The sequence below is a fragment of the Triticum urartu genome, chromosome 6A (assembly GCF_056163025.1).
Source record: "Triticum urartu cultivar PI428250 chromosome 6A, HENAU_Tu73, whole genome shotgun sequence".
Lineage (NCBI taxonomy): Eukaryota > Viridiplantae > Streptophyta > Magnoliopsida > Poales > Poaceae > Triticum > Triticum urartu.
The window spans coordinates 454262842-454334930 of record NC_141878.1 but is presented as its reverse complement, the minus strand read 5'-3'; the positions used below and the strand labels follow the sequence as shown (position 1 = coordinate 454334930).

Below are 72089 nucleotides of genomic sequence, written 5' to 3'. Positions count from 1 at the left end.
AGGGAGAAAATCTAAAAGATGCTTGGTATAGAATTTGCAATGCTCAAAATAGATCTACCAGGAAGCAATCTACCTTAGTTCTTCTCCGCAATTTTTATGTAGGTGTTAATCCTTGGTATAGATATATCCTCGATACCATTACCGGAGGGAACTTCTTGGGTAGCCATACTTTTGATTCTTATAATGCTATGTTAGATTTATTTGACTCACCACCTCTTTTGGTTAATGGAACCATGTTAACTTTGGAGCATGTTATGCAAAGACTTGAAATTATTGAAAATAAAGTTGCTACTATTGAATTAATTGAAAATCTAGATAAAAAATCCACAATCAAATTACTCAATATGGATCTAAGGTAGGAATGACTTTGAAAAATATTAAGGAAAAGGAACCCATAGTTAATGAGAAGATGAACTTAGATTCTACTAGAATTGATAAACTTGAGGGTATCATTACAAACTTGGGAACCACTTTTTATTCCGTAAAGAATACTCCAAGTCCTCCTACTAAAATTGCCAAGCTTATGTATTTTCCTAAAAATAAGGGTGAATCATCTAAAGAAACTGCGGATCTTAAATCTATAAGTATTCATCCCAATCTTTTTGATATCATTAAGGAACCAATTGCTACAAATGAATTTTTCGATCTTGTGCCTAAAAGTTTAATAATCACTAGAAAGAAAGAAATTCCTAAGGGAAATAGATGCCTCATCAAAGAATTGCCTACCAAAGATGGCAATACCTAGATTTATCCTCGCTTTTATGCCTAGCTAGGGGCATTAAACGATAGCGCTTGTTGGGAGGCAACCCAATTTTATTTTTATTCCTTGCCTTTTGCTCCTGCTTAGTAATAAATAAATTATCTAGCCTCTGTTTTGGTTGTGTTTTTCGTGTTTAATTAGTGTTTGTGCCAAGTAGAACCATCGGGAAGACTTGGGGAAAGTCTTGTTGAACTTGCTGTAAAAAACAGAAACTTTAGCGCTCACGAGAACTGCTGTCATTTTTATTTGAAGAGTGATATTTAGTTAATTCTTTTTGCAGACGATTAATAGATAAATTACTCACGTCCAGAAATTTATTTTAGAATTTGTGGGGTTCCAGATCTTGCTCTAGCTACAGATTACTACAGACTGTTCTGTTTTTGACAGATTATGTTTTTCGTGTGTTGTTTGCTTATTTTGATGAATCTATGGTTAGTAAAATAGTTTATAATACATAGAGAAGTTGGAATACAGTAGGTTTAACACCAATATAAATAAATAATGAGTTCATTACAGTACCTTGAAGTGGTCTTTTGTTTTCTTTCGCTAACGGAGCTCACGTGTTTTCTACTTTAAGTTTTGTGTTGTGAAGTTTTCAAGTTTTGGGTGAATTCTTTTGATGGATTATGGAACAAGGATTGGCAAGAGCCTAAGCTTGGGGATTCCCATGGCACCCCCAAGATAATACAAGGACACCAAAAACTCAAAGCTTGGGGATGCCCCGGAAGGCATCCCCTCTTTCGTCCACTTCCATCGGTAATTTACTTGGAGCTATATTTTTATTCACCAACATGATATGTGTTTTGCTTGGAGCGTCTTGTATTATTTTTGTCTTTGTGTTTTAGTACGCCACAATCATCCTTGCTGTACACACCTTTTGAGAGAGCCATACATGAATTAAAATTTGATAGAGTACTCTATGTGCTTCACTTATATCTTTTGAGCTAAGTAATTTTGCTCTATGTGCTTCACTTAGATCTTTTAGAGCACGGTGGTGGATTTGTTTTAAAGAAACTATTGATCTCTCATGCTTCACTTAAATTATTTTTAGAGTCTTAATAGCATGGTAATTTGCTTAATAATAACATGCTTGGTATTCAAGATTTGTGAAACTTTCTTTTGAGTGTGTTGAATACTAAGAAAAGTTGGATGCTTGATAATTGTTTTGAGATATCGAGGTAGTAATATCAAAGTCATGCTAGTAGAGTAATTTTGAATTTGAGAAGTGCTTGAGTTAAAGTTTGCAAGTCCCATAGCATGCACGTATGGTAAACGTTATGCAACAAATTTGAAACATGAGGTGTTATTTGATTGTCCTCCTTATGAGTGGCGGTCGGGGACGAGCGATGGTCTTTTGCTACCAATCTATCCCCCTAGGAGCATGCGCGTAATACTTTGGTTTTTGATGGCTTGTAGATTTTTGCAATAAGTATATGAGTTCTTTATGACTAATGTTGAGTCCATGGATTATACGCACTCTCACCCTTCCATCATTGCTAGCCTTTACGGTACCGTGCATTGCCCTTTCTCACATCGAGAGTTGGTGCAAACTTTGCCGGTGCATCCAAACCCCGTGATATGATACACTCTTTCACACATAAACCTCCTTATATCTTCCTCAAAACAGCCACCATACCTACCTATTATGGCATTTCCATAGCCATTCCGAGATATATTGCCATGCAACTTTCCACCATCCAGTTTATCATGACACATCCATCATTGTCATATTGCTTAGCATGATCATGTAGTTGACATAGTATTTGTGGCAAAGCCACCGTTCATAATTTTTTCATACTTGTCACTCTTGATTCATTGCATATCCCGGTACACCGCCGGAGGCATCCATATAAAGTCATACTTTGTTTTAGAATCAAGTTGTAATCATTGAGTTGTAAATAAATAAAAGTGTGATGATCATCATTTAATAGAGCATTGTCCCCAAAAAAGAGAAAGGCCAAAGAAAAAAAATAAGGCAAAAAAAAGAAAATAAATAAAAATGGGCAATGCTACTATTCCTTTTTCCACACGTGTGCTTCAAAGTAGCACCATGTTCTTCATATAGAGAGTCTCTTGAGTTATCACTTTCATATACTAGTGGGAATTTTCATTATAGAACTTGGCTTGTATGTTCCAACAATGGGCCTCCTCAAGTGCCCTAGGTCTTCGTGAGCAAGCAAGTTGGATGCACACCCACTTAGTTTATTTTTTTGAGCTTTCATACATTTATAGCTCTAGTGCATCTGTTGCATGGCAATCCCTACTCCTTGCATTAACACCAATTGATGGGCATCTCCATAGCCCATTGATTAGCCTCGTTGATGTGAGACTTTCTCCTTTTTTGTCTTCTCCACATAACCCCCACCATCATTCTATTCCACCCATAGTGCTATATCCATGGCTCACGCTCATGTATTGCGTGAAAGTTTATGAGTTTGAAATTATTAAGGTATGAAACAATTGCTTGGCTTGTCATCAGGGTTGTGCATGATGAGAGCATTCTTGTGTGACGAAAATGGAGCATGACTAAACTATATGATTTTGTAGGGATGAACTTTCTTTGGCCATGTTACTTTAAGAAAACATAATTGCTTTGTTGGTTTGCTTGAAGTATTATTATTCTTTATGTCAATATGAACTTTTGTCTTGAATCTTCCTAATCTGAATATTCATACCACAATTAAGAAGATTTGCATTGAAATTATGCCAAGTAGCACTTCGCATCAAAAATTCTCTTTTTATCATTTACCTACTCGAGGACGAGCAGGAATTAAGCTTGGGGATGCCTGATATGTCTCCAACGTATCTATAATTTTTGATTGCTCCATGCTATATTATCTACTGTTTTGGACTATATTGGGCTTTATTTTACACTTTTATATTATTTTTGGGACTAACCTATTAACCGGAGGCCCAACCCAGAATTGCTATTTTTTTTGCCTATTTTAGTGTTTCGAAGAAACAGAAAGTCAAACGGAGTCCAAACGGAATAAAACCTTCGGGAACGTGATTTTCTCGCCGAACATGATCCAGGAGACTTGGACCCTACTCCAAGGAGTCAAAGAGGCGGTCACGAGGGTGGGGGGCGCCCCCCCCTAGGGAGCGCCCCCCTGCCTCGTGGGCCCCTCGATGCTCCACCGACGTACTCCTTCCTCCTATATATACCTACGTACCCCCAAACGAACAGATACGGAGCCAAAATCCTAATTCCACCACCGCAACTTTCTGTATCCACGAGATCCCATCTTGGGGCCTGTTTTGGAGCTCCGCCGGAGAGGGCCGTCATCACGGAGGGCTTCTACATCATCATAGCCCCTCCGATGAAGTGTGAGTAGTTTACCTTAGACCTTTGGGTCCATAGTTAGTAGCTATATGGCTTCTTCTCTCTTTTTGGATCTCAATACAAAGTTCTCCCCCTCTCTCATGGAGATCTATTCGATGTAATCTTCTTTTTGCGGTGTGTTTGTTGAGAAAGATGAATTGTGGGTTTATGATCAAGTCTATCTATGAATAGTATTTGAATCTTCTCTGAATTATTTTATGTATGATTGGTTATCTTTGCAAGTCTCTTCGAATTATCCGTTTGATTTGGCCAACTAGATTGGTAGTTCTTGCCATGGGAGAAGTGCTTAGCTTTGGGTTCGATCTTGCGGTGTCCTTTCCCAGTGGCAGAAGGGGCGGCAAGGCACGTATTGTATCGTTGCCATCGAGGATAACAAGATGGGGTTTATTTCATATTGCATGAATTTATCTCTCTACATCATGTCATCTTGCTTAAGGCGTTACTCTGTTTTTAACTTAATACTCTAGATGCATGCTGGATAGCGGTCGATGAGTGGAGTAATAGTAGTAGATGCAGAATCGTTTCGGTCTACTTGTCACGGACGTGATGCCTATATACATGATCATGCCTAGATATTCTCATAACTATGCTCAATTCTGTCAATTGCTCAACAGTAATTTGTTCACCCATCGTAGAATACTTATGCTCTTGAGAGAAGCCACTGGTGAAACCTATGGCCCCCGGGTCTATTCTCATCATACCAATCTCCATCACTTTAATCTTGCTTTGCTTTTTTACTTTGCCTTTACTTTTTACTTTGCATCTTTATACCAAAAATACCAAAAATATTATATCTATCAGATCTCACTCTTGTAAGTGACCGTGAAGGGATTGACAACCCCTAATCGCGTTGGTTGCGAGTAGCTATCATTTTGTGCAGGTACGAGGGACTTGAGCGTGGCCTCCTACTAGATTGATACCTTGGTTCTCAAAAACTAAGGGAAATACTTACGCTACTCTGCTGCATCATCCCTTCCTCTTCTGGGAAAACCAACGCAAGCTCAAGAGGTAGCACTCTCCCTCAAAGCTCGGCTGGATTGGAGTTCGAGGGACGTCATCGAGTTGAACGTGTGCAGAACTCGGAGGTGCCGTGCGTTCAGTACTTGATCAGTCGGATCGTGAAGACGTATGACTACATCAACCGCGTTGTGCTAACGCTTCTGCTTTCGGTCTACGAGGGTACGTGGACACACTCTCCCCTGTCGTTGTTATGCATCACCATGATCTTGCGTGTGCGTAGGATTTTTTTTTTGAAATTACTACGTTCCCCAACAGTGGCATCCGAGCCTGATTTTATGCGTTGATGTTATATGCACGAGTAGAACACAAGTGAGTTGTGGGCGATACAAGTCATAGTTCTTACCAGCATGTCATACTTTGGTTCGGCGGTATTGTTGGATGAAGCTGAAGGAAATATGCCCTAGAGGCAATAATAAAGTTATTATTTATTTCCTTATATCATGATAAATGTTTATTATTCATGCTAGAATTGTATTAACCGGAAACATAATACATGTGTGAATACATAGACAAACATAGTGTCACTAGTATGCCTCTACTTGACTAGCTCATTGATCAAAGATGGTTATGTTTCCTAACCATAGACATGAGTTGTCATTTGATAAACGGAATCACATCATTAGAAGAATGATGTGATTGACTTGACCCATCCGTTAGCATAGCACTTGATCGTTTAGTTTGTTGCTATTGCTTTCTTCATGACTTATACATGTTCCAATGACTATGAGATTATGCAACTCCCATTTACCAGAGGAACACTTTGTGTGCTACCAAACGTCACAACGTAACTGGGTGATTATAAAGGTGCTCTACAGGTGTCTCCGGAGGAACTTGTTGGGTTGGCGTATTTCGAGATTAGGATTTGTCACTTCGATTGTCGGAGAGGTATCGCTGGGCCCTCTCGGTAATGCACATCACATAAGCCTTGCAAGCATTGCAACTAATAAGTTAGTTGCGGGATGATGTATTACGGAACGAGTAAAGAGACTTGCCGGTAACGAGATTGAACTAGGTATTGAGATACTGACGATCAAATCTCGGGCAAGTAACATACCGATGACAAAGGGAACAACGTATGTTGTTATGCGGTCTGACCGATAAAAGATCTGCGTAGAATATGTAGGAGCCAATATGAGCATCCAGGTTCCTCTATTGGTTATTGACCGGAGACGTGTCTCGGTCATGTCTACATTGTTCTCGAACCCGTAGGGTCCGCATGCTTAACATTACGATGACAGTTTCATTATGAGTTTATATATTTTGATCTACCGAAGGTTGTTCGGAGTCCCGGATGTGATCACGGACATAACGTGGAGTCTCGAAATAGTCGAGACATAAAGATTGATATATTGGACGACTATATTCGGACACAGGAATGGTTCCGGGAGTTATCGGATATAAAACGGAGTACCGGGGGTTACCGGAACCCCCCCGGGGGGGTTAATGGGCCTCATGGGCCCAAAGTGGAGCAGAGGAGGGGCGGCCAGGGCAGGCTGCGCACCCCCTCCCCCTCTAGTCTGAATTGGACAAGGAGGGAGGGGCGGCGCCCCCCTTTCCTTTCTCTTCTCTCTCCCTTCCTTCCCCCTCTCCTAGTTGGACAAGGAAAGGAGGGAGTCCTACTCCCGGTAGGAGTAGGACTCCTCCCTGGCGCGCCTCCTCCTGGCCGGCCACCCCTTCCCTTGCTCCTTTATACACGGGAGCAGGGGAGCACCTCTAGACACACAATTGATCCTTGAGATCTATTAGCCGTGTGCGGTGCCCCTCCACCATAATCCTCGATAATATTGTAGCGGTGCTTAGGCGAAGCCCTACAACGGTAGAACATCAAGATCGTCACCACGCCGTCGTGCTGACGGAACTCTTCCCCGACATTCTGCTGGATCGGAGTCCGGGGATCGTCATCGAGCTGAACGTGTGCTAGAACTCGGAGGTGCCGTAGTTTCGGTGCTTGATCGGTCGGGCCGTGAAGACGTACGACTACATCAACCGCGTTGTGCTAACTCTTCCGCTTCCGGTCTACGAGGGTACGTAGACAAGACTCTCCCCTCTCGTTGCTATGCATCACCATGATCTTGCGTGTGCGTAGGAATTTTTTTTGAAATTACTACGTTCCCGGTCTAAGAGACTTGCCGGTAACGAGATTGAACTAGGTATTGAGGTACCGACGATCGAATCTCGGGCAAGTAACATACCGATGACAAAGGGAACAACGTATGTTGTTATGCAGTCTGACCGATAAAGATCTTCATAGAATATGTGGGAGCCAATATGAGCATCCAGGTTCCACTATTGGTTATTGACCGGAGACGTGTCTCGGTCATGTCTACATTGTTCTCGAACCCGTAGGGTCCGCACGCTTAAGGTTTTGATGACAGTTATATTATGAGTTTACGAGTTTTGATGTACCTATGGAGTTCGGAGTCCCGGATGAGATCGGGGACATGACGAGGAGTCTCGAAATGGTCGAGACGTAAAGATCGATATATTGGACGACTACATTCGGACATCGGAAAGGTTCCGAGTGATTCGGGTATTTTTCGGAGTACCGAAGAGTTACGGGAATTCGCCGGGGAGTATACGGGCCTTATTGGGCCATACGGGAATAGATGAGAGAGGCCAAAAGGAAGGAGGCATGCGCCCCCCCTCTGGTCCGAATTGGACAAGGGGTGCAGCCCACTTTTCCTTGTTCCTCTCCCCCTCTTTCCTTCTCTCCTACTCCGACAAGGGAAGGAGGAGTCCTACTCCCGGTGGGAGTAGGACTCCCCCCTTGGCGCGCCCTCCTCCTAGGTCGGCCGCCTCCCTCCCTTGCTCCTTTATATACGGGGGCAGGGGCACCCCATAGACACAACAATTGATCATTGATCTCTAAGTCGTGTGCGGTGCCCCCCTCCACCATAGTCCTCGATAATATTGTAGTGGTGCTTAGGCGAAGCCCTGCGATAGTAGAACATCAAGATCGTCACCACGCCGTCGTGCTGACGGAACTCTTCCCCGACATTCTGCTGGATCGGAGTCCGAGGATCGTCATCGAGCTGAACGTGTGCTAGCACTCGGAGGTGCCGTAGTTTCGTTGCTTGATCGGCCGGGCCGTGAAGACGTACGACTACATCAACCGCGTTGTGCTAACGCTTCCGCTTTCGGTCTACGAGGGTACGTGGACAACACTCTCCCCTCTCGTTGCTATGCATCACCATGATCTTGCGTGTGCGTAGGAAATTTTTGAAATTACTACGTTCCCCAACAGTGGTATCCGAACCTAGGTTTTATGCGTTGATGTTGTGCACGAGTAGAACACAAGTGAGTTGTGGGCGATATAAGTCATACTGCTTACCAGCATGTCACACTTTGGTTCAGCGGTATTGTTGGATGAAGCGGCCCGGACCGACATTACGCGTACGCTTACGCGAGACTAGTTCTACCGACGTGCTTTGCACACAGGTGGCTGGCGGGTGTCAGTTTCTCCAACTTTAGTTGAACCGAGTGTGGCTACGCCCGGTCCTTGCGAAGGTTAAAACAGCACCAACTTGACGAACTATCGTTGTGGTTTTGATGCGTAGGTAAGAATGGTTCTTGCTTAGCCCGTAGCAGCCATGTAAAACTTGCAACAACAAAGTAGAGGACGTCTAACTTGTTTTTGCAGGGCATGTTGTGATGTGATATGGTCAAGACATGATGCTAAATTTTATTGTATGAGATGATCATGTTTTGTAACCGAGTTATCGGCAACTGGCAGGAGCCATATGGTTGTCGCTTTATTGTATGCAATGCAATTGCGCTGTAATGCTTTACTTTATCACTAAGCGGTAGCGATAGTCGTGGAAGCATAAGATTGGCGAGACGACAACGATGCTACGATGGTGATCAAGGTGTCGCGCCGGTGACGATGGTGATCATGACGGTGCTTCGGAGATGGAGATCACAAGCACAAGATGATGATGGCCATATCATATCACTTATATTGATTGCATGTGATGTTTATCTTTTATGCATCTTATCTTGCTTTGTTTGACGGTAGCATTATAAGATGATCTCTCCCTAAATTTCAAGATAAAAGTGTTCTCCCTGAGTATGCACCATTGCCAAAGTTCGTCGTGCCCAGACACCACGTGAAGATCGGGTGTGATAAGCTCTACGTCCATCTACAACGGGTGCAAGCCAGTTTTGCACACGCAAAATACTCAGGTTAAATTTGACGAGCCTAGCATATGCAGATATGGCCTCAGAACACTGAGACCGAAAGGTCGAGCGTGAATCATATAGTAGATATGATCAACATAATGATGTTCACCATTGAAAGCTATTCCATTTCACGTGATGATCGGTTATGGTTTAGTTGATTTGGATCACGTGATCACTTAGATGATTAGAGGGATGTCTATCTAAGTGGGAGTTCTTAAGTAATATGATTAATTGAACTTTAATTTATCATGAACTTAGTCCTGGTAGTATTAGCATATCTATGTTGTAGATCAATAGCTCGCGATGTTGCTCCCCATTTAATTTTTATATGTTCCTAGAGAAAACTAAGTTGAAAAATGTTAGTAGCAATGATGCGGATTGTATCCGTGATCTGAGGATTATCCTCATTGCTGCACAGAAGAATTATGTCCTTGATGCACCGCTAGGTGATAGACCTATTGCAGGAGCAGATGCAAACGTTCTGAATGTCTGGCTAGCTCAATATGATGACTACTTGATAGTTTAGTGCACCATGCTTAACGGCATAGAATCGGGACTTCAAAGACGTTTTCAACATCATGGAACATATGAGATGTTCCAGGAGTTGAAGTTAATATTTCAAGCAAATACCCGAGTTGGGAGATATGAAGTCTCTAACAAGTTCTATAGCTAAAAGATGGAGGAGAATAGCTCAAGCAGTGAGCATGTGCTCAGATTGTCTGGGTACTACAATCTCTTGAATCAAGTGGGAGTTAATCTTCCAGATAAAATAGTGATTGACAGAATTCTCTAGTCACCATCACCAAGTTAGTAGAACTTCGTGATGAACTATAATATGCAAGGGATAACTGAAATGATTCCCAAGCTCTTCGCGATGCTTAAATCGACAAAGGTAGAAATCAAGAAAAGCATCAACTGTTGATGGTAAACAAAACCACTAGTTTCAAGTAAAGGGACAAAGGGAAGAAAGGGGAACTTCAAGAAGAACGGCAAGCAAGTTGCTGCTCAAGTGAAAAACCCAAGTCTGGACCGAAGCCTGAAACTGAGTGCTTCTACTGCAAAGGGACTGGTCATTGGAAGCGGAACTACCCCAAGTATTTGGCGGATAAGAAGGATGGCAAAGTGAACAAAGGTATATTTGATATACATATTATTGATGTGTATTTTACTAGTGTTCGTAGCAACCCCTCGGTATTTGATACTGGTTCAGTTGCTAAGAGTAGTAACTCAAAACGGGAGTTGCAGAATGAACAGAGACTAGTTAAGGGTGAAGTGATGATGTGTGTTGGAAGTGGTTCCAAGATTGATATGATCATCATCGCACACTCCCTATACTTTCGGGATTAGTGTTGAACCTAAATAAGTGTCATTTGGTGTTTGCGTTGAGCATGAATATGATTTGATCATGTTTATTGCAATACGGTTATTCATTTAAGTAAGAGAATAAATTGTTGTTTTGTTTACATGAATAAAACCTTATATGGTTACACACCCAATGAAAATGGTTCGTTGGATCTCGATCGTAGTGATACACATATTCATAATATTGAAACCAAAAGATGCAACGTTACTAATGATAGTGCAACTTATTTGTGGCACTGCCGTTTAGGTCATATTGGTGTAAAGCGCATGAAGAAAATCCATGCTGATGGGCTTTTGGAATCACTTGATTATGAATCAATTGATGCTTGCGAACCATGCCTCATGGGCAAGATGACTAAGACTCTGTTCTCCGGAACAATGGAGCAAGCAACAGATTTGTTGGAAATCATACATACTGATGTATCTGGTCCGATGAATATTGAGGCTCGCGGCAGGTATCATTATTTTCTGATCTTCACAGATGATTTGAGCAGATATGAGTATATCTACTTGATGAAACACAAATCTGAAACATTTGAAAAGTTCTAAGAATTTCAGAGTGAAGTGGAGAATCATCGTAACAAAAATAAAAGTTTCTACGATATGATCGCAGAAGGAAAATATTTGATTTACGAGTTTGGCCTTCAGTTAAAACATTGTGAAATAGTTTCACTACTCATGCCACCTGGAACACCACAGTGTAATGGTGTGTGTGAACGTCGTAACCGAACTTTATTAGATATGGTGCGATCTATGACGTCTCTTATTGATTTACCACTATCGTTTTGGGGTTATGCATTAGAGACAGCTACATTCACGTTAAATAGGGCACCATCTAAATCCGTTGAGACGACACCGTATGAACTATGGTTTGGCAAGAAACCTAAGCTGTCGTTTCTTAAAGTTTGAGGTTGCAATGCTTATGTGAAAAAGTTTCAACCTGATAAGCTCAAATCCAAATCGGAGAAGTGCGTCTTCATAGGATACCCAAAAGAAAATGTTGGTTACACCTTCTATCACAGATCCGAAGGCAAGATATTCGTTGCTGAGAATGGATCCTTTCTAGAGAAGGAGTTTCTCTCGAAAGAAGTGAGTGGGAGGAAAGTAGAACTTGATGAGGTAACTGTAGCTGCTCCCTTATTGGAAAGTAGTTCATCACAGAAATCTGTTCCTGTGACTACTACACCAATTAGTGAGGAAGCTAATGATGATGATCATGTAACTTCAGATCAAGTTGCTACCGAACCTTGTAGGTAAACCAGTGTGAGATCCGCACTAGAGTGGTACGGTAATCCTGTTCTGGAGGTCATGTTACTTGACCATGACGAGCCTACGAACTATGAGGAAGCGATGATGAGCCCAGATTCCGTGAAATGGCTTGACGCCATGAAATATGAGATGAGATCCATGTATGAGAACAAAGTATGGACTTTGATTGACTTGCCCAATGATCGGCGAGCCATTTAGATTAAATGGATCTTCAAGAGGAAGACGGACGCTGATATTAGTGTTACTATCTACAAAGCTAGAATTGTCGCAAAAAGGTTTTCGACAAGTTCAAGGTGTTGAGTACGATGAGAGTTTCTCACTCGTATCTATGCTTAAGTCTGTCTGAATCATGTTAGCAATTGCCACATTTTATGAAATCTGGCAAATGGATAAACAAAACTGCATTCCTTAATGGATTTATTAAAGAAGAGTTGTATATGATGCAACCAAAAGATTTTGTCAATCCTAAAGGTACTAACAAAATATGCAAGATCCAGCGATCCATCTATGGACTAGTGCAAGCATCTCGGAGTTGGAATATACGCTTTGATAAGTTGATCAAAGCATATAGTTTTATACAGACTTGCGGTGAAGCCTGTATTTACAAGAAAGTGAGTGGGAGCACTATAACATTTCTGATAAGTATATGTGAATGACATATTGTTGATCGGAGATAATGTAGAATTATTCTGCAAAGCATAAAGGAATGTTTGAAACGAGTTTTTCAAAGAAAGACCTCGGCGAAGCTGCTTACGTATTGAGCATCAAGATCTATAGAGATAGATCAAGACACTTGATAAGTTTTTCAATGAGTACATACCTTGACAAGATTTTGAAGTAGTTCAAAATGGAACAGTCAAAGAAGGAGTTCTTGCGTACGTTACAAGGTGTGAAGTTGAGTAAGACTCAAAACCCGACCACGACAGAAGATAGAGAGAAAATGAAAGTCATTCCCTATGCCTCAGCCATAGGTTCTATAAAGTATGCCATGCTGTGTACCAGACCTATTGTATACCCTGCCCTGAGTTTGGCAAGAGAGTACAATAGTGATCTAGGAGTAGATCACTTGGCAGCGGTCAAAATTATCCTTAGTGGAATAAGGATATGTTTCTCGATTATGGAGGTGACAAAAGGTTCGTCGTAAAGGGTTACGTCGATGCAAATTTTGACACTGATCCAGATGACTCTAAATCTCAATCTGGATACATATTGAAAGAGGGAGCAATTAGCTAGAGTAGCTCCGTGCAGAGCATTGTTGACATAGAAATTTGCAAAATACTTACGGATCTGAATGTGGCAGACCCTTTGACTAAACTTCTCTCACAAGCAAAACATGATCACACCTTAGTACTCTTTGGGTGTTAATCACATAGCGATGTGAACTAGATTATTGACTCTAGTAAACCCTTTGGGTGTTGGTCACATGTCGATGTGAACTATGGGTGTTAATCACATGGTGATGTGAACTATTGGTATTAAATCACGTGGCGATGTGAACTAGATTATTGACTCTAGTGCAAGTGGGAGACTGAAGGAAATATGCCCTAGGGGCAATAAAAAAGTTATTATTTATTTCCTTATATCATGATAAATGTTTATTATTCATGCTAGAATTGTATTAACCAGAAACATAATACATGTGTGAATACATAGACACATAGACTGTCACTAGTATACCTCTACTTGACTAGCTCGTTAATCAAAGATGGTTATGTTTCTTAACCATAGACATGAGTTGTCATTTGATTAACGGGATCACATCATTAGGAGAATGATGTGATTGACTTGACCCATTCCGTTAGCATAGCACTTGATCGTTTAGTTTGTTGCTATTGCTTTCTTCATGACTTATACATGTTCCTATGACTATGAGATTATGCAACTCCCGTTTACAGGAGGAACACTTTGTGTGCTACCAAACATCACAACGTAACTGGGTGATTATAAAGGTGCTCTACAGGTGTCTCCGAAGGTACTTGTTGGGTTGGCATATTTCGAGATTAGGATTTGTCACTCTGATTGTGGGAGAGGTATCTCTGGGCCCTCTCGGTAATGCACATCACTTAAGCCTTGCAAGCATTGCAACTAATGAGTTAGTTGCAGGATGATGTATTACGGAATGAGTAAAGAGACTTGCCGGTAACGAGATTGAACTAGGTATTGAGATACCGACGATCGAATCTCGGGCAAGTAACATACCGATGACAAAGTGAACAACGTATGTTGTTATGCGGTCTGATTGATAAAGATCATCATAGAATATGTGGGAGCCAATATGAGCATCCAGGTTCCCCTATTGGTTATTGACCGGAGACGTGTCTCGGTCATGTCTACATTGTTCTCGAACCCGTAGGGTCCGCACGCTTAAGGTTTCGATGACAGTTATATTATGAGTTTATGAGTTTTGATGCACCGAAGGAGTTCAGAGTCCCGGATGAGATCAGGGACATGACGAGGAGTCTTGAAATGGTCGAGACGTAAAGATCAATATATTGGACGACTATATTCGGACATCGGAAAGGTTCCAAGTGATTCGGGTATTTTTCGGAGTACCGGAGAGTTACGGGAATTCGCCGGGGAGTATATGGGCCTTATTGGGCCATACGGGAATAGAGGAGAGAGGCCAAAAGGAAGGAGGCGCGCGCCCCCCCTCTGGTCCGAATTGGACAAGGGGTGCAGCCCACTTTTCCTTGTTCCTCTCCCCCTCTTTCCTTCTCTCCTACTCCAACAAAGGAAGGAGGAGTCCTACTCCCGGTGGGAGTAGGACTCCCCCCTTGGCGCGCCCTCCTCCTAGGCCGGCCGCCTTCCTCCCTTGCTCCTTTATATACGGGGGCAGGGGGCACCCCATAGACACAACAGTTGATCATTGATCTCTTAGCCATGTGCGGTGCCCCCTCCACCATAGTCCTCGATAATATTGTAATGGTGCTTAGGCGAAGCCCTGCGACAGTAGAACATCAAGATCATCACCACGTCGTCGTGCTGACGGAACTCTTCCCCGACATTCTGCTGGATCGGAGTCCGGGGACCGTCATCGAGCTGAACGTGTGCTAGAACTCGGAGGTGCCGTAGTTTCGGTGCTTGATCGGTCGGGCCGTGAAGACGTACGACTACATCAACCGCGTTGTGCTAACGCTTCCACTTTCGGTCTACGAGGGTACGTGGACAACACTCTCCCCTCTCGTTGCTATGCATCACCATGATCTTGCGTGTGCGTAGGAAATTTTTGAAATTACTACGTTCCCCAACAATATGGTCAAGACATGATGCTATATTTTATTGTATGAGATGATCATGTTTTGTAACCGAGTTATCGGCAACTGGCAGGAGCCATATGGTTGTCGCTTTATTGTATGGAATGCAATCGCCCTGTAATTGCTTTACTTTATCACTAAGCGGTAGCGATAGCCGTAGAAGCAATAGTTGGCGAGACGATAATGATGCTACGATGGAGATCAAGGTGTCGCGCCGGTGACGATGGTGATCATGACGGTGCTTCGGAGATGGAGATCACAAGCACAAGATCATGATGGCCATATCATATCACTTATATTGATTGCATGTGATGTTTATGTTTTATGCACCTTATTTTGCTTTGATTGATGGTAGCATTATAAGATGATCTCTCGCTAAATTTCAAGATAAAAGTGTTCTCCCTGTGTATGGACTGTTGCCAAAGTTCGTCGTGCCCAGACACCACATGATGATCGGGTGTGATAAGCTCTACGTCCATCTACAATGGGTGCAAGCCAGTTTTGCACACGCAGAATACTTAGGTTAAACTTGAAGAGCCTAGCATATGCAGATATGGCCTCGGAACACTGAGACCGAAAGGTCGAGCGTGAATCATATAGTAGATATGATCAACATACTGATGTTCACCATTGAAAACTAGTCCATTTCACGTGATGATCGGTTATGGTTTAGTTGATTTGGATCACGTGATCACTTAGATGATTAGAGGGATGTCTATCTAAGTGGGAGTTCTTAAGTAATATGATTAATTGAACTTAAATTTATCATGAACTTAGTACCTGATAGTATTTTGCATGTCTATGTTTGTTGTAGATAGATGGGTCGTGCTGTTGTCCCGTTGAATTTTAATGCGTTCCTTGAGAAAGCAAAGTTGAAAGATGATGGTAGCAATTATACGGACTGGGTCCGTAACTTGAGGGTTATCCTCATTGCTGCACAGAAGAATTACGTCCTGGAAGCACCGCTAGGTGCCAAACCTGCTGTAGGAGCAACACCAGATGTTATGAACGTCTGGCAGAGCAAAGCTGATGACTACTCGATAGTTCAGTGTGCCATGCTTTACATCTTAGAACCGGGACTTCAACGACGTTTTAAACGTCATTGAGCATATGAGATGTTCCAGGAGTTGAAGTTAATATTTCAAGCAAATACCCGGATTGAGAGATATGAAGTCTCCAATAAGTACTACAGCTGCAAGATGGAGGAGAATAGTTCTGTCAGTGAGCATATACTCAGATTGTCTGGGTATAACAATCACCTGATTCAACTAGGAGTTAATCTTCCGGATGATAGCGTCATTGACAGAATTCTTCAATCATTGCCACCAAGCTACAAGAGTTTCGTGATGAACTATAACATGCAAGGGATGGATAAGACAATTCCCGAGCTCCTCGCAATGCTAAAGGTTGCGGAGGTAGAAATCAAGAAGGAGCATCAAGTGTGCTGGTCAATAAGACCACCAGTTTCAAGAAAAAAGGCAAAGGGAAGAAGAATGAGAACTTCAAAAAGAACAGCAAACAAGTTGCCGCTCAAGAGAAGAAACCTAAGTCTGGACCTAAGCCTGAGACTGAGTGCTTCTACTGCAAGCAGACTGGTCACTGCAAGCGGAACTGCCCCAAGTATTTGGCGGATAAGAAGGATGGCAAGGTGAACAAAGGTATATGTGATATACATGTTATTGATGTGTACCTTACCAGAGCTCGCAGTAGCACCTGGGTATTTGATACTGGTTCTGTTGGTAATATTTGCAACTCAAAACAGGAACTACGAATTAAGCGAACACTAGCTAAGGACGAGGCGACGATGCGCGTGGGAAATGGTTCCAAAGTCGGTGTTATCGCCGTCGGCACGCTACCTCTACATCTACCTTCGGGATTAGTTTTTAGACCTAAATAATTGTTAGTTTGTTCCAGCGTTGAGCATGAACATTATATCTAGATCTTGTTTAGTGTGAGGCGGTTATTCATTTAAATCTGAGAATAATGGTTGATCTATTTATATGAGTAATATCTTTTATGGTCATGCACCCTTAAAGAGTGGTCTATTTTTGATGAATCTCGATAGTAGTGATACACATATTCATAATGTTGAAGCCAAAAGATGCAGAGTTGATAATAATAGTGCAACTTATTTGTGGCACTGCCGTTTGGGTCATATTGGTGTAAAGCGCATGAAGAAACTCCATATTGATGGACTTTTGGAATCACTTGATTATGAATCACTTGGTACTTGCGAACCATGCCTCATGGGCAAGCTGACTAAAACGCCGTTCTCCGGAACTATGGAGCGAGCAACTGATTTGCTGGAGATCATACATACCGATGTATGTGGTCCAATGAATGTTGAGGCTCGCGGCGGGTATCGTTATTTTCTCGCCTTCACAGATGATTTAAGCAGATATGGGTATATCTACTTAATGGAACATAAGTATTAAACATTTGAAAAGTTCAAAGAATTTCAGAGTGAAGTTGAAAATCATCGTAACAAGAAAAGAAGTTTCTATGATCTGATCATGGAGGAGAATATTTGAGTTACGAGTTTGGTCTACATTTGAAACAATGCGGAATAGTTTTGCAACTCACGCCACCCGGAACACCACAGCGTAATGGTGTGTCTGAACATTATAATCGTACTTTACTAGATATGGTGCGATCTATGATGTCTCTCACTGATTTACCGCTATCATTTTGGGGTTATGCTTTAGAGACGGCTGCATTCACGTTAAATAGGGCACCATCAAAATCCGCTGAGACGACACCTTATGAACTATGGTTTGGCAAGAAACCAAAGTTGTCATTTCTTAAAGTTTGGGGCTGCGATGCTTATGTGAAAAAGCTTCAACCTAATAAGCTCGAACCCAAATCGGAGAAATGTGTCTACATAGGATACCCAAAGGAAACTGTTGGGTACACCTTCTATCATAGATCCGAAGGCAAGACATTCGTTGCTAATAAAGGATCCTTTCTAGAGAAGGAGTTTCTCTCGAAAGAAGTGAGTGGGAGGAAAGTAGATCTTGATGAGTTAATAGTACCTGCTCCCTTATTGGATAGTAGTTCATCACAAAAACCGGTTACTGTGACGTCTACACCAATTAGTGAGGAAGTTAATGATGATGATCATGAAACTTCAGATCAAGTTGTTACTGAACCTCATAGGTCAATCAGAGTAAGATCAGCACCAGAGTGGTACGGTAATCCTATTCTGGAGGTTATGTTACTAAACCATGACGAACCTATGAACTATGAAGAAGCGATGGTGAGCCCAGATTCCGCAAAATGGCTTGAGGCCATGAAATCTGAGATGGGATCCATGTATGAGAACAAAGTGTAGACTTTGGTCGACTTGCCCGATGATCGGCAAGCCATCGAGAATAAATGGATCTTCAAGAAGAAGACTGACGCTGACAGTAATGTTACTGTCTATAAAGCTCGACTTGTTGCAAAAGGTTTTCGACAAGTTCAAGGGATTGACTACGATGAGACCTTCTCACCCGTAGCGATGCTTAAGTCTGTCCGAATCATGTTAGCAATTGCCGCATTTTATGATTACAAAATTTGGCAAATGGATGTCAAAACTGCATTCCTGAATGGATTTTTGGAAGAAGAGTTGTATATGATGCAACCGGAAGGTTTTGCCGATCCAAAGGGAGCTAACAAAGTGTGCAGGCTCCAGCGATCCATTTATGGACTGGTGCAAGCCTCTCGGAGTTGGAATAAACATTTTGATAGTGTGATCAAAGCATATGGTTTTATACAGACTTTTGGAGAAGCCTGTATTTATAAGAAAGTGAGTGGGAGCTCTATAGCATTTCTGATATTATATGTGGATGACATATTGTTGATTGGAAATGATATAGAATTTCTGGATAGCATAAAAGGATATTTGAATAAGAGTTTTTCAATGAAAGACCTCGGTGAAGCTGCTTATATATTGGGCATCAAGATCTATAGAGATAGAACAAGACGCTTAATTGGACTTTCACAAAGCACATACCTTGACAAAGTTTTGAAGAAGTTCAAAATGGATCAAGCAAAGAAAGGGTTATTGCATGTGTTACAAGGTGTAAAGTTTACAGAGGATAGAGAGAAAATGAAAGATGTTCCCTATGCTTCAGCCATAGGCTTTATCATGTATGCTATGCTGTGTACCAGACCTGATGTGTGCCTTGCTATTAGTTTAGCTGGGAGGTACCAAAGTAATCCAGGAGTGGATCACTAGACAGCGGTCAAGAACATCCTGAAATACCTGAAAAGGATAGAGGATATGTTTCTTGTTTATGGAGGTGACAAAGAGCTCGTCATAAATGGTTACATCGATGCAAGCTTTGACACTGACTTGGACGATTCTAAATCGCAAACCGGATACGTGTTTTTATTGAACGGAGGAGCTGTCAGTTGGTGCAGTTCTAAACAAAGCGTCGTAGCAGGATCTACATGTGAAGCGGAGTACATAGCTGCTTCGTAAGAAACAAATGAAGGAGTCTGGATGAAGGAGTTCATATCCGATCTAGGTGTCATACCTAGTGCATCGGGTCCAATGAAAATCTTTTGTGACAATACTGGTCCAATTGCTTTGGCAAAGGAATCCAGATTTCACAAGAGAACCAAGCACATCAAAAGACGCTTCAACTCCATCTGGGATCAAGTCCAGGTGGGAGACATAGAGATTTGCAAGATACATACGGATCTGAATGTTGCAGACCCGTTGACTAAGCCTCTTCCACGAGCAAAACATGATCAGCACCAAGGCTCCATGGGTGTTAGAATCATTATTGTGTAATCTAGATTATTGACTCTAGTGCAAGTGGGAGACTGAAGGAAATATGCCCTAGAAGCAATAATAAAGTTATTATTTATTTCCTTATATCATGATAAATGTTTATTATTCATGCCAGAATTGTATTAACCGGAAACATGATACATGTGTGAATACATAGACAAACAGAGTGTCACTAGTATGCCTCTACTTGACTAGCTCGTTGATCAAAGATGGTTATGTTTCCTAGCCATAGACAAAGAGTTGTCATTTGATTAACGGGATCACATCATTAGGAGAATGATGTGATTGACTTGACCCATTCTGTTAGCTTAGCACTTGATCGTTTAGTATGTTGCTATTGCTTTCTTCATGACTTATACATGTTCCTATGACTATGAGATTATGCAACTCCCATTTACCGGAGGAACACTTTGTGTGCTACCAAACATCACAACGTAACTGGGTGATTATAAAGATGCTCTACAGGTGTCTCCAAAGGTACTTGTTGGGTTGGCATATTTCAAGATTAGGATTTGTCACTCCGATTGTCGGAGAGGTATCTCTGGGCCCACTCGGTAATACACATCACTTAAGCCTTGCAAGCATAGCAACTAATGAGTTAGTTGCGGGATGATGTGTTATGGAACGAGTAAAGAGACTTGCCGGTAACGAGATTGAACTAGGTATTGAGATACCAACAATCGAATCTCGGGCAAGTAACATACCGATGACAAAGGGAACAACGTATGATGTTATGCGGTTTGACCGATAAAGATCTTCGTAGTGTAGGAGCCAATATGAGAATCCAGGTTCCGCTATTGGTTATTGACTGGAGACATGTCTCGGTCATGTCTACATAGTTCTCGAACCCGTAGGGTCCGCACGCTTAAAGTTCGATGACGGTTTTATTATGAGTTTATGTGTTTTGATGTACCGAAGGTAGTTCGGATTCCCGGATATGATCACGGACATGATGAGGAGTCTCGAAATGGTCGAGACGTAAAGATCGATATATTGGACGACTATATTTGGATACCGGAATGGTTCCGGGTGAGATCGGGATAATACCGGAGCACCGGGAGGTTATCGGAACCCCCCGAGAGGTATATGGGCCTTAATGGGCTTTAGTGGAAAGGAGAGGAAAGGAGCAAGGGAGGGGGCGCCCCCCCAAGCCCAATCCAAATTGGGAGGGGGCCCGGCCCCCCTTTCCTTCCTCCCTCCTTCCTCTTCCTTCCCTCTCCCTCTCCAAATAGGAAAAGGAGGAGTCCTACTCCCGGTGGGAGTAGGACTCCCCCCTTGGGCGCGCCTCCTCCCCTTGGCCGGCCCTCTCCTCCCCCCTTTATATACGGAGGAGAGGGGCACCCCATAGACACAACAATTGATCTCTTGGATCTTTTATCCGTGTGCGGTGCCCCTCTCCACCATAGTCCACCTCGATAATATCGTAGCGGTGCTTAGGCGAAGCCCTGCGACTGTAGAACATCAACATAGTCACCACGCCGTCGTGCTAATGGAACTCTCCCTCAAAGCTCGGCTGGATTGGAGTTCGAGGGACGTCATCGAGTTGAACATGTGTAGAACTCGGAGGTGTTGTGCGTTCGGTACTTGATCGGTCGGATCGTGAAGACGTATGACTACATCAACCGCGTTGTGCTAACGCTTCCACTTTCGGTCTACGAAGGTACGTGGACACACTCTCCCCTCTCGTTGCTATGCATCACCATGATCTTGCGTGTGCGTAGGAAATTTTTTGAAATTACTACGTTCCCCAACAATAACATAGCCCAAGAGAGGTACCAAAAAATGGTCAAGTCGAAGGGAAAATCATTTTGGCCTCCACATTGCTCGAAGGCCACAAGAAGAGGAAACCGACGAACGATGACGACAGTCCAAAAACTGAGAAGTGCGACAATTCCTCACCGGATATGGAGGATGGTGAAGGTGATGATGGTGATGGAGAGGAAAGGGAAAGCATGCCTAGAAGTCCCACTCCAGCATCTATCACAGCTTGGCCAAAAGGAGTAAGAGAGGAAATAGAAGCTCAAGAGGGAAGGATAGGTGGAGGCCATGAAAAAAAGATCGATGGATTGATGAGGATAGAAACGAGTGTGCCGAGAAATGGGGGCAAGAAAAGCTAAAGATGGAGGAGGAGGAGAAGATCCAAGACAAGAGGGCGAGTTGGGATACTATGCAAGAGAGCATACCGCGTCAGAAAGTGATGGAGGTGCATAGGCTCGTGAAGGAAATATGCCCTAGAGGCAATAATAAAGTTGTTATTTATATTTCCTTATATCATGATAAATGTTTATTATTCATGCTAGAATTGTATTAACCGGAAACTTAGTACATGTCTGGATACATAGACAAACAGAGTGTCACTAGTTTACCTCTACTTGACTAGCTCGCTGAATCAATGATGGTTATGTTTCCTAACCATAGACATGAGTTGTCATTTGATTAACAGGATCACATCATTAGAAAATTATGTGATTGACTTGACCCATCCGTTAGCTTAGCATGATGATCGTTTAGTTTGTTGCTATTGCTTTCTCCATAACTTATACATGTTCCTATGACTATGAGATCATGCAACTCACGAATATCGGATGAACACTTCGTGTGCTACCAAACGTCACAATGTATCTGGGTGATTATAAAGGTGCTCTACAGGTGTCTCCGATGGTGTTTGTTGAGTTGGCATAGATCAAGATTAGGATTTGTCAGTCCGATTGTCGGAGAGGTATCTCTGGGCCCTCTCGGTAATGTACATCACTATAAGCCTTGCAAGCAATGTAGCTAATGAGTTAGTTATGGGATGTAGCATTTCGGAACGAGTAAAGAGACTTGCCAGTAACGAGATTGAACTAGGTATTGAGATACCGACGATCGAATCTCTGGCAAGTAACATACCGATGACAAAGGGAACAATGTATATCGTTATGCGGTTTGACCGATAAAGATCTTCGTAGAATATGTAGGAACCAATATGAGCATCCAGGTTCCGCTATTGGTTATTGATAGGAGACGTGTCTCGGTCATGTCTACATAGTTCTCGAACCCGTAGGGTCCGCACGCTTAACGTTCGATGACGATTGGTATTATTAGTTTATGTGTTTTGATGTATCAAAGGTAGTTCGGAGTCCCGGATATGATTAGAGACATGGCGAGGAGTCTCGAAATGGTCGAGACATAAAGGTTGATATATTGGACGACTATATTTGGATATCGGAATGGTTCCGGATGAGATCGGACATTTACCGATGTACCGGGAGGTTACCGGAACCCCCCGGGAGGTATATGGGCCTTATTGGGCCATAGTGGGAGAGATGAGAAGGGAGCAAAGGAGGGGCGCACCCCCAAGCCCAATCCGAATTGGGAGGGGGGCGCCCCTCCCCCTTTCCTTCCTCCCACTTCCTTCTCTCCTAATCCAACTAGGGAAGGGGGGGAATCCTACTCCCGGTGGGAGTAGGACTCCCCTTGAGCGCGCATAGGAGGCCGGCCCCCTCCCCCTCCTCCACTCCTTTATATACGGGGGCGGGGGCAAACCATAGACACACAAGTTGATCATTGATCTTTTAGCCGTGTGCGGTGCCCCCCTCCACCATAATCCACCTCGGTCATATCGTAGCGGTACTTAGGCGAAGCCTTGTTCCGGTAGGAACATCATCACCGTCGTCACGCCGTCGTGCTGACGAAACTCTCCCTCGACACTCTGTTGGATCGTGAGTTCGTGGGACGTCACCGAGCTGAACGTGTGCAGATCGCGGAGGTGCCGTACCTTCAGTGCTAGGATCGGTCGATCATGAAGACGTACGACTACATCAACCATGTTGTCATAACGCTTCCGCTTATGGTCTACGAGGGTACGTGGACAACACTCTTCCCTCTCGTTGCTATGCATCACCATGATCTTGCGTGTGCGTAGGAATTTTTTTGAAATTACTGTGTTCCCCAATAGTGGCATCCGAGCCAGGTTTATGCGTAGATGTTATATGCACGAGTAGAACACAAAGGAGTTGTGGGCGTGGGTATATACATATTTCTTGCCATCACTATTTGATTCTTGATTCGGAAGTATTGTTGGATGAAGTGACCCAGACCGACATTACGCGTACACTTACACGAGACTGGTTCTACCGACTTGCTTCGCACACATGTGGCTGGTGGGTGTCAGTTTCTCCAACTTTAGTTGAATCGGATTCAATGAACATGGTTCTTCTGAAGATCAAAAAGCAACCACTATACCGCGTTGTGGTTTTTGATGCATAGGTAAGAACGGTTCTTGCTCAGCCTGTAGCAGTCACGTAAAACTTGCAACAACAAAGTAGAGGACGTCTAACTTGTTTTTGCAGGGCATGTTGTGATGTGATATGGTCAAGACATGATGATAAATTTTATTGTATGAGATGATCATGTTTTGTAACACAGTTATCGGCAACTGGCAGGAGCCATATGGTTGTTGCTTTATTGTATGAAATGCAATCGCCATGTAATTGCTTTACTTTTATCACTAAGCGGTACCAATAGTCGTAGAAGCAATAGTTGGCGAGACGACAATGATGCTTCGATGGAGATCAAGGTGTCAAGCCGGTGACGACGGTGATCATGACGGTGCTTTGGAGATGGAGATCAAAGGCACAAGATGATGATGGCCATATCATATCACTTATATTGATTGCATGTGATGTTTATCCTTTATGCATCTTATTTTTCTTAGTTCGGCGGTAGCATTATAAGATGATCTCTCATTAAATTTCAAGGTATAAGTGTTCTCCCTGAGTATGCACCGTTGCTATAGTTCGTCGTGCCGAGACACCACGTGATGATCGGGTGTGATAAGCTCTACGTTCACATACAACGGGTGCAAGCCAGTTTTGCACACACAGAATACTTGGGTTAAACTTGATAGCCTAACATATGCAGATATGGCCTCGGAACACTGAGACCAAAAGGTCGAGCATGAATGATATAGTAGATATGATCAACATAGTGATGTTCACCATTGAAAACTACTCCATCTCACGTGATGATCGAACATGGTTTAGTTGATATGGATCACGTGATCACTTAGATGATTAGAGAGATGTCTATCTAAGTGGGAGTTCTTAAGTAATTTGATTAATTGAACTTTAATTTATCATGAACTTAGTACCTGATAGTATTTTCATGTCTATGTTGTTGTCGATAGATGGCTCGTGCTGTTGTTCCGTTGAATTTTAATGCGTTTCTAGAGAAAGCTAAGTTGAAAGATGATGGTAGCAACTACACGTACTGGGTCCGTAACTTGAGGATTATCCTCATTGCTGCACAGAAGAATTACGTCCTGGAAGCACAGCTAGGTGACAAACCCGCTGCAGGAGCAACGCCAGATGTTGTGAACACCTGGCAGAGCAAAGCTGATGACTACTTGATAGTTCAGTGTGCCATGCTTTACGACTTAGAACCGGGACTTCAATGACGTTTTGAACGTCATGAAGCATATGAGATGTTCTAGGAGTTGAAGTTAATACTTCAAGCAAATGCCCGGATTGAGAGATATGAAGTCTCCAATAAGTTCTATAGCTGCAAGATGGAGGAGAATAGTTCTGTCAGTGAACATATACTCAGAATGTCTGGGTACCACAACCACTTGACTCAACTGGGGGTTAATCTTCCTTATGATAGTGTCATTGACAGAGTTCTTCAATCACTGCCACCAAGCTACAAAAGCTTCGTGATGAACTATAATATGCAAGGGATGGATAAGACGATTCGTGAGCTCTTTGCAACGCTAAAGGTTGCGGTGGTAGAAAACAAAAAGGAGCATCAAGTGTTGATGGTCAACAAGACCACCAGTTTCAAGAAAAAGGGTAAAGGCAGGAAGGGGAACTTTAAGAAGAACAACAAGCCAGATGCTGCTCAAGTGAAGAAACCCAAGTCTGGACCTAAGCCTGAGACTGAGTGCTTCTACTGCAAAGGAACTGGTCACTGGAAGCGGAACTGCCCCAAGTATTTGGCGGAGAAGAAGGATGGCAAAGTGAAAGGTATATTTGATATACATGTTATTGATATGTACCTTACTAATGCTCGCAGTAGTGCCTGGGTATTTGATACTGGTTCTGTTGCTAACATTTGCAACTCGAAACAGGGGCTACGGATTAAGCGAAGATTGGCTAAGGACGAGGTGACGATGCGCGTGGGAAATGGTTCCAAAGTCGATGTGATCGTCGTCGGCACGGTACCTCTACATCTACCTTCGGGATTAGTTTTAGACTAAATAATTTTTATTTGGTGCCAGCGTTGAGCATGAACATTATATCTAGATCTTGTTTGATGCGAGACGGTTATTCATTTAAATCAGAGAATAATGGTTGTTCTATTTATATGAGTAATATCTTTTATGGTCATGCACCCTTGATGAGTGGTCTATTTTTACTAAATCTTGATAGTAGTGATACACATGTTCATAGTAGTACAGCCAAAAGATGCAAAGTTGATAATGATAGTGCAACTTATTTTTGGCACTGCCGTTTAGGTCATATTGGTGTAAAGCGCATGAAGAAACTCCATTCTGATGGACTTCTGGAATCACTTGATTATGAATCACTTGGTACTTGCGAACCATTCCTCATGGGCAAGATGATTAAAACTACGTTCTCTGGAACAATGGAGCGAGCAACAGAGTTATTGAAAATCATACATACTGATGTATGTGGTCCAATGAACATTGAAGCTCGCGGCGGATATCGTTATTTTCTCACCTTCACACATGATTTGAGCAGATATGGGTATATCTACTTAATGAAACATAAGTCTGAAACATTTGAAAAGTTCAAAGAATTTCAGAGTGAAGTGGAAAATCATCGTAACAAGAAAATCAAGTTTCTATGATCTGATCGTGAAGGTGAATATTTGAGTTATAAGTTTGCACTTCATTTGAAACAATGCGGAATAGTTTCGCAACTCACGCCACCTGGAACACCACAATGTAATGGTGTGTCTGAATGTCGTAATCGCACTTTATTAGATATAGTGCAATCTATGATGTCTCTCACTGATTTATCCCTATCGTTTTGGGGTTATACTTTAGAGACAGCTGCATTCACGTTAAATAGGACACCATCTAAATCCGTTGAGACGACACCTCATGATCTGTGGTTTGGCAAGAAACCCAAGTTGTCATTTCTTAAAGTTTGGGGCTGCGATACTTATCTGCAAAAACTTCAACCTGATAAGCTCGAACCCAAATCGGAGAAATGTGTCTTCATAGGATACCCAAAGGAGACTGTTGGGTACACCTTCTATCACAGATCCAAAGGCAAGATGTTCGTTGCTAAGAATGGATCCTTTCTAGAGAAGGAGTTTCTCTCGAAAAAAGTGAGTGGGAGGAAAGTAGAACTTGACGAGGTAATTGTACCTTCTCCCTTATTGGAAAGTAGTTCATCACTGAAATCAGTTCCAGTGATTCCTACACCAGTAAGTGAGTAAGCTAATGATGATGATCATGAAACTTCTGATCAAGTTACTACCGAACCTCGTAGGTCTACCAGAGTAAGATCCGCACCAGAGTGGCACGGTAATCCTGTTCTGCAAGTCATGTTACTTGACCATGATGAACCTACGAACTATGAGGAAGCGATGATGAGCCCAGATTCCGCAAAATGGCTTGAGGCCATGAAATCTGAGATGGGATCCATGTATGAGAACAAAGTATGGACTTTGGTTGACTTGCCCGATGATCGGCAAGCCATAGAGAATAAATGGATCTTCAAGAAGAAGACTGACGCTGACGGTAATATTACTGTCTACAAAGCTCGACTTGTTGCAAAAGGTTTTTAACAAGTTCAAGGAGTTGACTATGATGAGACCTTCTCACCTGTAGTGATGCTTAAGTCCGTCTGAATCATGTTAGAAATTGCCGCATTTTATGATTATGAAATTTGGCAAATGGATGTCAAAACTGTATTCCTTAATGGATATCTTAAAGAAGAGTTGTATATGATGCAACCAGAAGGTTTTGTCGATCCAAAAGATGCTAACAAAGTGTGCAAGCTCCAGCGATCCATTTTATGGACTGGTGCAAGCCTCTCGGAGTTGGAATATACGCTTTGATAGTGTGATCAAAGCATATGGTTTTATACAGACTTTTGGAGAAGCATGTATTTACAAGAAAGAGTGGGAGCTCCATAGCATTTCTGATATTATATGTAGATGACATATTGTTGATCGAAAATGATACTGAATTTCTGAATAGCATAAAAGGATACTTGAATAAGAATTTTTCAATGAAAGACCTCGGTGAAGCTGCTTATATATTGGGCATCAAGATCTATAGAGATAGATCAAGACGCTTAATTGGACTTTCACAAAGCACATACCTTGATAAAGTTCTGAAGAAGTTCAAAATGGATCAGGCAAAGAAAGGGTTCTTACATGTATTACAAGGTGTGAAGTTGAGTCGGACTCAATGCCCGACCACTGCAGAAGATAGAGAGAAAATGAAAGGTGTTCCCTATGCTTCAGCCATAGGCTCTATCATGTATGCAATGCTGTGTAACAGACCTGATGTGTGCCATGCTATCAGTTTAGCAGGGAGGTACCAAAGTAATCCAGGAGTGAATCACTGGACATCGATCAAGAATATCTTGAAATACCTGAAAAGGACTAAGGATATGTTTCTCGTATATGGAGGTGACAAAGAGCTCGTCGTAAACGGTTACGTTGATGCAAGCTTTGACACTGATCCGGATGACTTTAAGTCACAAACCAGATACATGTTTTTATTAAATGGTGGAGCTGTCAGTTGGTGCAGTTTCAAGCAGAGCGTCGTGGCGGGATCTACGTGTGAAGTGGAATACATAACTGCTTCGGAAGCAGCAAATGAAGGAGTCTGGGTGAAGGAGTTTATATCCTATCTAGGTGTCATACCTAGTGCATCGGGTCCAATGAAAATCTTTTGTGACAATACTGGTGCAATTGCTTTGGCAAAGGAATCCAGATTTCACAAGAGAACCAAGCACATCAAGAGACGCTTCAATTCCATCCGCGATCAAGTCAAGGAGGGAGACATAGAGATTTGCAAGATACATACGGATCTGAATGTTGCAGACCCGTTGACTAAGCCTCTCTCACGAGCAAAACATGATCAGCACCAAGACTCAATGGGTGTTAGAATCATTATAATGTAATCTAGATTATTGACTCTAGTGCAAGTGGGAGACTGAAGGAAATATGCCCTAAAGGCAATAACAAAGTTGTTATTTATATTTCCTTATATCATGATAATTTTTTATTATTCATGCTAGAATTGTATTAATCGGAAATTTAGTACATGTGTGAATACATAGACAAACAGAGTGTCACTAGTTTACCTCTACTTGACTAGCTCGTTGAATCAATGATAGTTATGTTTCCTAACCATAGACATGAGTTGTCATTTGATTAACGGGATCGCATCATTAGAGAATGATGTGATTGACTTGACCCATCTGTTAGCTTAACACGATGATTGTTTAGTTTGTTGCTATTGCTTTCTCCATAACTTATACATGTTCCTATGACTATGAGATCATGCAACTCCCGAATACTGGAGGAACACTTTGTATGCTACCAAACGTCACAACGTAACTGGGTGGCTATAAAGGTGATCTACAAGTGTCTCTGATGGTGTTTGTTGAGTTGGCATAGATCGAGATTAGGATTTGTCACTCCGATTGTCGGAGAGGTATCTGTGGGCCCTCTCGGTAATGTACATCACTATAAGCCTTGCAAGCAATGTAGCTAATGAGTTAGTTACGGGGTGTAGCATTACGGAACGAGTAAAGAGACTTGCCGGTAACGAGATTGAACTAGGTATTGAGATACCGACGATCGAATCTCGGGCAAGTAACATACCAATGACAAAGGGAACAACATATATCGTTATGCGGTTTGACCGATAAAGATCTTCGTAGAATACGTAGGAACCAATCTGAGCATCCAGGTTCCGCTATTGGTTATTGACCGGAGACGTGTCTTGGTCATGTCTACATAGTTCTTGAACCTGTAGGGTCCGCACGCTTAACGTTCAGTGACGATCGGTATTATGAGTTTATGTGTTTTGATGTACCGAAGGTAGTTCGGAGTCCCGGATATGATCATGTACATGACGAGGAGTCTCGAAAGTCGAGACATAAAGATCAATATATTGGACAACTATATTTGGACATCGGAATGGTTCCGGGTGAGATCGGGCATTTACCAATGTACCGGGAGGTTATCGGAACCCCCAGAAGATATATGGGCCTTATTGGGCCATAGTGGGAGAGAGGAGAAGGGAGCAAAGGAGGGGGCGCCCCCAAGCCCAATCCAAATTGGGAGCCCCCCCTTTCCTTCCTGCCCCTTCCTTCTCTCCTAATCCAACTACGGAAGGAGGGGGGAATCCTAGTCCCGGTGGGAGTAGGACTACCCTTGGGGCGCGCCTAGGAGGCCGGCATCCCATAGATACACAAGTTGATCATTGATCTTTTAGCCATGTGCGGTGCCCTCCTCCACCATAATCCACCTCGGTCATATCGTAGCGGTGCTTAGACGAAGTCATGTTCCGGTAGCAACATCATCACCGTCATCACGTCGTCGTGCTGACGAAACTCTCCCTCGACACTCTGCTGGATCATGAGTTCGTGGGACGTCACTGAGCTGAACGTGTGCAGATCGCGGAGGTGTCGTACCTTCGGTGTTAGGATCGATCGATCGTGAAGACGTACGACTACATCAACCGCGTTGTCATAACGCTTCCGCTTACAGTCTACGAGGGTACGTGGACAACACTCTTCCCTCTTGTTGCTATGCATCACCATGATCTTGCGTGTGCGTAGAATGTTTTTTAAAATTACTGCGTTTCCCGACATTTCAAAACAGGAGCGTTGAGCGACAACTGAACGAATAGACAAGGAGAGTCGGTTCATCGTATTGGATCTAAACATGATGGATCCTTTGGCGGTAGAATTTTGGATCAAGGCATCAATGGTGATAGTACATTTCAGGGACCACAGAGGAGGGATTGGTGCAAACATCCGAGCAGAAGAGCAGGATGCACACATCTGCAACATGTGATTTGTGCATATCGTCGATTTAAATGATTTTGTCCATGCAACTTGTTAAAAATTATGTTCATGTCTGTTTGATGTGCTAAAGTTTAAATTTGGAGGCAACCAAAGTGTTTGAACGAGTAAAACGAAAAAATGGATTTTTATCATTTATGCCACTAGTTGTGTCCCACTACTCGGTTTTCCATTAGGAGTTACAAATGCACAAAAAATGCCATCATTCCATGAGATGCTTGCTCAAAAATGCCATCAGATACCTTAAAAATGCCATCGTTCCATTAGATGTTTGCTCAAAAATGGCATTAGACATCGTTATTGTCAAGACAATCACGTTCACCGGATTATATGACCAAATTACCCCTTGACCCACATGTCAGCTCTCTCTATCTCATAATGATAAGTGTGGGGCACACTTGTCAGGAGTAAGCAAACGAATAATTTTAGAGAAAAATAAGAACGTTGTTGGGGATCGACTGGGACCGACACTTTATCGTAGTGAGATAGAAAGAGAGCTCCCCCCGCAAAAAAAAAGAGCTGACATGTTGGTCCAGAATATTTTGGTCATTATAACATGGTAAATGGGTTTTGAGCTGGCAGTAATGGTGTCCAGTGGCATTTTTAGGCAAGCGTCTAACGAAGCAATGGCATTTTTGAGCACTTGATATTCCTAGTGGCAAAATTGAGTACAGGACACAAGTAGTGACATAAATGATCTATACCTACTAATAAAAGAAATGGGTATTCTTAGTCCGTTTTGCTATTTATAGAAAACTCCCTAAAGTTTCTGACATTAAACCCGCAGTACATATCAAATGTTTTTAAGATACTCATATCTTCTAAACCGTAACTCCAAATTTAACATTTTATATATGAAATTTGATTAGGAAAATATGTAGAATCTGAATATGATGTTATTTTACCTGTTAACAATTTAAAATATACTACCTAGGCTGGAATGTTAATCGCCACACCAACGCTTCCTCGCCTCTGGCCATCATCCTGTCACGTCGTTTACCATCCCCGGCGGCGGTACGATCCTCTTTCCTTCCCCCTACCTTTTCTCGGTAGTGCAATGCCAACATCAGCATACGACCTAGTAGCCTATCGGGGCGAGACCATCGGCCTGTTGGACGACACGCACCACAACCTTTGTTGAGCAGCTCCACCCCGTAGGCGGCGAGTTCTGGCAAGATCGAGACGAGCCGCAGTGCCGCATCGTCCCCCGATGCCTGAACTGGTGTCGGCCTGTTGGACGATGCGTACCACAAGATCGTTTGTTTTTGTCATTTTTCTTTAGAGCCTGTTTGGTTCCAATAAATCACCCGACTTATAAGTCAGGTGACTTAAAACCAGTGACTTATAAGTCACGCCTGTTTGGTTGTCACCTGACTTATAAGTCACCTGACCACCCCTTAAAATAATGCATGTGTAAAATAGATCAATAAATCATGTATAAAAGCAATAATTCATGTATACCAAACAGCAGAATAGATCAATAAGATTATCTGTAGCTATATGTAGAACACAATATGTAGAACATGCATTCAGATCCATATCAAAAAAATTGAGTGCATGCATTCAGATCCATAACATTCCAAGGCATGCATTGTTCATGCCTTTTGCCACTGTAATAACCACACCTCATTTTACAAATCCATTTCAAATATGCATACATATATCCATACAAGTATCGATACAAGTCATCACTAACAAATACAAATTACATTGTTCGGCACTAGAACAAATACCAATTACCGCCTACTATGCAGTCCTTCCGCTATCCAATTACGAAAAACGTTCATGTTATGATCATCATGCGAGTTTTGCCCCTGTGATTGAGTTGCACGGCTTCGTCGTTGGCGTAGGCATCATAGGCAACTAGGCTCATCCACCATTGGAATGAACTCCTCATCATCATCACACTCTCCAAAATCTCTATCCTCCAATTTACTCTCTCTAATGAAATTGTGTAAAGCCATGCATGCTGAAATAATTTTACTTTGCTTTGGTGGTGGATAAGAGGGCATGTGCAACAAAATCCTAAACTTGTTCTTCAGTACTCCAAAGCATCTCTCTATTGCATTGCGAATTTGGGAATGTCTATGATTAAATGTTTGTTTTTTACCTCTTGGCGGTGGACCTTGATTGTACTCTTGAAAATGGTACTTCGTTCCTTTGTACGGTGCAAGATAACCAGGTTGGTTAGAGAATCCCGAGTCCACCACATAAAACTTCCCTACAATGTTAAACTGTTAGAATAGCATCAATCATCGGGATGATCAAAGAAATGTGTACAGCAATCTAAATGTACCTCGGGGAGGATGTGGGAAGTGGCTGCCAAATTTGTCTAGTGCTGCCTTGAACACCCTCATGTCATGAACCGACCCAGGCCACCTAGTAACGATGAAGGTGAATCTCAAGTCAAAATCACATATTGCTAGCACATTCTGAGTAGTAGTTGATTTTCGGTTCATGTGTGTGATGAGGTCTGTCTTTGGCACAACCACCTCTATATGTGTTCCATCAATGGCTCAAATGCAATTGTCGAAGAACAGAGCAAACATTGGATTTTGGACTCTTGGGTGAGGTGTGCTAAACTGTGGATCTAGTGGGCGAATTATGTCTCCTGCCAACTTAACCAAAAATTCCAAGACTGCATCAAACTTCCTATGAAGTGTCTCCATTGATCGAACAAAACGATTTTCAGTCTGCCGTATAGATTGGGGAGCACCAACCTTCCATAAGAACATGGCTAAAGATTCCACAGATGTCATCTTCCTAGTAGACTTCAATCCATATGACTCTACTAGCAAATTGTGCAGGCTATCAAACACCTCTCTATCCATTCTAAACATGTTGAAACATTGTGTCTTAGGATGTAATGTCCTCATCACCCACTCATATCCAGTTTCTTTAGGTTGGCGGTACATATTTTTATTTTCCATGTTCTCAAGGTGGTACGTACCAATGATTTGTGCAGTGCTGACTATTATGTTCTTCCTCCTCTCTGCTGCTGCAGCTTCTTGTTCCTCCTCTTCTTCGTCCTCCTCTGCCCACTGATCCATGGTGGCAGCCATCCATTGCTACAAAAAAGGGTAGAGGATCAATTTAGTACCAACAAGTAACAGAATATGATGGATCATATGCACCAGCTCACAATTATTACTCCAGTCAACAGAAATATAACACATGACCAATCAAAGTTCAAATTGCAGTTCACATAACACGACATAACATGATTCAAGTTCACATAACACGACATAACATGATTCAAGTTCACATAACACGACATAACATGATTCAAGTTCACATAACACGACATAACATGATTCAAGTTCACATAACACGGCATAACATGATTACTACTAGCATCACACTGCTACAGTTTACTTCTTGGTCACAATTCCTCTCTGCTGGCAGTGCATTTGGATCCACGCAAGCCTTGCTTCAATAGTCTGCATAGCTCTGAAAAAGGCCCTCTTGTTAGCATCCATGAACAACTCCAAAGCCACCCACATTTCCATGGATGCTTCAGCTACCCCACACTCTTTAGCAAGAGCTACACACTGATCCATCTCTTCTTGAATTGCTTGGCGTTTTTGCACCATGATCTGTGCTTGTGCATTTACAATTGCCCTGGACCGAGCCTCCTCCCTCTTGGCATAATTGTCCTCCTTTTTCTTCCCTTCCTCCCTGTCAATCTTGATTTCATTCACCAGCCCCCTAAGAGCTTTAACCATAGGACTCTTGGTTTTCTTGGAAGGGCTCTCTCCTGTTGTTGCAATGCTGGTGGCCCTCTTGCTGCTACTACTAGCCCTCTTGTTAGCACTGCCCATGGGACTGCATGTGTCGCCTTCTCCAGTGAGATCATAAAGATCTGCTGCAACACCATTGTGCGGCTAGTTGTCTTCCTCATCAAATCCTGGACAAAATGCAGATGATCCATCCACTGTCACATTATCGAAGATCAGCATCAAATCATCTAGATAGGGGGGCACTCGATCCTTGAATACTCTGTAGCACTCGGTTCTCCCCTTGGTATTAGCTTGCCACCATGACTCGCTTGCCAGGATTTCACCATTTGGACCTCGGCCTAGTCCACTGGACTTCACATGCACCTCTTTCCAGAAAGTTGCCAAGACCTTTGCTTGGGTATACCTATTCTTCATAGCCTTCACATTATATTTCTGTCCACAAGATCTACGAAAATCTCTGCATATGTTCTTCCACCCAACAGTAGCCATTTGATTGTTTGGGCGGTTCCCATTACTAATCTCGCGAATGACTAATTTTAAATAGAGTTCTAGCCTTTGTTCATTCCATTTAGCAGTATCAAAGCCACGCTGTCATGCATTGCAAATCGATTACAAAACGATACTATGTGATACATTGCAATTGTGAAACACATGAACACTGCAAATATTACCTCATCAGAGTCGTCTTCCTCCTCTTCGGAGTTCTGGAGCATGTTGGAGCTGGTCCAATAGAAGCCTTCCTCGTCGTCGTCCAGGTCAATGTGGCCTTCAGTTTGAGCACTTGCGGCATTGGTCAGGGACCTGCCGCGCTTGACACCACCACCACCGCGACCAGCCCCTGACCTCGCTGGACGAGGAGGCATGCCGGCGCTGGATGAGGTTCCTCGGCCACCTGCGCCTCGGCCCGCACCTCGACCGCATCCAGTCGTGGCCACCACATGCTTGTCGCTGCGTCGACGGGGAGGGGCCTCCTGGGACTGCAGAACATGCTGGTACTCCGGCAGGCCAGGAAACGCCACCGCCTCGGAGTTCAGGTCCAGTCCCCCCGGCACGGGCGGATCGACGAAAGTCGGGGCCTGTGGTGTACTTGGAGCACCCACGCGCGGAGGGAGGCCGGCAACCGCCACGCTCAGAGCACCCAGGCCTCCAGTCGCCACGCCCAGGGCACCCACGCGCGGAGAGAAGCCTCCAGCCGCCGGAGCACTAAACAGAGCAGCACGCGCACGAATCGGTGGGGAGTAGTTGCCGACCTGGGAGCCGTCACCAAAGAAGTCGTCTTCCTCGTCGGCGCCTTGGGAATCTTCGAAAAGGTTGAGCTGCAACCTCGAGTTCCTGCCGGCCATGGTGGAGACCGGGCGGCGAGCGGATCCGGGCAGCGGCGTACTAGATCTCGAAGGAGGCATGCTGGATCGGAAGGATTGCGGCGGGGGCGAGCTTGCGATGGAGGGCGGCGGCGGCGAGAGTTTGGGTGCGCGGTGGGAACGAGCTCGGGATGGGTCACGGGTGGGGATCCAGTGTGGACCTGAAGGAGAAAAGGTGGTGGGTCCCACACAAAAGGAGGTGACTTATAAGTTTTAAGATGGGGTGGAGCAACTTATAACTTATAAGTTGGGGTGACTTATAAGTTGGGGTTGTTTGGGAAAATAAGTCACTTTTTTCACTTTTGGACTTATAAGTTGGTGACTTATTTGGAACCAAACAGGGCCTTACTCACCCGTAACAACACCCCATTTCAACATGTCATGAATAAATGCATGATCACTTGCCCGTTTCTTTGTACGGATTAAATAGAACACCTGTAGAATCTTAAACTATGCTTTTATAGGTTAAGACCATCTTTGTTTGGGCCATAGCTACAAATTCTCAGATTATAGACCCTTTTTTTTGTAAATTAAGAGTGTGTGGTATTTTTTTTCTTCCGTTGCAACGCACGGGCCTTTTGCTAGTAAAAGTCCAAAATTAATAGAGGCTCGGATATGTCGACACTAAGTTTACGCGTCGCCAGGCCGGCCAACCTCCAAATGCATATGGAGCACGCTTCATATACATTATGGCGACTCTATTAGAGTTGTTCTTAGTGTTACTACGTCCTACTCCAACAAATTTTATTCCGTAGTTGTTTGCTGCCAGTTTAGCTCTTCATGCTTTACCAGCATTATTAATTTCGCTGCAAGATTTTCTTCACTCCCTCTGATACTCATCTAGTCTACTGATGTCTTAATTTTTTTTCTGAATCGAATGTATATAGACGTGTTTTAGTGTGTTTGTTCACTCATTTCAGTCTGTATCTAAGCAATATTGAAATATTCAAAATGTCCTATAATATTGAATAGAAGAAGCAGTATCTAAAGCAGATACCTTGTGGAAAAAATCCACTCTTCATTTTCCTGTACAGAGCTATGTGTGTAACTGACATGGAGTTTAGGTTCCATAATTCATAGTTTGTATGGCTGCCTCTGCCAGTTCATGGCTTATTTTGTAAAGTCGGACGCTATGTCTTTTCCTCTAAAAAGTACTCCTTGTGCAAGCAGATGGGTTGCAACTTGCAAGTAATGAAGTAACAAAAACCTCTCTGTTCAACTACGGCCTGCTAAATTGGGTTCGTTGCCGGATTAAAATTGCACTCGGATCTTCCATCCGAGATCTCGAAAATTTGGATCTTGCTTGCAACAGACAGGTGGGGTTGCAATAATGCGATGGAAGCAAGGAGTTCCGTTAAATATATCTATCACTCTGCAGTGGCTCCATTCAATATGGCTGTGAAAAACAATTCAGAAGTAGTAGTCTCTAGAAATGATGGAAAAGAATTGGTTTAGTCCAGTGAGAATAACATGCATGGGAAGACTAAAACCCTAAAATAAGCGGTGCAACCAAAGGAAGGTGACGAGATGCATCAACAGAAAACAGTGCAGGAGGATCCGCGCGCTGACCAGATCGGCGCAGTATTTCCAGATACGATCATGCGAGCGTACGTGTGCCGTACCTGTCAATTGATTAAGCGCTTCTCGAATGCTCGTCGCGTAGACCTACATGTATGTAGGTCACGGCTCGATCGGCGAGCTACAGTACAGAAGACCGGGAGAAAAAATACTAGGGACTGCGTGGGGCGCGCGCCCATAAAATATCGCCCCCCATCGTCTCATCTCGGCGTTGTTTAGCCCCACCAGACAAAAGCAAAAGACGGCATCATTAGGGCATAAGCAAGCGCAAAAGCTTCCGCTGATGCATGCGAGCTGGCGCGGTGGCCACATGCACGCCGATCGAGCCCTGATCAGCATCTGCACTGAAGAAGATACCTCCTCATGTGATCCGCGCGAGTAAACTAAGACCGCCGCGAGTAGAGTAATGGATACTGGCAGATCGGAAGGAGCGGAAAGCGCTTCGATCGGAATATTCGCGTGCCAGTACCAGTAGCTATAGCTAGCTTAACATGTGCGGTTACAGTTCGACAGCCATGGCCAGCGACAAACGAGCTCCTGCTGCCAGGTATAGCGCGGTGGGTGGCGCGTCCATGGCCGAGCCATGCTGCCAGTGCCAGTCCGTTTCAATCAAGCGTGGAAAGCTACGCCGCTACTACGGAGAAGTACGTTTCTTGATCAACGAACGAACGAACGGAGCAACGGCAATGCATGCCTAGTGATGCCAACGTGAAGGGCCTTTAGTGGAACCGAAGAGCCCGAAAGCTCCTTGATCGATGTCTACATGCATGCACAGTACTACATGCATCATGTATAGTACAGTAGTTGCGTGTACTACCTTAGCTAGATGGATCAGCGCCGGTAGCTAGGATCCAGTCCATTGGGTCGCCGTCTACGTAGTACGTACGGTGTTGCATTGCATTGCGTTGCGTCCGGTAGTTGCGCGTACAGTTGCAGTATCGTCGATCCTTTTGTTCAGCTGGCCCCGCGGGCATGTAGTTGTGGAGGTCCTGCACACAACAGCGACGTGGCCGGTTACGTGGCAGGCCGGCAGCGCCTTCTTAATTAAATGGATGGCCACGCTTTACATCCTGTGTGGCTCGTGGTTTGTTTTTAATTACGTTACATGCATACATATGGCCTCGAGGCGTAAAAGCCAACTAAAGAGGGTCGACAATTCGACGTCGACATGTCTCATGGGGCCAGCGTGCCGTCTTAATTAACGTAAAAATCCTCCGCATGAAATTGATTGTTAATTATGTACATGTAGCTCAGATCAGACATTCCTCGGTAGAGCCAGAGCCAGAGCCAGAGCCGGGCTGCAACTGCAAGCTACTCCTTCCTGCTAGGGTGGTGGTAGTTCACGCATGCACTGGAGAATTGGAGCTCAGATGGTCCATATGGCGCAAGTTAGTCAATAATTTGATAGCTGCAGCTTGACACGCCCGCGCGGCTGAGTAATTGAACCAGCGAAGGCCACGGTAACGTCTCACCTACCGTGAAGGCCACTCCCTCCGACTCGGAGCGGCTGGGTTTCCTCCCTGGTCGATCGCCAAAATCTGGCCTGGACAGGTGGGCCCGTAAGATCGACGCGGCAAAACCCCAGTACAGTACCCCTGTCGATATTTGTTTAGGGGAGGGGGATATTCCGACGATTTTCTTGGTCGCTGTCAGTGTGCGTTGTCGTGCGCAAAAGTGTCCGGTGGGCTCTCTCTTCGCAACTTTCGTCGCCATGCCAGACATCCTGGTTCAGAGATCACCGTCGCTAAACGTGCTTCTGCGTCCGTTAATCTGTTACGCCTGTCTCTCGTTGAAGATGTTGAGTTATAATCAGAATTCATATGAAGGCTAAATTCTCACGGAGCAGAGCGGAGGCCCGTCGTGAAGATGCTCCCGTTCACGGCCATTAAGGTTGGATGGCGTGGCGGCCAGAGTCCTTCTCGTCTGGATCCCAATCACGGCTGTTGAGGCTGTTGAGTTGTGATCTAAATTCATATAAAGGCTAATTCTGACAGAGCGGTGCGGGCCCTGTCATCGGAAGGCTTGGACGGTAACAAAGCGGAGTCTGATCACCTGCCAGGGACGCTTGGGGTGGGGGACGTAGCCCCCCCCCCTCCCAACCCCACCCCAAAGGCGTTCGGTATCTCCCTCCCGGTGAAATGCGCCGTCACGGCAAGAGGGCAGCCAACACTCAGCGGAAATGTCTCTGACGGCACATTCAGCAATGTGGATGGCGTGGCGGCCAGGGTCCTTCTCGTCTGGATCCCAATCATGGCCGTTGAGGTTGTTGAGTTGTGATCCCAATTCATATAAAGGCTAATTCTGACAGAACAGTGCGGAGCCCCGTCACCGGGAGGCTTGGGTCGTAACGAAGCAGAGTCTGGCCGCCGACCAGGGACGCTTCCCCCCCCCCCCCCCCCGCGCGCGGGGGACGGTACGGATCAACTACGACCTAGGTCATCACATTACGTACCTCTTGTAAGCCGTCGCACGAAATAATCATCGTTGAAAATCCCCGGCGTCTGTAACATCTCCCTAAGTTTCACTGATTGGTGCCCGTGGTTTTTTACCCTTCTCATTGGAGGGGTTTTCCCACGTTAAAATCCTGTGTTCTCTGTGTTTATTTGATCTTCTTCGTTTCTATTGTCTGTCATATCTCTAACAGAAGATTACTATACGTACATACACGGATGTACATGATGATGGTTGCATTTTGTACATGAGGATCGATGAGCGAGAGAGGTGAAGATGGTGTTGCCAGCGTTCGCAGAGACGACGACACGCACAACATCGTCGGCAACGGATGCATGGCTAGCAAGGTTGTCAGAATCGCGATTTTGAATCGATCGGAGCTTCGATGGTAGGATTGCAAATCGTAGAATCTTCACTATCAGGATCGTAGAAATATAGATTCTAAGACCTAAAATTGTAGAATCATAGGGATTAGTTTGAATCGTAAAATCATAGAATCGTATAACAGAATCACGATTTCTGACAACCTTGATGGGTAGTCATGGCGGCGGGGGCGGTGGCCTCCGTTGGTCATTGCGGTGGGGATGGCGGCCCTCGATAACCGCAATAAGGAGATCAGGGTGGCACAAGAGTGCATATTCAAGTGTGTCGGCATATTTGCAGGCATAGCGGCGGTGGTCGTGTGCTGCACTCGATGCCGGGTCAAAGAGGATTTTCGTCTAGTGCGAGGGCGGCGGCCATCACACAAGGATGCTCGAGGCGCGAGCGACGGAGTCCCACGCTGTAATGCCCTCGATGCGGTTATATCCCCCACGTATCGAAGCACGACTTAGAGGCATAACCGTATTGAAAGCAATGTCGCAAGTGAGGTAATCTTTACACAACCCATGTAATACATAAGGGAAAACAGATACATAGTTGGCTTACAATCACCACTTCACACAATTACATGAATAAAGCATTACATACATCCAGATACATTCAGGGTGTGTTTGGTTCGAGAACGAAGTGGAATGGAATGTGATGGTTCCATTCCATTGGAATGGGTCGGTTCTATTCTTGTGTTCGGTAGTGGCAATTCGGAGGAATGGAATGGTTACGTTTTGGCGTTTGGTTTGTGAGATGGAATGAGATGGGTTTATTCATCGCACTATGAATCGAATTGGTTTCAGTCAAAGGCAGATAAAAATTGAACTATACTACTAGTATTTCAGAACAGCGGTGCGAGCATCAACGATTCATATACCGTAGGCTTGAACTTGCTCTGTCAAAAACAAATCGCAGAGAAACAGAGAAGAAAAGAATCAGAGTTAAACACAAGACAGTAACTACCCAAATACCAAAGTCTGCATCTGTCTGATTGCTACAAGCAAAAAATGCAGCCTGCTAGTCCGGTCTTGACCGCAGCCTTGCTCCTCCAATCCACAAGATCAACAGCGGCGCCCTTCCTATCACCACGGCGCACGCAGCTTGGATCGCCTACTCCATCAAGGCCAGCGCTTGGAGCCTCTGGTCCGTCAAGAGCGGCAGCGCGACATTTCCCAGTGTGCCGCGCGAGCGCGGCAGCAGCGTGGCCTCCCCGGCCTCCTTCCGCCGATGGATCTCGAGGATTGCGCCATGGAGCAGAGTGCTCGCCTCCCTCTTCCGCCAGATCCAAGGTCGAGGTGGTGGGTGGGGGGGTGCGACGGGCGGGAGATGCCGGCGAGGCTGCACTTCCGGCCGCCGCCATGGCCATCGAGGGAGAGAGGAGGGCACAGGTCGGGGTGGTTGGGGCGCCGGGTTGGTGAGTCGGGGAGAAGGGGAGGGAGACGCGAGTGAGGCATTCCGCGTGGTCCGGCCGATTTGCAGGAACGTCCAGGTTCGGCATAAACAGGGAATATGTCCTTCCCTGGAATCGGTGGGTTCTGATTCCTTCGGCAATCTAAACACGGGAACGGGCCCCGGGATGGAACCGATCCATGCCATTTCACTTCGTGACAACAAGCAAACACATCCTCAAGGTCCGACTACGGAACCAAAATAAAAGAAGACTACCCCAAAAACTACACAGATCCCCGATCGACTCCAACTGGGCTTCACTACTGATCAACTAGAACGAAACAACAAAAAGGACAAGATCTTCATCGAGCTCCTCCTTGAGCTTGGTTGCGTCATCTGCACGGTATCCTCGGCACCTGCAATCTGGTTTTGGAAGTAACTGTGAGTCACGGGGATTCAGCAATCTCACACCCTCGCGATTAAGACTATTTAAGCTTATGGGTAAGGTAAAGGTCTGAGGTGGAGCTGCAGCAAGCGACTAGCATATATGGTGGCTAAACTTACGCAAATGAGAGCGAGAAGAGAAGGAAAAGCGCGGTCGAGAAACTATGATCAAGAAGTGATCCAAGTCTACTTACGTTCAAACATAACTCCAACATCGTGTTCACTTCCCAAACTCCGTCGAGAAGAGACCATCACGGCTACACACGCGGTTGATGTATTTTAATTAAGATAAACTTCAGGTTTTCTACAACCGGACATTAACAAATTCCCATCTGCCCATAACCGCGGGCAGGGCTTTCGAAAGTTCAAAACTCTGCAGGGGTGTCCCAACTTAGCCCATCACAAGCTCTCACGGTCAACGAAGGATATTCCTTCTCCCAAGACAATTCGATCAGATTCGACATCCCGGTTACAAGACATCCTCGACAATGGTAAAACAAGACCAGCAAAGCCACCCGAATGTGCCGACAAATCCCGATAGGAGCTGCACATATCTCGTTCTCAGGGTGCACCGGATTGTCCAAGGTTCCGGTAGGCCAGCCCAGAGTTGCCCCTGGTGGCCACCGGCAGCTGACAGGTTGGACCAACACTCAGAGGAGCACTGGCCCGGGGGTTTAAATAAAGATGATCCTTGGGCAGGCCTACCCAAGGGAAAGAAAAGGCTAGGTGGCAAATGGTAAAACCAATGTTGGGCCTTGTTGGAGGAGTTTTATTCAAGACGAAATGTCAAGAGGTTCCCATTATAACTCAACCGTGTAAGGAACGCAAAATCCGGAAACATAACACCGATATGACGGAAACTAGGGCGGCAAGAGTGGAACAAAACACCAGGAAAAATGCCGAGCCTTCCACCCTTTAACAAGTATATAGATGCATTAATTAAATAAGAGATATTGTGATATCCCAACAAAAATATCCATGTTCCAACAAGGAACAAACTCCAATCTTCACCTGCAACTAACAACGTTATAAGAGGGGCTGAGCAAAGCGGTAACATAGCCAAACAACGGTTTGCTAGGACAAGGTGGTTAGAGGCCTGGCTTAACAATATGAGAGGCATGATAAGCAAGTGGTAGGTATCGCAGCATAGACATAGAAAAAGAGCGAGCATCTAGCAAGCAAAGATAGAAGTGATTTCGAGGGTATGGTCATCTTGCCTGAAATCCCGCAAGGAAGAAGAACGAGTCCATGAAGAAGACAAACGGATGTAGTCGAACGGGTCCTCACAAACGCGACGTTATTGGAACCAACCTGAAGAAGCAACACCGGAAAGAAGCACACAACATAGTAAACGACCAACACATGAACATGGCATCATGCACAATAAAGTATGATGCATGTCCGGTTTAATGAGGCATGGCATGACAAAGTGCACAAACAACCCTACAAATTAAGTGGAGCTCCATATGCAACTCCGTTGCATATTGACGAAACACCACGTTCCATTATTTAGTTCGATCTCGTTATGTACCCAACAATATCAAATGTTCTTAACATGGCAAGGGGTGAAAAACAACAAAACTACCTATCTAGGCAAGTTTAAATGAGGCCGGAAACTCCTCATGAGCATATTATAAATTTGGTACTGCTCTCCCCTAAACCATATTTTAGAGTTGTTAAACATGCAAAGTGATTCCACCATGATAAACTAGACATTTTTCCACCCCATTTACATATAAAGTTTATTAAAATCGGAGCTACGGTTATTTAGTTATGAATTAAATCATTTTTAACATGGCATAGGAGCAAATTTAATCAAACAGTATTTTAAACATTTTAAACATAGATGAAATTTGAATATTATTAAAGTAGATGAAATTCTAAGCAAGTTTCCTATTAAGTTTGTTTTAATCCGATGCACGGTTGGAGAGTTATAAAATGCATGATGTTTAGGGGCTATACTGTAAAACTGGCAAAACTCTGGATAATAGACAAAATCGTCTAGAGGAAAAAAACATGACATGGGCCAAAACTGCTGGTCCAGATGCACAGGAGGCTAGAGGGAGGGCCTGCTCACCCACGGGCTTGGCCCGTTCGGTGGTGCGGTTAGGATCTATCAGCGGCTGGGCTAGGCCTTGCTCACGCGGCCCACGATGACGCTGGAGGCGGGCCTTGAGCGCAGGGTCAACGCGCGCGGTCTTCTCGTTCGCTCGATCTGGAGCAGGGAACTGAAGCTAACGACGCCGGCAAACTCCGGCGACGAGGGAGGGTGCTGGGAGGCAACTGGGGCCAGAGACGAAGCGGGAATACATGGATCCGGTCCCGCACGACCGAATCCGGGTGATGCAGCGGTGGACGGAGCTCCGGCGACAGATGAGAAGGATCCGAGGCGACGGTGGTCATGGCTTCGAGCTCCCTGGTTCCTGCAGGAGAGAGGGAGATGGTGAACGGGCGAGAGCGAGACGAAAGGGAAGGAGAGGGGGCATCGAGGCAGGCCTGCACGTGGAGTCCGGCGAGTCGGCGGAGTCCGACACGGTGAACCTGCTGGACGGAGAGGTGGTCGCGGCCTCCGGCGACCCTGGTCTCCGACGAGCGACGGGGCGGCGTGGGGATTAGCGGGGTGTAGGCGTCTGGGAGCAGAGGAGGGGTTCGGGCAGAGAGGTAGCTGGGGATCGAGCCTCCTGCTCGATCTGTACGACGACGAATCGAAGGGAGGAGGTGGAGGCTTTTGGATCGGGGAAGATGGAGGCTTCGGCTTTCGCAGTGGTTGGGCGGCGACGCAAATCGAGGGAGATGGACGGAGTGAGGTGATTGGCCTGGCGCTGAAATTGAGAAGAAAGTGGGCGGCGTCGCTAGGGTAGGAACCCTAGAAATTAGGGTTGTCCAAAATGGACTAGGGATAGACTATATATATGGAAAAGAAAGGAGTTGGATCATCCGATCAAAATCCGACGGTCGAGAATAGATAGGCTAGGAAAATCTAAATAAGAAACGGAGACGTTTTGTAGATGTTTGGGGATGATCTGGACCCAACGGTGACAACTTTCCGGGTCGAGTCCGGGGAAGTTTCGGACACGCACGCGAGGGGTCGGTTGGAACTTGTGGGCTGCGCAGAAGGGCTCGAGCTGAGAGAAGAGAAGAGAGAGAGGCCCGGCGACTGTTTCCGGAGACCGAAAACGTCCGATGTTAGAACGGCTATAATGCCGCTATAGTTTAACAGTTGGGCTATCAAACGAACTCCGAATGCGATGAAACTTGACAGGAGGTCTATCTACACTATAATAAGACCACACGCCAACTTTCGACCCAATCCGAGAACATTTTCCGGCCACTTATAAAATACTATTTCGGATAAGCCGCGGGCGCGTGCAAGTGTGGTCGGGCTCAGAACGAACAACAGAAAGAACGAGGAGACCGGGACGGATGCAAGTTTTGAAAACGTGATGATGCAATGCATATGATGACATGACAAGATGCAACACGCAAGCGAATGACAAGACAACAACAGCGAATAACTGGAAGACACCTGGCATATCGGTCTCGGGGCGTCACAACACTCCACCACTACGAGAGGATCTCGTCCCGAGATCTAGAATGGCATCGGAGGGACAATGGAAAAGGAAGATAAGCGGTAAAAACTAAGTTGCTTCTTTGCCAATTGAGTGAAACAACGAACCTTGAGAGGTTGAACAAATTGAAAGACAGAATACAACGAAGATGAACAAAGTTGAAAACCTCCGTTAGAAAAGAGGAACAAGGAACATCACGAGAACCCTGTAGGTTGAAAGACATGAGAAAAGGGTTGCAATGGGCAAGAAGTGCATCCAAGCACTCCGGTCGAAACGAGAAGTACAAGGAACGATAGAGATGAAATACGACAACACTTCGGTTGGAAACGGAAGGCAATAATATGAACTTGGCAAAATAAAGCACTTGGATGAGACTCCGGTTAGAAGAGGAATGATAGACATAACACTCCGGTTAAACCAAGATAGAGAAAGAATAAGACTGATATAATTTGGACAGCACTTCGACTGTAAATGGAAGGAATTGAACAAGATCTTGACAAACAAGATGATGGGTTGAAGAGAGCCACATCACAATGCCTCCGAAACAAAAGATAGAACAGACTGAAAGTAACAAAGAAGAAAACAACATCTTCTACGTCGAATGAATTTGAAAGTGTCCTTAGAAAGAAGGATTGAATGGAGTTGTTGAAAATTAAACAACAAAAGAATAAGGTTGTTGTGGGCTTATGTAAAAACATCTCAAAACTATGAGATGAAATTATGCCACTCACGGAAAAAGATTGGATTGATATCAACAAGGAGACGAGAAACTTATTTCACCGGGAGGATAAATGAAGAACTTGGATCATTTATAGCACCATAAATAGCAACAATCCTTAGGGAAGGCTTTAGGTGGAAAATAACCCAACATAACTCCAATGACGCGATTGATGGATTTAAGATATCTCATTCTTGACAACATGTGAATCATGAAACACCAAGCAATTGTCAAAAATGACTTAACACCACCTCAAAAGACAAGGTAGAACGAATTTCTCTTCGGAATGCAATATGAAGAATACTTGAGCTCCTCTAAAAAAACTCAATGAACACTTCGAGAGGAATTAAATCCTTGATGAGCCATCATGTAGAGCCTCCATGAAGAACTCTGGTAATAAAGAATGATCAAACAGAATGAAAGAGAAGTTGAAAACACAAGGTGAATCCTTGTACCGATTTAGATGAATCTCTGTGGTGAAATAATTGAAAAAAAGGTTGGAATTCCGGGAAAAAGAGAAGATGAAACAATTGAAATCAGGAATTTGATGAGCCTCCGGAATAGGGAATTGAGTTCACTCGATGAAACAAGAATAAGAATTACATTATGCTTATCCTTCACCAATTAAATTGATGACAATCAACGGATTTGGCATATTACTTATTCTCGTAGAAAAGATTAAGAGAGATATAATATAAACTTGAGAATGTATTCAACGAATCACCGGTAGAATTTGGAAGAACGAATAAATTGATATGATAACCAAGGAAGAGAACTCTTGAACGAACCACCGTAAGAATTGAAAACGAACGAAGTAAAGGGGTGAATCACCGGTAAGAATTAGCAAATGAACGAAGAAAAGATAAAGAAACACCCAGAAGAATTATGAAAAGAACGAAGATACTTGAGAGAATTTAGATGCAAGTGAACAAAGAGATCACGAGCTGATTAGAGGATACTTGAATGATGCATCGGTAAGATTTAGAGAATGAGAGCTGAAAGTTGGAAATGAATAATTCTGAGATTATGGGCTCCGGAGAAACAAACTGAAGGACTCCTGAATTGCTCCGGATGGGTGAAAATAATTCTGACAATCGAAAACAATTATGAGAGGATGGCATGAAGAAAATGGAGTAATATATGGAGGAAAATTCTTCTTCGGTCTTCAAGTGTTGAGAATGACGACGAGAAACACCACCAAGAATTATTGAGGCACTCCGGAATTAAAATTGGAAAGGTTGAACCAACGATGAAAAGAATTGAAAGATCTTGGAGAGACACATATGACTGATGACAAAACATTCTTACGTCAAACTTGGAAAGAATTTGAGAATACCTCCGGTGATTAGAAGAGTCAGGTAAGATCCTGGGAAAAGACCTGTGGGTTAGTGCCCACTCAAAAGATATACCGTTGAACAATTTTGAAAAGAGATTGCACCGGTTGATTCAAATGGCTTGAATGGGATAACAACCTCGAAATAGGTTGAACGGATCTTGAATGACAAGACGAGCCTTTCGAGATATCTTCAGCACTCCGGAATAATTGAATAGCGAGAAATGAATGAATATGATGAGCACCGGCATGAGTAGGTATTTGAAATGAGGAAAGGATATGATCAACACCAAAATCTTGAATTGGTTCTACCGGAGAAGAAAAAAAACAAATAATGATGAACTTGAGGCTCCGTTAGTATCTTCATGAGAATCACCGGATAAGAACATTGAAGGAAAAGAATGGAGAGACTTCACATCAATAAGATGGATACTTGATCAAGAAATCTGAATCCTTCAAGAAAAACAAGGGTGGGAGGGTGGGAAAACACCGTTGAGAATGAAACGAACACCGATATGAATGCTTGAGTTGATCTTGTGGATGATGAAATGATCGGATCCACTTGAAGGGAAACGCGCCGGTTGAAAAGGATTGACATGACAATCTCGATTATCATGAAGGATTGGTATTCACATCGGAGTATGAGAACAGCGTTTAGGAAAGGTATGGAATCAACACTTGACTTCGAAGCAACTCGAATATCACAACTCAAAAACAAAACAAAGGATTGGCTTGCAAAATAAGCCGGAACAAACATATGATAGAGATTTCGTCCGAAGTTTTCGTGGTGGGGCCTACACGGGCTTGATCGTACAACACCATCATGTACAAGGCAGTGCACATGACATACGAAGCGTCCCCGAGTCAGCATAGCCAAGGACTCTTTAAGACACAACTAGACCACTGTAAAACCAACCGTGGATAGGCGGACCACTAGACGTCGAACCCCAACTTCATATCACACATCTGTCGGAAAGATATCCTAGGAGCTACTTGAATTCCCACTTATAAACTCCCGAAACTTTCCAGTTATGCAATCAGGTGTTGGGGATACAGGGGAAGCATAATATCTCACCCAAAACTAGCAAATCCTACGTCCAGCTGTATCCATCCTTCAACACATAACCAAGAAACCTTCGGAAATCATTTACCTCAACCTTCGAAAAGCATCCGTTATACGAGTTATGGAAATACTCCCGAACTCCCGCCCCAGTACTGGGTGGCGTCGAGGTTCTCTCACCAACAACTGCATAAAAGAGATTTTCGATGTCGGCGAAACTCAGGTATTCCAGAACTGCAATGATAAAATTGTGACGACAACACCTCGAAGCTCAACTCCACGGGACACTGCCACAACCCCTAAAAGTCAGGAGGCACCAAGAACAATGTTCTCGTCACAAAACCATTGGAACGATTTCAAGATACCCGCGTGATCCTAAAAAAAATTTAGTGAAATTTGAGAAGAGAATAGTCAAAACTCTACGTCAGGATGCCTCACCAGAGCGACGAAGGGACTGAGGAGTAAAAAGAGGTCCTACTCTCCGATATATATAATCCTAAATGACTCAAAACATTTTTCTAGACTCAACAACGCCAGCGATTCGATCAAGCAGGGGGCTCCTAAAGTCAGGGAAGGCTCTGATTACCAACTTGTAACGCCCTCGATGCGGCTATATCCCCCACGTGTCGAAGCATGACTTAGAGGCATAACCGCATTGAAAGCAATGTCGCAAGTGAGGTAATCTTCACACAACCCATGTAATACATAAGGGAAAAGAGATACATAGTTGGCTTACAATCTCCACTTCACACAATTACATGAATAAAGCATTACATACATCCAGATACACTCAAGGTCCGACTACGGAACCAAAATAAAAGAAGACTACCCCAAAAGCTACACAGATCCCCGATCGACCCCAACTGGGCTCCACTACTGATCAACTAGAATGAAACAACACAAAGGACAAGATCTTCATTGAGATCCTCCTTGAGCTTGGTTGCGTCATCTGCACGGTATCCTCGGCACCTGCAATCTGGTTTTGGAAGTATCTGTGAGTCACGGGGACTCAGCAATCTCACACCCTCGCGATCAAGACTATTTAAGCTTATGGGTAAGGTAAAGGTCTGAGGTGGAGCTGCAGCAAGCGACTAGCATATATGGTGGCTAAACTTACGCAAATGAGAGCGGAAGAGAAGGCAAAGCGCGGTCGAGAAACTATGATCAAGAAGTGATCCAAGTCTACTTACGTTCAAACATAACTCCAACACCATGTTCACTTCCCAGACTCCGCCGAGAAGAGACCATCACGGCTACACACGCGGTTGATGTATTTTAATTAAGATAAACTTCAGGTTTTCTACAACCGGACATTAACAAATTCCCATCTGCCCATAACCGCGGGCAGGGCTTTCGAAAGTTCAAAACCCTGTAGGGGTGTCCCAACTTAGCCCATCACAAGCTCTCACGGTCAACGAAGGATATTCCTTCTCCCAAGACAATCCGATCAGACTCGGCATCCCGGTTACAAGACATCCTCGACAATGGTAAAACAAGACCAGCAAAGCCACCCGAATGTGCCGACAAATCCCGATAGGAGCTTCACATATCTCGTTCTCAGGGCACACTGGATTGTCCAAGGTTCCAGTAGGCCAGCCCAGAGTTTCCCCTGGTGGCCACCGGCAGCTGACAGGTTGGACCAACACTCAGAGGAGCACTGGCCCGGGGGCTTAAATAAAGATGACTCTTGAGCAGGCCTACCCAAGGGAAAGAAAAGGCTAGGTGGCAAATGGTAAAACCAATGTTGGGCCTTGTTGGAGGAGTTTTATTCAAGGCGAACTGTCAAGGGGTTCCCATTATAACCCAACCGTGTAAGGAACGCAAAATCCAGGAACATAACACCGATATGACGGAAACTAGGGCGGCAAGAGTGGAACAAAACACCAGGCAAAAGGCCGAGCCTTCCACCCTTTACCAAGTATATAGATGCATTAATTAAATAAGAGATATTGTGATATCCCAACAAAAATATCCATGTTCCAACAAGGAACAAACTCCAATCTTCACCTGCAACTAACAACGCTATAAGAGGGGCTGAGCAAAGCGGTAACATAGCCAAACAACGGTTTGCTAGAACAAGGCGGTTAGAGGCTTGGCTTAACAATATGGGAGGCATGATAAGCAAGTGGTAGGTATCGCAGCATAGACATAGAAAAAGAGCGAGCATCTAGCAAGCAAAGATAGAAGTGATTTCGAGGATATGGTCATCTTGCCTGAAATCCCGCAAGGAAGAAGAACGAGTCCATGAAGAAGACAAACGGACGTAGTCGAACGGGTCCTCACAAACGCGACGTTATTGGAACCAACCTGAAGAAGCAACACCGTAAAGAAGCACACAACATAGTAAACAACCAACACATGAACATGGCATGATGCACAATCAAGTATGATGCATGTCCGATTTAATGAGGCATGGCATGGCAAAGTGCACAAACAACCCTACAAATTAAGTGGAGCTCAATATGCAACTCTATTGCATATTGACGAAACACCACGTTCCATTATTTAGTTCGATCTCGTTATGTACCCAACAATATTAAATGTTCTTAACATGGCAAGGGGTGAAACACAACAAAACTACCTATCTAGGCAGGTTTAAATGAGGCCGGAAACAACGAACAACAATTCCAGAAACTCCTCATGAGCATATTATAGATTTGGTAATGTTCTCCCCTAAACCATATTTTAGAGTTGTTAAACATGCAAAGTGATTCCACCATGATAAACTAGACATTTTTCCACCCCATTTACATATAAAGTTTATTAAAATCGGAGCTACGGTTATTTAGTTATGAATTAAATCATTTTTAACATGGCATAGGAGCAAATTTAATCAAACAGCATTTTAAACATTTTAAACATAGATGAAAGTTGCATATTATTAAAGTAGATGAAATTCTAAGCAAGTTTCATATTAAGTTTGTTTTAATCCGATGCACGGTTGGAGAGTTATAAAATGCATGATGTTTAGGGGCTATACTGTAAAACTGGCAAAACTCTGGATAATAGACAAAATCGTCTAGAGGGAAAAAAACATGACATGGGCCAAAACTGCTGGGCCAGATGCACAGGAGGCTGGAGGGAGGGCCTGCTCACCCACGGGCTTGGCCCGTTCGGTGGTGCGGTTAGGATCTATCAGCGGCTGGGCTAGGCCTTGCTCACGCGGCCCACGATGACACTAGAGGCGGGCCTTGATCGCGGGGTCAACGCACGCGGTCTTCTCGTTCGCTCGATCTAGAGCAGGGAACTGAAGCTAACGACGCCGGCAAACTCCGGCGATGAGGGAGGGCGCTGGGACGCAACTGGGGCCAGAGACGAAGCGGGAATAGATGGATCCGGTCCCGCGCGACCGAATCCGGGCGATGTAGCGATGGACGGAGCTCCGGCGACAGATGAGAAGGATTCGAGGCGGCGGCGGTCATGGCTTCGAGCTCCCGGGTTCCTGCAGGAGAGAGGGAGATGGTGAACGGGCGAGGGCGAGACGAAAGGGAAGGAGAGGGGCATCGAGGCAGGCCTGCACGTGGAGTCCGGCGAGTCGGCGGAGTCCGACGCGGTGAACCTGCTGGACGGAGAGGTGGCCGCGGCCTCCGGCGACCCTGGTCTCCGGCGAGCGACGGGGCGGCGCGGGGATTAGCGGGGTGCAGGCGTCTGGGAGCAGAGGAGGGGTTCGGGCAGAGAGGTGGCTGGGGATCGAGCGTCCTGCTTGATCTGTACGACGACGAATCGAAGGGAGGAGGTGGAGGCTTTTGGATCGGGGAAGATGGAGGCTTCGGCTTTCGCAGTGGTTGGGTGGCGACGCAAATCGAGGGAGATGGACGGAGTGAGGTGATTGGCCTGGCGCTGAAATTGAGGAGAAAGTGGGCGGCGGCGCTAGGGTAGGATCCCTAGAAATTAGGGTTGTCCAAAATGGACTAGGGATAGGCCCTGTTTGAATCATGGGGTTAGAGCTAGTTTGGGTTGGTTGGAGGGTCAAATAATCCAAAGTATCCAAACAGAGAGAGTTAGAGTGGGTTAGTTCCATCTAACCCAACTATCCCGGTGGAGAGATGCTTATTTGGGTTAGAGTGGGTTAGAAAATAACTCTAACTCTAACTATGTTAGAGTATCCAAACAGGGCCTATATATATATATATATATATATATATATATATATATATATATATATATATATATATATATATATGAAAAAAAAGGAGTTGGATCATCCGATCAAAATCCGACGGTTGAGAATAGATAGGCTAGGAAACTCTAAATAAGAAATGGAGACATTTTGTAGATGTTTCGGGATGATCTGGACCCAACGGTGACAACTGTCCGGGTCGGGTCCGGGGAAGTTTCGGACACGCACGCGAGGGGTCGGTTGGAACTTGTGGGCTGTGCAGAAGGGCTCTAGCTGAGAGAAGAGAAGAGAGAGAGGCCCGGCGACTGTTTCCGGAGACGGAAAACGTCCGACGTTAGACCGGCTATAATGCCGCTATAGTTTAACGGTTAGGCTATCAAACGAACTCCGAATGCGATGAAACTTAACAGGCGGTCTATCTACACTATAATAAGACCACACGCCATCTTTCGACCCAATCCAAGAACATTTTCCGGCCACTTATAAAATACTATTTCGGACAAGCCGCGGGCGCGTGCAAGTGTTGTCGGGCTCAGAACGAACAACGGAAAGAACGAGGAGACCGGGACGGATGCAAGTTTTAAAAACATGATGATGCAATGCACATGATGACATGACAAGATGCAACACGCAAGCGAATGATAAGACAACAACAGCGAATAACTGGAAGACGCCTGGCATATCGGTCTCGGGGCGTCACACACGCTAGTGAGCAAGGGGCACAGTGGTGGTTCCCCGTCGACTTCTAGCTCCGAAGAAGCGGCTCCAACGGTATGGAGCATGTTGCAGTGTGACTGGCGCCAGTGCGGAGTAGCAGCGGCCAGTTCCGCATTGAGACATGAGCATCCACCCAACGGCCGTGACGGTGGTTTAAGGTGGGAAGGCATCCCACCAATCTGCTAGTGTCGTTTGGCACTGGCGTGGAGTACTGACGAAGGCGACTATCTAATGATCTATCATCAAGATGCTGATTGAAACACCGCTTCATGTCCAGGGTGAAAACTCTTGTCCTGACCATTATTGGTCGGGCTCAGCAGCGACGAGTGTATATCTTCTTGAAGGCGCTGCTACGAAAGAACTCGACTTAGTCGTAGGTGTTAATTTCATATCTTCTAATGGCTCAGTCATGATTGCCTTCGTTTTGTACTCTGCTGAATAATTAATAAAAATGGTTGTATGCATCGCATTGATGCAAAGGCAGGGGGTTTTAACCTCCTTTTCGAAGAAAAAAGTAAGACTTAGTGAAAGATTTTGGTGTAAACACGTGCCTTTTGTTCTTGAGTACTGAGGCCATAATATTGAGCGTCAAATCATAAATACAATGAAAAGTATGATATCGAATGGGAAACTAAGTCGGGAGTGATCAGAATATAGTTGTGTTTGGTGTTGTGGTAGAATTTTAGGATGGTCCTAATTATTATGAATCCATTTTGCGTTATGCGATGACTGTTAAAATGGACTTTTCTCTTTATACAAATAAGTAAATAAGGAAATAATTATGTTGTATTAATAAAGCATGGTGCTAAACTTTGAAATATCATACCTACCGGTGAAATTTTCATTCACTTTTACTACATGACACATGCTTGCCATATAGCTAGTCAACATGGGTACTAAACAGACATGCCATTTTCTTATACAAGGCCACAAATTCAGATTACAAGTATCAAGGTAAAATTTAACGACTGCTTTACATGCCAACTTTTCTTTTTGTTAACCAGTATCCTTAATACGCCACATGCTTGTAGTTGAAGAGGCTATTATTATCCCATTAATTTTTATTGAACCAAACCAAAAGCTTTGTTTGTTCCATTAATTAAAAAATTGGTTACCCGGTTAATTGTAAAAATCGGGTGAAAATTTATACATTTATGGTCAACCTCACCCTCGTTGACACCGAATTAAAATCGGCAAAAGCATACCAACCTCATAAACACAATGAACGGAAACCTATTTCATCGAAACTAGCTCTCACCACCGCCAGACAGAAGAAGACGAGACTGCAATGGGAGGAGCAGACTTGAAATCTTGTGCAGAGGTGACAAAGCAAACACTCCACAAGGCCAATACCATACATGTTGTGAAGTCTCCTAACCTCTTCGGAACATTGAGCATAGTTCTTCGACACCACCTTCCAGGGTCATTGCCCCAGCATACCTCTGCTCGCCACCGAGTTGCAGCGACACACAACACAACTGCTTGCAGCAAGCTACACAAGGAAGACGGAGGGGAACGTTTGGTTCCTGGGTACATATGTACCCTATATGAAGAAAAAATTTAGTAATTCAATAGAAAATTAAAAATTTCTAAAAATATTTTTGAAAAAAAACTTGACCTTCCATTGTACTAGTAAGAAAAGTTCCAACAAAATAAAATTCCTCTTTGACTTCTTTTCAAAAAAGACAAATTTTCAGTCAAAAAAGCATGAACAGTGACCTATAATAGCAAATAACTTTTGTCTTTTTCGCTGTGAAGTCAACGTAGTTTGTTTTTTTGTGAAAATTCATATACTAGTGCGCAAGTAAGTCAAGTTTACTCTAAAAATAGTTTCTTAACTATTTTGACTTTTTGTTTAATCATTAAAAAATTCTCCATATAAGATACATATGTACCCAAGAACCATTGGGTATTTCCCCAAGGAAGACGCCCTACAGACCCTGACCGTCTCACCAACACATCCGTGGTGGTCATCTCGACATATAGTCTGACCACCCCTCCAAGGCGCATCAACCGAGCCGAGAACCCCACCGCACTAGCAGCAAATGATTTGTCAAGCAAGCCATTGTCAAGACACCGCCGGCCTCATAGAGTTGCTACCTGCAATGGTTCCCAAGGCCGCCGCCTCGTCACACAAAACATCACCAACCCAGGGCCACTGCTCGACATCCAACCCTCTCAATGAGAGGGGGCTTCACTGCTTTCGTAACCTCGAATTGGTAGGTGATTGTGCTGGCGAATGTGTAGTTCAGTTGTTAAAACCAAAGGAAGGATTACAGTGTGGAAATATACCTTTCTTGAACATAAGGACATTATTATTGATCGAGTGTTTGAGACTTCGAGACCGAGGAAGTAGATTGTGCTCCCTCTGTAAACTTTTATAAGATGTTTTAGGTCACTATAAAAGTTTAGAGGGGGTATTTCGTATTTCCTTCACTTTTTTTCTTTTTTGAGAGGTTTGTATTTCACATTTCGGGATAAAACGGTGACAGGATGACAGGCCTGGCATGGCGCGAAGCAAAAGCGCAAATTAATTGGAAAAATGAAACGCTAGTGTACATGCCCATGTCTACGGGTGTTCTCTTCTGGCCAGGCATGGCCCGCGCGTCACAACGGAGCGGCTAGGTCCAGCACTGCTCCACCCACAGCAGCGGCTCATGCAGCGCGGCCTCGCCGCCGTCGTACTCGTCGGCGGCCGTCGCCCAGGTAGGCGAGCACCAGAGGCCGTCCCTCAGGTCCAGCAGAAGGTCGGGCAGGTCGAACAGAGCGTTCTCCTCGCCGCAGCCGGCCGTACCGGAGCTCGCGGCCGATGTCTCGGTCGACGTCGTCGGCGTCTCCGTGGTCTCGGCGACGGAGGAGGGAGGCTCGCATTGGGCGGCGGCCAGGGCGGCCGCGGCCTGGATGTCGGCGGGGGAGGTGGACGCCGGGCGTGGGAGCGCGTCGGCGAGGTGCGGGAAGTTGAGGTGCGCGCGGCGGCCCTTGATGGCGACCGCGGCGACGTCGTGCGCGCGCGCGGCCATCTCCGCGGTCGGGAAGGTGCCGAGCCAGATGCGCGACTTCTTGCGCGGCTCTCGGATCTCCGACACCCACTTGCCCCAGCTCCGGCGCCGCACGCCGCGGTACGACGGGTGCCTTCCGGCCGTGCGCTCGTCCGCGGCGGCGGCGCAGCTGCTGCTCTCCTCACCCCGGGCGGCGCCGTCGGCAGACTCCGCCTCTTGGCTGCCGGTGGCTGGAGCAGCAGGAGAGGTGGCGGTCTGTCTCTTGCGCTTCAGATGCTTGGGCTCACCCTTGGAAACGTCCTGTGCGCCATTGATGACAGCCGAGTCGGATGAGTAGGAGGAGGAAGAGGAGGTGGCGGGTGCATGGATCGTGTCAGATTCCATGGCTCTACTCCTCTCTACAAGCACCAGACAAGGCTCAAGGCTGGGGAGGGAAGGTGGTGCGCGCGACTATAAATAGTGGATTTCTTAGTGGAGGCCTACGTTTTATTTTTTTTCTCTAAACAAAAGATATCGCCACCATGCGGAGCTAAAAAAGAAATAAAGCTGATGGTGTTGTTAGGATCTCCGGAATTAACAAATCCGCGCGAAATTCTGCAGCCAGTTAGATATTTGCAAGCTGGTGAGACCACCAACACATGGATGGCTTGCATTGGTATAACGCTATAGTAGACATAACCATACAGCAACCGTCCAAATGCCACCAGGCCAATTCAGAACTCCAGTTGTATAGGAAGCATAATATGCAGTCGGGCCAAACGATAATTTTCTTCTTCTGGTTGTTGTTGTTTTATTTTACAACATAAGATACACACGGCCACGCGAGTTTGGAAGAGGCAGCTGTCGTGCTCAGAGACGAGGACTACACCTCAACAACTAGCCGTTAAGTAGATGTCATCGAGAGCAAGACTCCTTCAATCAATCGGGCTGCTTGGTTCAACACCTTCCTGCAGGGAGGTGGTGGTTACTGTTCCGTGTGCCCACTTGCGCGGGACTGAGCTGCTTGCCGGTACAACTCAAGGATTTCGGGAACAACGATATGCGAACGGCAATGCCGCACCGGCCGTGGTGACTGGTGAGCAAGACCCGGAAGCAACAGCCAGGAACGGTGGTGCGTCCTGCGCCTGGCAGTTTCCAAAGTCTTCGCTTTACTATTGGTGCCCAGATGCCATCGAGCCATTAACAAGAGTAAATTCCATTAACACGTTCCAGTCATACAACGATCCTGACTGACAGATCTGATACAAATAGGAAGGCCTCAAGTTGCTGAGCAGCACAAAGATTAAATAATAATGCTATATGATGATTTCGTCATGGAAAATGCAACAGCACACACACGACCAATTCACCCAACAAGTCTGAAATATCAAGGTCTCGGCTCCAAAATAATACTGCTGGTACACGACAGAGTAGGCAATAGGCCAACAAAAGGATGAATGATACTTTATGGCTAACAACCTCATAATCTTAAGACGCCAAGAATAATAATACCGCGCATCAGATCAGCTACTTTAATCAAACGAGAAAGGAACAATAGAATGCAGTCGATTACTGCGGACTGTGCGCCCTTAACACCGTTGCCGGCGCCTCCTTACTGCTGGGCGCACTGCACACCCCTTGGTGCACCGCCTTCGTCATCGTCTTCCTCGTCATATGCTTCTTGCCGCCTCTGATGCTGCCTGCGCCTCATCTCCTCTTCGATGTTCACGTCGTGCATGGTGGTCTCCTCGCACTGGTCCACGTCCATGTCCGACGACTGGCTCCCTGGCCTAGGCGGCAGGATCTTCTCAAGTGACTTGCATTGGCTAGGGGTCAGTACTCCGGGCTCAGGGAACTCCACGCTGAACTCGACAAACAGGCGACCCTTCATGAAAGGCCGGCCGTGCTGGGGCATGCCCTCATCATTTATGGCCTTGTGCTGGCCTATTTTTTTGAAACAAAAGATCACATCAGTAATAAGTTCTAAAAAGGGGGGAAATTTTATTGACAGGATAGAGGAACTGGAAGGCAGATATCAACGAAGGGGCAAGGAAAAACAGATCCACAAGAAGAAATTGATGTACCAGGCTTGATGATCTCCCCAGGATTGGATTTGATCAGAAGCTGCCGACCATCAAGATGGGTCAGAACAAACTGAAAGCCACAGAGAGCCTCAGTAAGAGAGATCGTGTGCTCAACAAATAGGTCATCCGACTTCCTCTTGAATTTTGGGTGCTCTTTAAGTTGCAAGACAAAAACAATGTCTCCTGTCACTGTATCAGGCTGCAAAAGCATGAATCAGCATCGTTAGAAGGATACTCCTAGATATTGTGTGCATGCAAGTGTTGAGTGCTTCAACAGATGCAGACATGTGTGCATTTGACGCTTGTGTGTGTAAAAGAGACTCACAGCTTCATCAGCTTCACCCTGGAATACAATCTTTTGGCCATGTTGCATTCCCTTCTCCACATGAACCTCCAAGACCTTCTTCTCCTGGGATACTTTGTTCCCTCTGCAGCTTGGGCATCTATCCTTGTCATTTATCATCTCGCCTGGACAGATGAAGAATTACAAAACTACTAAGGAAACAGATACAATCATTAAATAAAGAAGATAGAACAGAATCATACCTGATCCTCTGCATTCAGGGCAAACAGTATTCATCTGTTGGATCATGCCAGGTCCGATCTGTCTTGTTATCATCCTCATTCCTGCACCACGACAACCACTGCAAGTAGCCGTTGCCCCGCTCTTGGATCCCTTTCTGAATGTACAACATGATACAGTGAGATCCCTACGACTAATACAGGCATGGAAAAATAATCTTGTACAGAACAACAGCTGCAGTACAAGTACAAGTTGCAAGTTACATTGACAAGAGTAAAAATAAACAACATCAGAATCAGAAGCAAACAAATCTGCATCGATCCCAAGGGGCTAAATCAAAGCTTGCACCCTCACTCATGCAAAGATGCAATGCAGCAGTAGTTGTTACATGGCTATTTGTTTCAACACACTCCACTTCCACTCCATCAACTAACTAGTACTCCCTCTGTGCGGAATTACTTGTCGCTCAAACAGATGTATCTAGCACTGAAATACATCTAGATACATCCATTTTAGCGACAACTAATTCCAGATGGAGGTAGTATATTTTTTAGGGAATAGTCAATTTCAGAATTATATACAGATATGCCATGAATAAAATCAAGTCACGTCATCACATTTCTTCTTTCCACCGCTGACTACTAACTGGGAAGTGTGCGCATATCAAGGACAGGCAATTAGCTACCCCTTAAGAGCAAAAGAATAGAATACGGGAACCAATTAACAGCCACTGAGAACAATAAGAGGATTTGAGTGGAAGACAAACAAAAAAAATACATAATCCAACAACAACTAACATCTTTCAGCAACCAGACCTGGTCAAAAGCATGTTTTACAGTGATTTTTTATCACCAAAAATGGACAACGATCCACCCTTCAATAAGAAAAGACTCTTTTGTTTGTAAGAAAGGATGAGAGAGAGATGGATTAGAAAAAATATCCCCCTTTTTTCTTTATCTTTTATTTCTATAGATCAGACATTTTATTTTATGGAAGAAAAACAAAAGGATTTAGTTCATATTCACGAAGCCCTAAATTTTTGGGCCGAGCTGGATTTGAACCAGCGTAGACATTGTACATACAACAAAAACGTGTGAATATAAACAGGACAAGGTTCAACTTCTCGGCTGATGAAATAAAAAGCAATACTACCAGGCAATACATGAACTACATTACTTTTGTTATTACATATAAAAAACTGATAGCTTGCATATTAATATCATGATGATTTAGCTCTAGAAATATTGCAAAACCAAGTTTTCTGAAACATAGGATCTCTTTCACCTCAATATTTCAGGAGGACAGAAAGAGAGCAAGTTTGGGCTGTTCTACAGAAGCACCCATCATGGTTTTATATTAGACAGAGCAGAACTGTGTCACAAAGTCGGAGGTAATGATATTAACACCAGATAACCATGTATACTTTGTCAGAATTCCTTCCTTAAGAAAGTAGTACTGCATATGCTCCAAATTTGAGCACAATAACAGAAGAAAGACAGATTACCAACTAAGAACTTACAAAAACTTACCCCTTGCATTTTCCACAAAGAACATTCCGTGATAAAGATAGCTTCTTGGTAGCACCATTGTACAAGTCTTCTAACGAAACCTTCATGGTATGCACCACATCTTCACCACGCTTTTGTCTGCGTCCTCTCGAGCTACCCCCTTTTATCCATAAAATCACATGTAAGTGCATATGTATTTAATTATTAGAAAGTGAGTGCATGACTATTTAACTCCCGCAAAGCAGGATAATGGAACAAAGCACAAAGAAATTCATATCATAAAACTACTACCTCCAAAGCCGCCGCCGCCACCCCCAAATAGCTGTTCGAATATGTCAAAGGGGCTATGCATATCAGCGCCGCCGCTGCCTCCCATCCCTTCTTTGATTGCATCTTCTCCATATTGGTCATAAATCTCCCTCTTTTCAGGGTCATTGAGAACATCATAAGCTTGTGCCAATTCTTTAAACTGCGCAAGATACAAAGAAGCGTCAACAAACACCAATCTAACAATAGCAAAAGTAGGCACATACAAAAGCGCTTGCCAACACACCTTCTCAGGGTCTCCGCCCTTATCAGGATGGTTTTTTATAGCAGCTTTCCGGTAAGCTTTCTTCAACTCATCCGGGGTTGCTGTCTTGGATACACCAAGCACCTCGTAGTACTTGGTGTTGTTGCTGGTCTTCCTTGGCATGCGTCCAAACATGGCTGGTAAATGGGCTTCCTGGGAGATAACAGCTTAAATGAGATCTCCAAGAGATAAAAGCACTAAAATCCAACATTTTTGCCAAAAGAAACATATATACAAGACTTGCAACTCTAAACATCGGTTGGCAAGTGACTAAAGAAAGGCAGCACATTTAAGGAAGTATAATGACAACAGGAATATGTTCTATTCCACAAACTACTAAACAATCAATCCTCTTTCTATGAAATCGTGACATGTATACTGGCGGGCTTTCTTGCCTAAACTAGTTCTCATAAAGGAAAGCATTGAGCAGTCAAGTTCAAAGGCATCCTGTTAAATTAGAGAGTATAGTACATATAAGGACGGTATTCGAAGGCATCAGGATACTAAGTCATGGCAAATCAAGTTAAACCACTCCTCCATCTATCTTATCCGCACAGCCACGAATCTAACCACCCCGCCACAGAAATCGTTCGCCGCTCCTCGGATCCGCCGGGCCAGGCAAGATCCGAAAGCCAACGAACGCACAGATCGAGCAGGAATCGGCTAATTTTCTCTTGAAGATAACACGTCCGCGATCTGCCCGGGCGCTGAGACGGAGAAAACCACGAAAGATTGGAGGTTTCGTGGCGGATCGTTACCTGGCCGGCGGCGCCTAGGGTTTGGAGGGGCCGGCGGGGGAGGAAGGCGAAGAGAGGAAATCGTAGACGGCTCGAGCCAGAGACGCAGGGAGAGAGGGGGCGGCCGCGACCGCGGTTGTTTGGCTTTAATACGGTCCGGCTATGCGCCTCCTGCACGAATTGGTGGTGTGAATAGGCCGTGTGGAACGGAGACCACCGGAATCGGGTGTGGTTCGGCCGCTTCGGTTGTTTAGGCGTGTCAGCGTGTGACGTTCTCTATCCCTACCATCTGTTTAATTCTATTTTTTTTTTGAAAAAGTCCAAAACAAACCCTGTTTTTTAGATGAAAACTAAGTCGAACCCTGAAGATTAAACCCCTGAAATCAGCACACCAAACTCTTGGTTCCCGATCTATTTTAAATAAACTTTAAGTCGTTCTCAAATAAAGATTGTTGACATGGCAGCTCAATCCGGAATCGTTAGCTGCCGCCGGACACTACTAGCCAGCCTACCAGGCGCGGAGCGTGTTTTTTTTCCGTGATACTCCTGGTGTTGCTGAACTAGTCCCGCTAGCCACTCTACCTAATTATACTCTCTTTTACCCCGCCAAAAAAGAAACCCGCGGCGTCGAGATTTGAAGACATTTCTAAAAATCAAAATATTTTCTTGAAAAGTATCAAAAAATTGAAATCCGAACATTTTTTGGAATTTTTCAAATTACAAACTTTTTAAATAAACACAAACAAAATTTGAAAACACAGACCATATTTTAAATCCCCAATTTTTGTTTCTAAAGTGAGAACACTTTCTGAAAAACAAACAATTTTGAAACCTGACCAAAAAGTTAGAAAGCATTCGCACGTTAAAATTTTGTTCCCATTTTTACAAAATATGTTTTATGTTTCAAAAAAAACTTGTTTTGAAAAAATCTTCAAACTTTAAAAAAAACTGTTCAGGTTTCAAAAAATGTTCGTGTTTTCAAACTTTGTTTGTTTTATTCAGTAAGTGTTAGCACTTTAAAAAATTGTTTGGGGATTTTGAAAATGGTTCATGTTTTCAAATTTTCTTTCTGTTTTTCAAAAAAATGTTTGTAATTCCTAAAATTGTTCACATTTTTACAAAAACAATGTTTGGAATTAATTGTTTTTCTTTTAGGAATATTTGTATCTAGAAATTGTTGAAAATTTTCAAGAAAATAACATGTTTTCAAATCTTAACGTTGTGGTGTGTGGTTATGTAATTTTCTGCTTCTCATTTATCACCAAAAGACATCAGTTACACTGGCTGGCAAGATGAGTTCAAAAGCACGATGTCCCAAGTTCGATCCCTGTTAGTCTTAGATGGTTAAGGTTTCCTAACCATGGACATGAGTTGTCATTTGAGGACGGGATCACATCATTAGGAGAATGATGTGATGGACATGACCCATCCGTTAGCTTAGCATAATGATTGTTCAGTTTTATTGCTATTGCTTTCTTCATGTCAAATACATATTCCTTCGACTATGAGATTATGCAACTCCCGGATACCGGAGGAATGCCTTGTGTGTAATCAAACGTCACAACGTAACTGGGTGATTATAAAGATGCTCTACAGATATCTCGAAGGTGTTTGTTGAGTTGGCATAGATCGAGATTAGGATTTGTCACTCCGAGTATCGGAGAGGTATCTCTAGGCCCTCTCAGTAATACACATCATAAGCTTGCAAGCAAACGACTAAGGATTTGGTCACGAGGTGATGTATTACGGAACGAGTAAAGAGACTTGCCGGTAACGAGATTGAACTAAGTTCACCGACGATCGAATCTCGGGCAAGTAACATACCGATAGACAAAGGGAATAATGTCTATTGCCATAACGGTTCGACCGAGAAAGATCTTCATAGAATTGTAGGAGACAATATGAGCATCCAAGTTCCGCTATTGGTTATTGACCGGAGATGTGTCTCGGTCATGTCTACATAGTTCTCGAACCCATAGGGTCCGCACGATTAACGTTCAATGACGATATTGTATTATATGAGTTATCTGATTTGGTGACCGAATATTGTTTGGAGTCCCGGATGAGATCACGTACATGACGAGGAGTGTCAAAATGGTCGAGAGGTAAAGATTGATATATAGGATGATAGTATTCAGACACCGGAAGTGTTCTGGAGTGTATCAGGTATTTATCGGAGTACCGGAGGGGTTACCGGAACCCCTGGGGGAATATATGGGCCATGAGAGGGGAGCACACTGTTGGGGAACGTAGTAATTTCAAAAAAATTCCTACGCACACGCAAGATCATGGTGATGCATAGCAACGAGAGGGGAGAGTGTTGTCTACGTACCCTCGTAGACCGAAGCGGAAGCGTTGACGCAACGTAGAGGAAGTAGTCGTACGTCTTCCCGATCCGACCGATCCAAGCACCGTTACTCCGGCACCTCCGAGTTCTTGGCACACGTTCAACTCGATGACGATCCCCTGGCTCCGATCCAGCAAAGCGTCGGGGAGGAGTTCCGTCAGCACGACGGCGTGGTGACGATCTTGATGTTCTATCGTCGCAGGGCTTCGCCTAAGCACCGCTACAATATGACCGAGGTGGAATATGGTGGAGGGGGGCACCGCACACGGCTAAGGAACGATCATGAAGATCAACTTGTGTTCATGGGGTGCCCCTTACCTCAGTATATAAAGGATGGAGGAGGAGGAGGCCGGCCAAGGCAATTGGTGCGGCCAGGATGTGGAGTCCTACTAGGACTCCAAGTCCTAGTAGGAGTCCACCAAGAGGGGAGGAAGGGAGAAGGAAGTGGAGGAGAAGGAAAGGTGGCCGGCCCCCTTTTCCCTAGTCCAATTCGGCCTAGAGGGGAGGGGGGCGCAGCAGCCCCTTGGCCCTTTCTCCTCTTCCCACTAAAGCCCATCAAGGCCCATTGCTTCTCCCGTAACTACCCGGTACTCCGAAAAATACCCGAATCACTCGGAACCTTTCCGATGTCCGAATATAGTCGTCCAATATATCGATCTTTACGTCTCGACCATTTTGAGACTCCTCATCATGTCCCCGATCTCATCCGGGACTCCGAACTCCTTCGGTACATCAAAACTCATAAACTCATAATATAACTGTCATCGAAACCTTAAGCGTGCGGACCCTATGGTTCGAGAACAATGTAGACATGACCGAGACACGTCTCCGGTCAATAACCAATAGCGGGACTTGGATGCCCATATTGGCTCCTACATATTCTACGAAGATCTTTATCGGTCAGACCGCATAACAACATACGTTGTTCCCTTTGTCATCGGTATGTTACTTGCCCGAGATTCGATCGTCGGTATCTTAATACCTAGTTCAATCTCGTTACTGGCAAGTCTCTTTACTCGTTCCGTAATACATCATCTCACAACTAACTCATTAGTTGCAATGCTTGCAAGGCTTATGTGATGTGCATTACCGAGAGGGCCCAGAGATACCTCTCCGACAATCGGAGTGACAAATCCTAATCTCGAAATACGCCAACCCAACATGTACCTTTGGAGACACCTGTAGAGCTCCTTTATAATCACCCAGTTACGTTGTGACGTTTGGTAGCACACAAAGTGTTCCTCCGACAAACGGGAGTTGCATAATCTCATAGTCATAGGAACATGTATAAGTCATGAAGAAAGCAATAGCAACATACTAAACGATTGGGTGCTAAGCTAATGGAATGGGTCATGTCAATCGCATCATTCTCCTAATGATGTGATCCCGTTAATCAAATAACAACTCTTTTGTTTATGGTTAGGAAACATAACCATCTTCGATTAACGAGCTAGTCAAGTAGAGGCATACTAGTGACACTATGTTTGTCTATGTATTCACACAAGTATTATGTTTCCGGTTAATACAATTCTAGCATGAATAATAAACATTTATCATGATATAAGGAAATAAATAATAACTTTATTATTGCCTCTAGGGCATATTTCCTTCACACACCAGCCCACAAGGGGTGGCGCGCCCCCCTATGGCAGGAGGCCAAATTGGGAGAAGGAAAAAGGGGGTTCGGCCCCCCTTTCTTTTCTCTCCTCCCCCTTCCCTTTCTTCTCCGGTGAAAAAAGGAAGGGGCGCCACTTGGGTTAGGATTCGATCCTACTTGGGGCGCCCCATGGCTGCCTCCCCTCTCCCCCACCTATATATATGTGGGGGCGCCCCTAGCACACCCCAGACAATTGCCTAGCCGTGTGCGGTGCCCCCCCTCCACCGTTTACTCCCACAGTCATATCTTCGTAGTGCTTAGGTGAAGCCCTGCACAGATCACTTCACCATCACCGTCACCACACCATCGTGCCGGCGAAACTCATCTACTACCTCGACAACTTGCTGGATCAAGAAGGCGAGGGACATCACCGAGCTGAATGTGTGCAGAACTAGGAGGTGTCGTACGTTCGGTACTTAATTGGTCGGAGCTAGAAGAAGTTCGACTACATCAACTGCGTTGTCAAACGCTTCTGCTTACGGTCTACGAGGGTACATAGACACACTATCCCCCTCGTTGCTATGCATCTTCATGGATAGATCATTGTGTGTGCGTAGAAATTTTTTTGTTTTCCATGCAACGTTTACCAACAGTGGTATCAGAGCCAGGTTATGCGTAGATGATATGCACGAGTAGAACATAAAGAGTTGTGGGCGGTGATAGTCATACTGCTTACCACCAACGTCTTATTTTTATTCAGCGGTATTGTGGGATGAAGCGGCCCGGACCAACCTTACATGTTCACGCACATGAGACCGGTTCCACCGGCTGACATGCAACTTGTTTTGCATAAAGGTGGCTCGCGGGTTTGTGTTTCTCCTACTTTATCGAATTTGACTGAGGCCGGTCCTTGAAGAAGGTTAAAACAGCAAACTTGATGAATCACCGTTGTGGTTTTATGCGTAGGTAAGAACGGTTCTTGCTAGAAGCCCATAGTAGCCACGTAAAACTTGCAACAACAAAGTAGAGGACGTCTAACTTGTTTTCGCAGGGCATGTGTGATGTGATATGGTCAAGACATGATGTGATAAAAGTTATTGTATGAGATGATCATGTTTTGTAAGATATATGACAACCGGCAGGAGCCTTATGGTTGTCTCTTTATTGTATGAAATGCAAACGCCATGTAATTGGTTTACTTTATCACTATGCGTTTGTGATAGTTGTAGAAGCAATAGTGGCGAGACGGCCACGACGCTTCGATGGAGATCAAGGTGTCGAGCTGGTGACGATGGAGATCATGACGATGCCTTGGAGATGGAGATCAAAAGCACGAGATGATGATGGCCATATCATGTCACATATTTTGATTGCATGTGATGTTTATCTTTTATGCATCTTATTTTGCTTAGAACAACGGTAGCATTATAAGATGATCCCTTCACTAAATTTCAAGGTAAAAGTGTTCTCCCTGAGTATGCACCATTGCTACAGTTCTTTGTTTCGAGACACCACGTGATGATCGGGTGTGATAGACTCTACGTTCACATACAACGGGTGTAGGACAGTTTTACACATGCAGAATACTTGGGTTAAACTTGATGAGACTGGCATGTATAGACATGGCCTCAGAACACTGGAGACCAAAAGGTTGAACGTGAATCATATAGTAGATATGATGAACATAGAGATGTTCACCATTGATGACTACCCCATCTCACGTGATGATAGGACATGGGTTAATGTGAGCTTATCCATGCGGTTAGGCACTCTTCCAATAGGAATCCATTTTCTAACTGGCTTTCGTGCTTTGGTGAGTCGTCCGAGATCTTTTCGATGACCTATGCTGTGTTGAAGGGATATCTATATGATCTGATCGATTGCATAAGACCCGCGGTAGCAATAGAGCGGGGAAAGTATACAGAAAAGACAGCTCTTTTCAATTTCGATTATCTATATATTAGTTCATTTCTATTTCTAGATATCTATTTCTATATATTAGTATTAGTTAGTAGTACTATTAGTTACCGATCCCGGCTCTGTGAGTTCTTTCTTCCGTGATGAACTGTCGACACCAATCCTACATTTTTTTCTCTATGGACCAAGGAGAAAGGGGGCTCAGAAGGAAGAGGAGTGTACCATGAGAGAAGCACAGAGGTCAACCCGCTTCAAATATGGAACATGGATTCTGGCAATGCAGCGGAGTTGGGTCCTCATATCGATCCGGATGAATCAGTCTTTCTATAGAGGTCAATCTTTGCCTATTAGGCAAGAGGATAGCAAGTTCTAAATTCTGTCTCGGTAGGACATGGATTTCTATTACTATGAAATCCATAAATGAAAATGAAGTAGTTAATGGGAGGGCTACAGTTATCCTTTTTCTTGTATGTGTTCCTAAGAGAAGTAATTTGTCCTCATGTTTTGAGGTCTCAAGAAAAGGGCGTGGAAACAGATAGAAACTCTTGAATGGAAATTGAAAAGAAATGTAGCCCCAGTTCCTTCAAAAATGGTAAGATCTTTGGCGCAAGAAGAAGGGGCGACCCATACCATCTTGACTTGGTTCTGCTTCCCCTCTTTTTTGAAGAATACCGAGTCGGGTTCTTCTCCTACCAGTATCAAATAGAACATGCTGAATAAGATCTTCTTCATGGAAACTTGCTCGATTTAGATCGGGAAAATCATACAGATTTTATGAAACCATGTGCGATGGCTCGAATCCATAGTCAGTCGTACTTTCGATAGGACCAATTGACAATTGAATCCAATTTTCCCATTATTTGACTATCCATAATAGTGCAGAAAGAAAGCCCGGAGGAAGAGTGGCCTTGAGTTTCTCGCCCCTTTGCCTTAGGATTCGGATTCGTTAGTTCTCTTTCTTAATGGGACGGGGAAGGGATATAACTCAGCGGTAGAGTGTCACCTTGACATGGTGGAAGTCATCAGTTCGAGCCTGATTATCCCTAAACCCAATGTGAGTTTTTTCTATTTTGACCTACTCCCCCGCCACGAGCGAATGGGAATGGATACGAGGCTTGTGGGATTGACGTGATAAGGTAGGGTTGGCTATACTGTTGGTGGTGAACTCCAGGCTAATAATCTGAAGCGCATGGATACAAGTTACCCTTGGAAGGAAAGACAATTTCTGAATCCTCTTTGTCTACGAATAAGGAAGCTATAAGTAATGCAACTATGAATATCATGGAGAGTTCGATCCTGGCTCAGGATGAACGCTGGAAGCATGCTTAACACATGCAAGTCGAACAGGAAGTGGTGTTTCCAGTGGCGAACGGGTGAGTAACACGTAAGAACCTGCCCTTGGGAGGGGAACAACAACTGGAAACGGTTGCTAATACCCTGTAGGTTGAGGAGCAAAAGGAGAAATCCGCCCAAGGAGGGGCTCACGTCTGATTAGCTAGTTGGTGAGGTAATAGCTTACCAAGGCAATGATCAGTAGCTGGTCTGTGAAGATGATCAGCCACACTGGGACCGAGACACGACCCAGACTCCTACGGGAGGCAGCAGCGGGGAATTTTCTGCAATGGGTGAAAGCCTGACGGAGCAATGCCACGTGGAGGTGGAAGGTGAAGGAAATATGCCCTAGAGTCAATAATAAAGTTATTATTTATTTCCTTATATCATGATAAAAGTTTATTATTCATGCTAGAATTGCATTAACCGGAAACATAATACATGTGTGAATACATAGACAAACAGAGTGTCACTAGTATGCCTCTACTTGACTAGCTCGTTAATCAAAGATGGTTATGTTTCCTAACCATGGACAAACAGTTGTTATTTGATTAACGGGATCACATCATTAGTTGAATGATCTGATTGACATGACCCATTCCATTAGCTTAGCACCCGATCATTTAGTATGTTGCTATTGCTTTCTTCATGACTTATACATGTTCCTATGACTATGAGATTATGCAACTCCCGTTTGCCAGAGGAACACTTTGTGTGCTACCAAACGTCACAACGTAACTGGGTGATTATAAAGGAGCTCTACAGGTGTCTCCAAAGGTACATGTTGGGTTGGCGTATTTCGAGATTAGGATTTGTCACTCCAATTGTCGGAGAGGTATCTCTGGGCCCTCTCGGTAATGCACATCACTTAAGCCTTGCAAGCATTGCAACTAATGAGTTAGTTGCGGGATGATGTATTATAGAACGAGTAAAGAGACTTGCCGGTAACGAGATTGAACTAGGTATAGGATACCGACGATCGAATCTCGGGCAAGTAACATACCGATGACAAAGGGAACAACGTATGTTGTTATGCGGTCTGACCGATAAAAGATCTTCGTAGAATATGTAGGAACCAATATGGGCATCCAGGTCCCGCTATTGGTTATTGACCGGAGACGTGTCTCGGTCATGTCTACATTGTTCTCGAACCCGTAGGGTCCACACACTTAAGGTTTCGATGACAGTTATATTATGAGTTTATGCGTTTTGATGTACCGAAGGTTGTTCGGAGTCCCGGATGTGATCACGGACATGACGAGGAGTCTCGAAATGGTCGAGACATAAATATTGATATATTGGAAGCCTATGTTTGGATATCGGAAGTGTTCCGGGTGAAATCGGGATTTTACCGGATTACCGGGAGGTTACCGGAACCCCCCGGGAGGTATATGGGCCTTAGTGGGCCTTAGTGGAAGAGAGGAGAGGTGGCCAGAGATGGGCCACGCGCCCCTCCCCTCCTTGGTCCGAATAGGACAAGGAGAGGGGGTCGGCCCCCCTTCCTCCTCTCTCTCCTCTTCCCCCCCTCCGCGAATCCTATTCCAACTAGGAAAGAGGGGGAGTCCTACTCCCGGAGGGAGTAGGACTCCTCCTGGCGCGCCTCCTCTTGGCCGGCCGGCCCCCCTTTGAACCTTTATATACGGAGGCAAGGGGCACCCCTAAGGACATAAGTTGATCCACGTGATCATATTCTTAGCCGTGTGCGGTGCCCCTTCCACCATAGTCCTCGATAATATTGTAGCGGTGCTTAGGCGAAGCCCTGCGACAGTAGTACATCAAGATCGTCACCACGCCGTCGTGCTGACGGAACTCTTCCCCGATACTTTGCTGGATCGGAGTCCGGGGATCGTCATCGAGCTGAACGTGTGCTAGAACTCGGAGGTGCCGTAGTTTCGGTGCTTGATCAGTTGGGCCGTGAAGACGCACGACTACATCAACCAAGTTAATGCTTCCGTTGTCGATCTACAAGGGTACGTAGATCACACTCTCCCGTCTCGTTGCTATGCATAACCATGATCTTGCGTGTGCGTAGGAATTTTTTTGAAATTACTACGTTCCCCAACAGTGGCATCTGAGCCTAGGTTTATATGTTGATGTTATATGCACGAGTAGAACACAAGTGAGTTGTGGGCGATATAAGTCATACTGCTTACCAGCATGTCATACTTTGGTTCGGCGGTATTGTTGGACGAAGCGGCCCGGACCGACATTACGCGTACGCTTACGCGAGACCGGTTCTCCCGACGTGCTTTGCACATAGGTGGCTTGCGGGTGACAGTTTCTCCAACTTTAGTTGAACCGAGTGTGGCTACGCCCGGTCCTTGTGAAGGTTAAAACAGCACCAACTTGACAAACTATCGTTGTGGTTTTGATGCGTAGGTAAGATTGGTTCTTGCTTAAGCCCGTAGCAGCCACGTAAAACATGCAACAACAAAGTAGAGGATGTCTAACTTGTTTTTGCAGGGCATGTTGTGATGTGATATGGTCAAGACATGATGCTAAATTTTATTGTATGAGATGATCATGTTTTGTAACCGAGTTATCGGCAACTGGCAGGAGCCATATGGTTGTCGCTTTATTGTATGCAATGCAATCGCCCTGTAATTGCTTTACTTTATC

General features: G+C 44.5%; 2 protein-coding genes and 1 long non-coding RNA gene across 4 annotated transcripts; all 3 read right to left on the bottom strand.

Annotated features, from left to right (window-relative positions):
• Nucleotides 1–41340: 41340 nt before the first annotated feature.
• On the bottom strand, nucleotides 41341–45940 carry LOC147965674 (uncharacterized). The gene is made up of 2 exons (XR_015608476.1): nucleotides 44437–45940; nucleotides 41341–43670 (listed from the first exon to the last, which is right to left on the bottom strand). It is a non-coding gene; the product is annotated as an uncharacterized LOC147965674 (long non-coding RNA).
• A 10185-nt stretch (nucleotides 45941–56125) lies between these two features.
• LOC125512279 (ethylene-responsive transcription factor ERF039) lies at nucleotides 56126–57405 on the bottom strand. Its single transcript, XM_048677377.2, has one exon. It carries the CDS (start codon nucleotides 57257–57259, stop codon nucleotides 56498–56500), a length of 762 nt encoding a protein of 253 aa, XP_048533334.2. The 5' UTR covers nucleotides 57260–57405; the 3' UTR covers nucleotides 56126–56497.
• A 752-nt stretch (nucleotides 57406–58157) lies between these two features.
• LOC125514028 (chaperone protein dnaJ A6) lies at nucleotides 58158–62480 on the bottom strand. Of its 2 annotated transcripts, none has more exons than XM_048679274.2 (8): nucleotides 62299–62480; nucleotides 61523–61693; nucleotides 61258–61438; nucleotides 60991–61129; nucleotides 59485–59618; nucleotides 59264–59406; nucleotides 58939–59137; nucleotides 58158–58798 (listed from the first exon to the last, which is right to left on the bottom strand). In XM_048679274.2, the coding sequence occupies exons 2-8, from the start codon at nucleotides 61673–61675 to the stop codon at nucleotides 58467–58469; spliced, it is 1281 nt and encodes a 426-aa protein (XP_048535231.2). In that variant the 5' UTR covers nucleotides 61676–61693; nucleotides 62299–62480; the 3' UTR covers nucleotides 58158–58466. The 2 variants fall into 2 exon arrangements, with proteins under 2 accessions (XP_048535231.2, XP_048535232.2); XM_048679275.2 differs by having other exon boundaries at nucleotides 61261–61438.
• Nucleotides 62481–72089: the final 9609 nt, after the last annotated feature.

Bases quoted from the DNA above. Each gene is read 5' to 3' on its own strand.
- LOC125512279 (XM_048677377.2), bottom strand. From the start codon at position 57,259: ATGGAATCTGACACGATCCATGCACCCGCCACCTCCTCTTCCTCCTCC.
- LOC125514028 (XM_048679274.2), bottom strand. From the start codon at position 61,675: ATGTTTGGACGCATGCCAAGGAAGACCAGCAACAACACCAAGTACTAC. The intron at 61,439-61,522 runs GTGTGTTGGCAA...TATCTTGCGCAG, and splicing joins AGGGCGGAGACCCTGAGAAG to TTTAAAGAATTGGCACAAGC. The intron at 59,619-60,990 runs GTAAGTTTTTGT...TTGTACATTCAG, and splicing joins CTTTGTGGAAAATGCAAGGG to AAAGGGATCCAAGAGCGGGG.